This window comes from Ochotona curzoniae, unplaced genomic scaffold, assembly GCF_017591425.1.
Source record: "Ochotona curzoniae isolate NIBS_2020 unplaced genomic scaffold, NIBS_Ocur_1.0 contig_3819, whole genome shotgun sequence".
NCBI classification, from domain to species: Eukaryota; Metazoa; Chordata; class Mammalia; order Lagomorpha; family Ochotonidae; genus Ochotona; species Ochotona curzoniae.
The window spans coordinates 35,510,481-35,582,569 of record NW_024466004.1 but is presented as its reverse complement, the minus strand read 5'-3'; the positions used below and the strand labels follow the sequence as shown (position 1 = coordinate 35,582,569).

General features: G+C 38.4%; 2 pseudogenes; one reads left to right on the top strand and one right to left on the bottom strand.

Annotated features, from left to right (window-relative positions):
- Positions 1-1,353: 1,353 nt before the first annotated feature.
- Positions 1,354-1,468, top strand: LOC121158835 (annotated as a pseudogene).
- Positions 1,469-51,126: 49,658 nt separating this feature from the next.
- On the bottom strand, positions 51,127-51,840 carry LOC121158468 (annotated as a pseudogene).
- Between the last annotated feature and the right edge of the window lie 20,249 nt (positions 51,841-72,089).

Sequence of the window (72,089 nt, the reverse complement as noted above, 5' to 3'; positions counted from 1 at the left end):
CAGGAGCTTCCTCCAGATCTCCCGTGTGGTTGCAGGGACCACAGGGCTTGTGTGATCTTCTGCTTGCCCAGGCCATAGTCATGGAGCTCAACTGGAAGTAAAGCAGCTGGGACTCCAGTTGGCACCTGGATGGGACCCTGGCACTGCAAATGAAACATTAACAGGCTTTGCCACTGTGCTGATTGCTGCGCCTTCCCATTTTAAAGATGCCTGTTCTAGAAAAATTTCTTTCATCTATCCCTTGAATATTTTTTCCTTTTTGAGGTAAAAATATTAAAATAAATATTGGGAGCACTGGCGCAATCCTAAGGCCTCCTATGTTTGTTGTCTATTAAATCTCCTTGTCCTATTAGGTTGTGTTATTAAAGGATTCCTTATCTAATCCTTCATTTCATTAATTTACTTTTCACTGTCTTTTTAAAAATTTAGCTTAGCCATTGTTCTTTTTCATTTTTAACTTAAATGACAAACACATTGGTTTCCAAGTCTATATGGGATTCACTTTATGAGTCTCATATTCAATGTCATTTCGTTGAGGATATTAATTATGCCTATTGGAAACTTTGCCTGAAGTATACTCTCCAGTGACTGAGGAAGAGGGAGAGAGGACTTATGTCTAGAGCATGCACGCAGTTGCTTAAGTGTGGTTACATACTCATTTCCTCTCGTTTTGCCAACGGCCCTATTCTGTGTCCATGGCCCAAGAAAATGCACTCACAGTTCTCACCAAAGATATGTGTTTCTTTTGCTTCCCTAACTCCCCTGGCCAGAAGGTGCTTGTCTCCTCAGCTGCCCTTCTTCCCAAGGTATTACCACTTCTAGGTTTCAAACAGGCTTGTGCTTCCCTCTGCTTCTTGTCAGTTGTCTCTCTCTACCCATGTTAGGTTTGTGCCTTTGATCCCATCTAACTTCTGACTTTTCCAGGTTTCTAGCCCTTTGTGGGGTAGAAATCAGTACTAATTTTTGTTGTGGTTGTTGCCACTATTTCTAGGATGGTGTGTTGTTTGTCTTTCCCGGCAGAGATGCTTGCTGTCATCTCTCGGGATGGTGCAGGGATGTGACGGTGGAGGCTGTGTTCAGTTATTCAAGCCGAGTCAGCGTGAACACGTCTTTCCTCCCAGTTTATAAATGTTGTTTTCAGAAAGGCTTTTATGGAAGTGTAGTGTAGTAAGATTATTTAAGAGAATATTTTCTGCAGTCCAACTGCCCTTCCGTTTGTGTGTTCTACAGTTAGGAGTCATGCGACTCTCAGTTGCTTGTTGTCTAGGGACCTCAGTTTCCTTATTTAACAAATATACATGTATACACAATAACAGAATCTACCTTAGATGGTTGCTGTGAAGAGTCCAGTGTGTGCTCATTTCAGTAGCACACATACTAAAGTTGGAATGATACAGAGAGGGTTATCATGGTCTCTGAGTAAGGAGGACACGCACATTTGTGAAGATTCCAGTGAGACCCTCCTTGTGATTCTTCAGTACATTGTAGCCATTATAACTCCAGAAATTTCAAGGAATCAAACTTGGCTCAGCTACTCAACATTCAATTCTCTGACTTGGACAGGTGCTCCAAGTATCATTTTTTTTTAAATATATTTATTAGTTGACCTAGAGCTTGGAGTTTCACTGGCTATGTATTTCTGCCTTTCTGCTGTTCTGTCCATGTTTGTTTATCTGATTGCATTTGCTTTCTTTCTTCCTGGTTCCTCTGACCCTTCTGTTCTGTTAGCATTGTTTATAGATTCATTAAAGAAAAAAGAAAGCCTGGTAATTTTAAATCATTTCAGCAGGACAGGAGAATGAGTATATACAGTCATTCATCTTAAGTCTGAGTCCTGTTGTGTGAATTCCTGAACTTTTCTAGTTAGCATGAAGCCATTGGCAGTAACATAGCGCTTTATCCCTGTGGTCTGCATTACATTGCGCTGTTGTTTTTTCTGGGTTTTCATTTGTTTGTTTTAATTTGCTTGCATTTTCAATGCCTCACAGTTTCTCTTTTTTGTGACTAACCACACGACAGCATGGGTATTTAAGAAACGCAGCCACCCATTCAGACCAGAGTATTGGCACTTTCACATTCTCAGCCAGAAGGCTGAGCAGCAGGCTCTGTGTCTAAGCGAGCCTTCTCAGTGTCTCACAACCCCACACATTCTGTTTCTCTATAGTTCACAACCAGAAAAACATAATTCTTTCAAGAAAATGTTCTCACATCTATCCAAGAGCAAAAATGAAGCCTGGACAAATAAATCCTGTTAGTTTAAGCTTTCAGATGGAAAAGCGCAGAAAACAAGCAGAGTATAACAGATCCAGGCTGATCTGAATTTATTAGGGACCATTCATTGATTTGCAAAGGTCTATTTTCTAAAAGATTGAAGCAAGCTGTATTAATGGGTAATACCCTATGCAGGAAATAGTGCAACTTGTACATCATTAAAACTTGCTTTTTAAAATAAGGTTTTTAAATGCATATTAATTGATGATTTAAAATAACATGCATTATTTAAAGGAGGAGCTTCAATTATAAATTGCTGTGTAGTTACTTCACCTAATAAGCAGTTTAACAGTAAGCATGGTGCTTTGTGGAATGTCTGGAGCTGCAGGGGCTTAGGACAGATATCTTTCTGTTTGTTTTTAGCCAAATAAAGAGGGTCTTTCGCTCCTCTGAAAAGTAATCGTCTTAGACTTAACTGTATGGAGCACATTTTCTGTAAATAAAGATACTTCAGATAATCAAGCCAAAAAGAAATACAAATAGAAACTGGAAAGCTATTATTCAGATCCTTAGAACTATGGTGTTAGCCAGAACTTTCTTACAAAAGGCATTGCTTTCACATCTGTAATTACTAAGGTATATAAATAACTCCCAAATTAAAGCATAGTGCTTTCTTTATTTCTTCCGCTTGGGAGATTGAAATAAAGTTGACATGAGGGCAAGACCTTGTCTATAATACTCTCATGTCACTCTGACTACTTTGCTGCCTTTAGAATCAGATGAATTTTATCTGTATTTATGGTCTTTTGGAGGATGGATGTAAGTAAGTATTAACCATTATTTGCATTTAAACTTACAGAATGTAGGACCTTGCAGTTTTATTTCTTGCTCCCCAAACCAGAAATTCCTTATGTGACTTCCACTGAAATCTCTCACCATCAAACTCAGGCTTAAGATACAAATGAGGTTAAAATAAATGCTACTTTGAGCCAAGATCATTTTAAAAATTGTAAAATTTTCTAATGAAATAAGCCTGAGGACTTCCATTTGGCCATGGCTTCTCCCCATAGACAGTGATCCTATTGGTATGTAACATACTGATTTTTCCAGAATTTTATATATTTTCTCTTGACTGATGACAAGGCAGCACCACAGTGCTGCAGCAGATTATTTCTCACAGATTTCCTGTCCCAGGCTTCTTTGTCTCTTTGGAACATAGATTTTCAAACCATCCTGGGGAATTTGGCTTTTACAAGATGTGGAGGAGTTTTGTGTTGGATAGAGGGCATTTTGGCTGGAGGCCAGACCCTTTCCCAATCCTCACTCGAATTCCTCTCTTTCACATACATGGAATTTTTACTGATTTCGTTAAGATTGTGATTTAACATAAGATTTGAGTTTAGCAAAGACTGGCCTTTTAAAAAGATAAGCCAACGAAAGCTTTATGTATTTCAGAATTAATGTTTTTGAAGAGAATCTGCTTCTTTCTGAGAATTGATGCTACAAGTGAAAATTAATTTCTTGATCTTCTGAAGAAAAGACCAGTTTGATGGACTGAAAACTCACTGTTCTCTACAATGTCACTGTGGTGACTGAGGGTGGGGTAAATGCAGTTAGGGAATTGATAGACTTTAAGAACAGGACACGTCTAGCTCCTGGTCCAATGAATATTCAGACTTAACCTGTATATGCAGAGCTCTGATTCTGTGTCTGACTCCATGCTCTGAGCTTTTTTGCATGTTCTCCTGAGTGTTCTTAATAACACCTTTAAAGTGTGTAATATCATCCCCACTTCATAAGCAAGGAGTGAAAGCTCAGGCAGGATTAAACGCTTGGTGAAAAAACACACAGTTCATAGACAGAAGAGAAGAATTTCAACACATCTCCCCAGAGCTTTCTATTATATATGTCATACTATGATTTAGGTTCTAGTACCTGAAACTCTGGCTGTTTATGCAATACTTCCTACCTCCATATTAATCGTACTGTTCTGAACTAGAAGTATATTATTTTAAGGGGAAAAATCTACTTTGGGTGAAATAAGTAATTTATACAGTAACGCCATGGAGATACCACTGCATTTCAAAGCTATCTTATCCCTTCAATAACAAGCTGCTAACACCTGGAGACATTTTGGAAGTCAGAAAATATGTTTATCCAGCTTTTAGCTCAGAGGCTCAAAGAGGTTATCTATACCCTCTCTCCCCAATGAATTCTCCACTTTTAAGGATTTTAGATAGTTCAAATATTAATAAAATGCATTTGAAATGGCTACTCAGATATTTGTTTTGACTTGAAATTATCCACCTAGTTCTCAAGGTGAGTTGTAATAAAGGTTTTATTTATGAGAAAACCAGTAAAGTTTTTTTGACTTTGTGGCATGACTGCATTTGATGTCTTAGTTTTTTCTCAAATCCAGAGATAATTATCCAAAATACACTCAGAAAAAATATGTTCTTATGCATAAAATATATTGATCCAAATTATGATGCTTCCTCAGCACTATTCACTGTTGTATGTTCTCATTTTTAAAAAGTTTTGTACTTTTGTTCTGTATTTATAAAACATTAAGCACAAGCTGGCTTGTTAAATTATGAGAACAATTGCAAATAATCCTTTGAAGAAATGAAAACCCTGAATCAGCAGAACTACAGCAAACCTGGAATCACATGGAGACTAAGTTTGTTTTCTCTCTCCTCTCCCTTCACTGAGTTTCCCCTTGAATCTAACTTTGAGGTTCTATAGCTGTGGACCTGGCATAATAGCCTAGTGGTTAAATATTCATCTTGTATCCACCAAGATCACATATGGGTGCTGGATCATGTCCTGGCTGCTCTACTTCCCATGCGTCTCCCTGCTCGTGGCCTGGGAATGCAGTAAAGGGTGTCCCAAAACCTTGGGACCCTGTACCCACATGGAAGATCTGCAAGAAGTCCCTGACTCATGACTTCAGATCTGCTCAGCTCCCATTGTTGTGGTCATTGTTAGTGAACCAGCGATGATGGGAAATCTTGCTGTATTTCCTGCTCTCTGCAAATAAATAAAATCTTTTAAAAAAATTACATACTTTACCTATCTGTAGTAGCTTAGGAATAAAATTAGATGTAATTTAGAATAAATGCCCATTTGTTCATATCAGATAATATATAATATACATTATATGAAATATATATTTATTATATATAGTAAGCATTATATAATATGAATAATTTGTATTATATATAAACAATATATAGTTTTATATATAATTTACATGATATATAAAAATGTATTTGTGTGTGTGTATGTATAGCCTTACCTCATAGTTCATTGATAATTGGTTCAAGAACCTCTTTTTGTTAAGATTTATTTTTTTATTTGAAAGGCAGATTTACAGAGAGAAAGAGAAACAAAGAGAAGGTTATTCATTCCTGAATGGCTGTAAAGGCAGAGCTGAGACTTTAAGCTGAGAGCCAGAGGTATCTTCTGGGTTATCCATGTGAGTGCAAGGTTAAAAGGACTTGGGCCACTCTCTGTTGCATTCCTATAGGTCCTAAGTAGGGAGCTGAATTGAAAGTGGAGCAGCTAGGACAAGAATTGGTGCTCAAGTGGGACAGCAGCATCACAGGCTGGAGGATCAGCCTGTGCACCACTGTACCAACCTGGCAAGACCTTCTGGACCACTGAAAATGTCTATCTGCAGATACCCAAGATGCAGAAGTGAAATGGCACAGTATTTGCATGTAACTTATGTACATCTTCTCATGTTATTATCTTCTCATCTCCGGATTATTTGTAATACCAAATGTAATGTAAATGCTATGAAAATAGTTGTTATATTGTATTTTTTTAGTGAAGAATGAGTATATTTTTAATGAATAATAATGACAAGTATAAGTTCAACACAGACGCAGGATGTTTTCCTGAATAGTTCTCATCTGGTTGGCTGAATCTGTGGATGTTGAATTTGTGAGTACAGAGTGCTGACTGTATTTGTGAGGTTAGAAATCTGGTCACTGCAGAATGGTGGAAATCAAGTCAGTCTTTAGCTACCACAGCCAGAAAACAAAGCAAAGTTTATAACATTGAATCATTCGCTACAATGCTGAGAAACACATTTTTGGGGGTAGTGTTTAGGATAGCATAAAAACAAACAAACAAATAACAACAACAACAAAAGGCCAGAGGTTATCATCCTGAAAGGTGGCTGGGTCCTAATTCAGGACTGTTTGATTAACGAAATAGTCTCATGGAACCCCTCCCTACATGCTATTAACCTAGATATAAATACACTGGTCTATCTGACCTTCCATGCCTGTGTGTTAGGGGCAACTAGGCAATGACCTTATTCACTGGCAATTTTTTTTTAAGATTTATTTATTTATATTGCAAAGGCAGATATACAGAGAGGAGGAAAGACAGAGAGGAAGATCTTCTGTCTGATGGTTCAGTCCCCAAGTGGCCGTAGCAGCTGCAGCTTAGCCAATCCGAAGCCAGGAGCCTCTTCCAGGTCTCCCACGTGGGTACAGGATGCCAAGGCTTTGGGCTGTCCTTGACTGCTTTCCCAGGCCACAAGCAGGGAGCTGGATGGGAAGTGGAGCTGACGGGGTTAGAACCAGCACCCATATGGGAACCCAGTATGAACAAGGTGAGGACTTTAGCTGCTAGGCTATTGTGCCAGGTTCTACACTGGCAAATCTTAGCACAGATAAAACATTTTCTTTCGGAGAAAGAGTGATAGAGATAGGGATTGAAGGGAAGGAGAACAGAAGGGAGGAGAAGTATACAGACCAAAAGAGTAGAGTGGAGACTGTTATTTCTGTTCTCTTACCCTATGCACATGTCCAAGAGAATATTGGTGGATAAATGATGACAGATACTTATGTGTTGAGTACCACAGCTGGGTGCGCAATCGGGACTGTACACATGCTCACAATGGGTGTTGATAATTGTTTCTAATAAATTTTGGGCACCTTGGTAAGCCATTGGCCTTTTAGGGAAGAAAATGAAATTCTTCCAGGTGCCACAATTCCATTTTGCTGGGCCCTAACATTTCATGTGAATGAGAGGTCTAGGATCATCTCCTGTTTCCACACATTCTTCCAGATTCTCCTGCTTATTCTGTATCCACAAATTCAACCAACCAGATGGGAGATAACCAGTACAAAAATGTTGTGTCTGCACTGAGCACACACTGGCTTTTACTTCTTGTCATTATTCACTAAGCTATACGATATAACCAGCCGGAGAAAGCCTGTTCATCAAAGACAGTTGCAGGGAACAAGTGCATCTCACAGTAGCAGGCTGGAGCTCCATGCTGGCACACTGTGGAAGAGCCACAAAATGCATTATTTTCCTGTACAGTTCCAGTATGCGGTCAGTTAGCTAGAAACTGACCACCTGAACAAAAAATTCTGAAGATCCTTGTGGATTACTATTTTTAAGTTCTCTTGTAAACTACTTACATGATCTTTAAAAAAAATTTAAAAAGATTTATTTATTTGAAAGTCAGAATTAGAAAAAGAGAATTTCCATCTGCTGGTTCACCTCTCAGATGGCTGCAAGGGCAAGGGGCAAGCCAGGCTGAAGCCAGAAGTCAGGAGCTTTATCCATGTGTTCCATGTGGGCAGCAAGGGCTTTTTCCAGGTCATTATCAGGGAACCAAATTGGAAATGGAAGAGCAAGGGCATGAACCTGCTCCACCAACTGCAACACAGTGTTGCCAACCTATCTTTTCTTATATCCTAGGTCTTTGCCCACGTGTGCTCTCTGCTTTATTTCTTATTGCAAAAGGAAGTGATTTCTTGAAGAGTAATGTCTTATTTTAGAGTGGGAAAAGAGATTTTTTTGTTTCTTTTAATTGCAGGTTGGAACTACAATGAGTAATGAAGGCTTAAACTGAGTAGTCAGTCTTCAACAAATGGGTATTTATTGTGGACACAGATGATGTAACTGGACTGTAGCATTTTGCAGAAACAAGAAAGTTTCTGATAATAAACAACAATGACATTCATATAGTATGACATAATTTATAAAATATTTCCAAGCCTCATATAGTTTCAGCTCCAATATTTAATATACTTTGAAAAGTAATAGCCAACACTTAAGGAATCATACTATGAGTATGCAAGTGTACCTCAAAAATTGGTTAATAATGGAATTAAAAACAGAATTTGTATTTTTATTGTTTTTAAGGGTTTTATTTTTATTTCAAAGGCAGATTTTACAGAGACGAAAGCAGAGACAGAGATCCTCCCTCTGCTAGTTCACTCCCCTAATGGACAGAGTGGCCAGAGATGAGCTGATCCTAACCTGGATCCGAGTACTTCTTTCTAGTCTCCCAAATGGATGCAAGGACTGAAGTAGACAAGCCATCTTCTACTTCTTTACTAGGCCACAAGCAGAGAGTTGGATCAAAAGTAGAGTAACTGGGTCTAGAACTGGTGCCCATATGGGATTCTGGTGCTGGTAGGCAGAGAAGTAGCCAGCTGTGCCATCATGTCAGCCCACACAGTGTTTTTTTTTTTTTTTTTGTATAGTTTTGAAATCTGTGGATGCTTTTTTTCATAATGCTTTTTCCATGAAATTTTGAAGATGCCTCACATGTCAGCCAGTTACACTTAATATATTCAATCCCCAAGTTAAGCTGTTAACTTTTCCATTCATGTGTGGGAAAACTGAGGCTGAAATGAGTTACAAGCGTCATTCAGTCAATCGCTGCTACATGACAGCCATTCTATTGCTTCACACTCTCGCTGGCTGCAAATGACTCGTTGATTTGTTGCCTGAGAGGCCAACATCTGCAGCTCCATATTTGCATGCTCTTAGGAGAGAGAAGAGGAGGGTGGTGTTTCTAACTTGCGATATCCAGTGTCCTGGAACTACATTTCTGGCTGCTTGGTGTTCTTAAAGGGAAAGGAAGGCTCTGGGACAAAGTGAGCTTTGAAACGATTAAGTTATAGAAAACATGCAGTTTTTCCTTTTCCTAAAAGTATCTTCTCTGGAGTTTTGTGCTTCTCCAGGCACTCTTTGGGGGATGTTGACTTGAGTTGTCATAGAAACAGAAGCGGTTCTTGGGCAGAGCTAAAAGCTGAGGCGCTCTACACTCCCAGGGTCTTAGAACTCTCCTAAACGGTAGCTAGAAAGACAACGAAAGAAAGCAACAGCATTTAAAAACAGCACTAAAACACAGTGCTGATTAGAGCCACATTCTGTACCTGTTTTCTGTTTTAGCTGTTTCCTCTCGGTCAGGGCAAGCCCTGCTTCACCATTCATCTCAGGGAAAATGTGGGACCTGGTAGGTAGAAAGCTTTGGATCCAGTCCCTCTCATTTGTCCTTTTACATTGGGATCCTGGGACAAGTTATTTTCCCTCTGTGCTTACATTTCAATTCTTGTAAAGTGGGGATACTATCTACTTGATAGAACACTTGTGAGGATTAAGATTCCACAGCAAAGCAGCTAGTATGAAGTTGGGCCCTGATTGGTAATGATGGTTTTTCAGATAAGCTAAAACTGGGACCATCAAAATAAAAGCTGATTTTTGCTATGGTTTTGTGCGTTGCATAAGAATGGGGTTTGGTAATATTTTTCTTCTTGGCTTTCCCTATCATTTTATATAATCTACATGTTGTTTCTGAACCACAAAGTTTAAAGATTTAATGGAGTTCTTACACACAGCAACAGGATACCATGGGGGCAGCTTATGGGATTCCCTTTGTATGCCTTTAGCATGGTGCAAATTTGCAAGCATTTTCTTATCTGTGATCACACTTGAATATTTTCATGAGTCCTATAGACGTGGCATTTCCTCAACTACTATGAGAAGACTGTAAGGCACATTGGGCTCCACTAGGACAACAGGAATCTCCTTGCAGTATAGGAGACTCAGTGATGTTTAAAGGCAGCCTATTCCATCCTCAGTGTCAAACTACATCCATCCCTTTCACTGAGATGAAGTCTTCCCTCCTCTGTAGTGCCTTGTTATACTTTCAGGGACCCCAGGGAGTGATCCCTCTCCCCTACAGCAACTGCTGTGTTCTCCCACAACTTCCTCTCTGTAGACAGCAGGATGAGGAAGAGCCATTCAAATGGCTAGAGTAAGCTCCTTTCTGATGATTGTACATGGAATACTTATGTCCTTCATGCCTCTTTCCATGTAGAATAAATTTTCCTACAACCAAAAAAACTCCCAGCTCTCCACAATCCCTGTGGCCTAATGAATGAAATGAGAATCCTCTACAAGTCCTTCCCAGTCTAGTCACAACCTGCTTCCAGGTGCTTCTCTTTGGTCCTCTGCTAACCTTCTCCTCAGCCTTTTTCCACCTGATCTCTTATCTCTGCATAATGAATGCATTTTTATGACACAGATCATTTTATATATCAGTGCCTTATTCATGTTCCTTTTTTGATAGGGATATTATATTTCCCTTCCCTTGAGGGCATACTTCTAATTCATTTTCAGTGTTCAACTTAAATTCCCGGCCTTGCAACCACTTCTCCAGGCAGTATTTGCTTCTTGTTGCATATTATGATAGCATATGAACATGTTCTATCAAGATAGGACTTACACCACAATACAGTCATTTAGATTATCCTTCATTTGTCCTACTAGGTTATGATCACCTGAAGGTAATGTGAAATGATGTTTTAAAAAAAGATTTATTAATTTTTATTGGAAAGGCAAATTTACAGAGAGAAGGATGGAGATACAGAGAGAAAGATCTTCTGTCTACTCATTCAATCCCCAAGTGGCCATAGCAGTCATAACTAAGCTGATCCAAAGCCAGGAGCCAGGAGCTTTTTGTGGGTCTTCCATGTGCATTCAGGGTCCCAAAGCTTTCAGCTGCACTCCACCACTTTCCCAGGCCACAAGTAGGGAGCTGGATGGGAATAGAGCAGCCAGAACATGAACCGGTACCCATATCGGATCCTGGCACACGCACGGTGATAATTTAGCCAGTGGGCCATCGCTCTGGGCCTGGTGGGAACATCTTTTTTGTTAACATTTAGTGCAAACCAGTGACAAAAGCTAGACACTGAATAAATGTTCACTGAATGAATGAATGAAGGCCAATGGAGGGAAACTATTTATGTGCTTCACCAAGTAACAGCTAGGGGATATTCAGATGAGGAGGGTATGGAGGTTTAATATTCTAGTGCTGTAGAGTTGCTCTTGTTGGGATAATTACCTTATCTGTCTAGTAACATCAGGAGAATCTGTGGGTCCAAATAAGAAGTGGACGGGAAGGTGACTGTGTTCTCTGCTGCTTCCCCTCCTGTCTGGGAAGAAAGCAAGAGGAACTGACGGCTATCCAGGGCATTTTGGCACACTCTCATTCATTATCTCAGGACTTGAAGGGTAAGTGCCATCGCCTGCCCTCACAGTGTGGATCAGCCAATCATAAGAGAAATCTCAGTTGATATGAAGAGGAAGGTATAAGATGGATCTTTGCTTTCATCCCGGTCTTTAGCCAAAGATGAGAACAGCTCCCTCTGGAGGGATAAGCGGACGGACTCCTCTTGGCTTCTCCGCTTATTCTTACAAAATCTCCTTGTCGGGAGAGGAGTCAGATACAGAAAACAAGTCAGGACCTAATTAAGCGATCCTTGAGATCCTTGAATTTGAAACAGAGCCAGCTGCTGTGGAACAAAGCAGGTTTTCAGAGACCCAGGGGCCCCAAAGGAAATCAAGACAAAGCTGGTTCATTGGAAGAATGTCAATAAACTTTGGGGCTTGATGAATGGGCATCACTTCAAGTGGCTAGGCGGGAGGATTTGTTACCTTGGGGGTGGCTGTGGAATGTTCTTTCTCAGGGATTTTAGCAGCAGGTTACATTTTTATCTGTCTAGAGTTGTTCAGCTGTGAGCCATCCTGGAAGCACAGAGGGGGTGGCAGTGAGGAGAGATTAGTCTACTCTTAATTATGGAAAGTGCCTTAGAGGAGGTATGAGGGGAATTGTGCATGATCTATAGATGTATTTTTACCACAGGAAAGTTTTCCTTTGGTTAGCCACAGAGGCATGACTTGTTTTCTATGATGATTCAGAGATCTTGGGATTGAACACACTAAATGAGCCCCTCATCAGTATCTGCAATGGTCTGAATTCTGGAAGAAAGACATAAGATATAAACCAAAAAAGTTGCATTAGCTCATCCTGTGGGCTAAACACAACTTCTAAAGAGTGAATTTATGAGGCTATAAACAGGTTTGTAGGATAAGTAACCACATATTTAATGTCAGAGTTAATACGGTCTAGCGAATGAGCTCTGGGGTTAGACTGCCTAGGCTGTAATCTTAACTTATTGCCTATTGGCAGTGTGATTTGGGGGTAAGCATCTTCACCTCTCTGTGTCTCTGTTGTCTTTTTTTATCAGGAGGAGAAAACAACACTCTTTACTTCATATGGACACATTAGTATGAAATGAGCTCCACTCACACGAAGCACTCGGTGCACATGACTATACTAAATGAGGAAAAGTGTTTTAGCTTTTATTATTAGGCTTGCTAAAATACAGGATTTGCTGAGGCTAAATTCTCCTTGCATATCACTGAGAGAATGGCAATAACTGTGTTAGAGATTTTCATACTGAGTAGAAACACCATGACAAAATGAGGCGATTTATCAAATTTTATGTGATTAGCATAATTGGCAAGCCTTGTGTTTGCAAATATCCAACTCCTTCAAATGCATTTTGGAATCTGAAATTCCATTCCTTTCCTACTTACCTTCAGTCTGACTGACTGTTATTTTCCTGTAAATGTCGGGAGCTTTTCCCCCTTGTACTTTCCTTCATGTGTCTGTTATATTTAGGAATCCTCACTGCTCCCACCCCGCAATTCTCTGCTTATAAAAATCTTCCCTGTGCTGCAAGGGCCCGTCAAATCTTCCACTTCTTCCACACAACCTCCTCAGACATCTCCAGGGAGGTTACCTCCTTTTATCCCACTTCTAGTATCATCTGTATCTTGTTAAGGATATCTTTGTTTTTTCTTATGTTATTTACTTGCTATCTTTTCTTAAAGATTTACTTTAAAATGTTTATTTAAAAGGAGAGAGAAGGAGATAAAGAAAGATCTCTGTCTGCTGGTTCACCCCTCAAGTGGCTGCAGAGGCCAAAGCTGAACTGATCTGAAAGCAAGAGCCAGGAGCCAGGAGCTTCTTCTTGGGCTCCTCCACAGGTGAAGGGTCGCAAGGCTTTGGGCCATTCTCTACTACTTTTCCAGGCTACAACCAGGGAACTGACTGGGAAGGGATCAGCTGGAACATGAACCAGCATGTATATGGGATCTCAGCGTGTACAAGGCAAAGACTTTAGCCACTAGGCTATTGTGCCAGGCCCATTTACTTGTTATATTTAAAAAAAATTTTTTGAAAGTGAAAATTAAAGGGAGAGGGAGAGGTAGAGAGATCTTCCATCTGCTGATTCACTCCTCAGATGGCCACACTGGCCAATGCTATGCCAGGCCAAGCTAGGAAGTGGGAGCTTTATTCAGGTTTCTTAGATGGGCCATCCTTTGCTGATTTTTCCAAAGCCATCTTAGGAAACTGGTTTGGAATTAGAACAGCGAGGGCATGAACCTCAGTATATGGGATATTGGTGTTGCAGGCAGATGCTTTATACACAAATTGCTAGCCCCTCTCCTATCTTTTATAGTTTATCTGTGCTTATATAATTTTTCCTGTTAGATTTAAACATTTTCTGTCTCCTGTATCTCTAGCATAAGGCCTTATATACAATGAGTCCTGAAATCACTTATTTTGAGATGGAAACTGATCTTGTAACTTACTGTTTCTGGTGGTAGCCATCAGTAAGGATTTGAACAAAATTCCTATGTTCAGATAGGAAACTATGTGTTTCCACAGAAAGAGCAGAAGTCTTTGTGCTGGCTCCTAGATGCAATATTCTATCATATTCTGCTAAATATATTTTAATATTAACATTGGCAAGGTAGGATGCAGTCATGGAATAGTTTCCTGAGGGAGTGACAGGTCTACTCTAAATGAAGAGGGGTGGAAACTGGGGACGTGCAGCCTGGGTGAAGAAGGCTTTCATTGCCTCAAATATTTGAAGAGTTGTCATGGTAATGATGAGGGGTTAGAGTCTGAAATGGTTCAGAGGACAAAACTAGGATCAGTGGGTGGAAATTACCAGGAGGCAGATCAGCCCAATATTAGAACATTCTATTAACTGTCGCTATTCATCAGTGGAAGGAGCTGCCTGACATACTGGTAAGCTCCCCAAGTGGGAACCCAGGCTGGGTAAGCTCCTGTCTGTAGGAGTACCAGGTGGGAGGCTGGGCTTCATGACCTCCAATGACCCTTCTACTCCAAAGATTAATTGGTTTTATGGAAATCTGTATTTGGGCCAAGGGTAGTGGGATAGATATCCTGCTGTGTACTGCATTTTGAATGCTAGCTGTTTGGGATAAAAAAAAAAAAAAGTCAATGGCTTATTCTGTGGCATTTCTAAAAGAAAGGGATATAAGCTTTCATTTAAGGATTTTATAAAATCCATTGAGTTTGATTTTCTTGTTTCATGGCTTAGGTGCAAGGAGATAGTAGCTGGGATTTTTGCTTGGTGACAGGCTAAACTGTGTTTGCAAAGATAGTTCCTGTGAATCTTGCTTGTGAGTCTGTATTTATAGGTTATACTTGATGCCAGGGCTGTATTTTTAAGCCTTGATAATTACTGCAAAGCTGTTCATGCTCTGTGTGTTGGGGGAGGGAAGAGCTGTTTGAGATTTGGTATTAACCTGAATTTCCAGAGTGATGTGAACAGTTTTCACACACTTTCTACACTCCTGTGCATAATGACATGTCTGGCTTGCTCCCATGCTGTTGATGTATTCATGTGTATTCTTGGGTTGAAGAAAGTACTCACTGTGCTGCCTGAGAGTCCCTTCACTTCCCCCTCCTTCGTGTCTTTGAGAAAGAATAAGGTCTTTGCTTTTTGGACAAACCATGTTTGCATTCTCAAAGTCATTAATAATAGTCTTTTGTATATTTTCTATACTGCTGGATGCTATTGTTACACCATCAATATGTGGATTGTGTTTGTGCTTAGACCTGACTGAATCATTTATATCAAAGACTCATCTGTACCATCATAATCTTACCACTGGACAATCTGTGCGGGAGATACCCTCTTTCACAAGGTTATTGGAAAACAGGGAGAATTTCCTAATTCTGAGCAAAAGGAAAACTGTCTCACCCACCTTCACCCCAACTCTGCATTATGTCTAGGCTCTCTCTTGAGTCAAGTTCAAAGAAGTAACTTTATGCTGATAATTCTGGTTGTCTCAAAACAGCAGCAAACAGGAATTGGCCTTAATTAAATTTAAACATAAAATAAACAGTCCTTTGGTCAAGCATATCCCCCTTGTAATGGAATAGAATAATTGCCCTCACTGTACTTATTTTGGGAAAACCTTTTGTACTAGCAGTGTTTTTTTTTTTTTTTTTGAAGTAAACCAGACAACTCAAAATGGAATTCAGTTCATTTAAACTGCATGGGAGATATTATAAATAGTATATACTAATTAAGACATATCAATTTCTATTAGATTTAGAGAAAATTTTCTTTAAGATGATTATGATTTTCCCTCAGAGCATCTGAGCAAACAAAAGCATCTAAAGCTCTAATCTAGAAGGGTAGGCTATACTGCAGAACCACATTTATTCTTTGCCCAAATTCACCAATAACACACTTGGTAAGACAGAGTATCTTCTTTGCCCTCACCATCTGTGGTCAAATCCATAGACAAGCTTTGCTGTAAAAAATAAACAAGTTCTGTTTTCTAGTTCTTAGGTTCATGGGTAGCCAGCTAGCACATCTCACTGAACATTTTGTGTTGCTCTCACAGCTTTATTTGGATGTGATTGGCTTCACATATCACCAGATAGAGCAGAGAGAAATCATTTCCCCGGGAGGTCTCCAAGCTATTAGGATATTACTATAGAAACAATATTTCAGCACTGACATGCTCATACAGTAAAATTTGTTTATGTAGAAAACGAACTATAAAAAACTAACCTGATTGTACTCCTGCTCCCCTATCCTACAAGTGAGACATTGTCTCATTTGGATTTCGATATCATACCCACAACAATTTATTTCACTAACCAGAAATTGTCATTTTCAAGAAAGATCTGCAGCATGTGCTATTGCAACCTGAATGAAGAGTACCGTGAGTATCTTGTTCCATCTCCGCATTGTGTTAAGAAATGCCAGATTGTTTTATCAGGGTTACCTGAACTTTGCTTCTATTTCTGTGAGAAAAGTTGAAAACTTATCATCACTAACTTTAATCCTTAGAGGTCAGGCTCTCTTCCACATGGTGGCAGGGGAGCCATTTGGGAGGACATGCTGTCATCTTTAAACTGACTTCCCTAAAGTTCTAGAAACTCTTGGTTTATATATGAAGCTCAGATCTATGTGCCTCATAAATCACCCTGGCTTTTCAGGTGTCAACGTTGTTTTAATAATCTGAACTAAGGAAGCAATTTAGAACGACACTTTATAGACAAAGGACAACACACAAAATGGAAATGAAGATTTCTGCAATCTTGTTGATAAAATCAAAGCTATTTCTTACTTCAAAAGCACAATGGCATGACTTCTGTCATTTACTTAAATTTTTTTTTAGTGACTTTTCTTAGCTTTCTTCATCTGGTACCACATCTTTGGCAAAGGAGTTTTCTGCTCATTTCAAGGAAAGAACATTTCTCTCTGAAATTATTGACTAATGTTGACAAAACAGCGCAAATAGCTAAATATGTAACACCTAGTGTTTGGATTTCCATTCTAATATGCATTTACTGTGGTCAGTTGTATATGTCTGGAAGTTTTCCCAATCCCCAGTTTTTAAATCCAAAGCATCTCCTAGGAGCTGATCACCACCTAGGATCAGCCTGTTACTGTTTACTAAGAGAAATTATGATGAATTGCCATAAGTCTCTTCTACAAAGTCTGAATTATTTACTGCTAGGGGAGGGCTGAAGATTTTAAGTGAAACTAAGATGCCAAGGTCATCTTATTTCACTAAATTCCTGAAATTCTCTTACAAACTATATTATTCACAAATTAATTACAGGTAATTCACATTATTAATAGTTGGTTTTGTTAGTTAAAATAAGAAAAAGGGGAAGAGGGAGGTGCCTTCAGTACAGTTATAAATTTCCTCACTTTTCATTTTTCTATTCTGTATCTGTGGAATAGGAACACTTGACTCCCTGCTGGCTGATACATGCTGACTGGGAGGTGGAGGGGGTTTCTGGATGGAACATTTTTGACATAGTGAAAAACATCTTCCCTGGCTTCTCCCTTAAAGAGAATGCAAGACAAAGACATTTGTTTAGTTGTTAGTTTAAATGTTTGTAAATTTTCCGTTTATCTAACATAAAGACTGTAAGTCCTAAGTTTTCAATACTGTTACTGAAAGTTCTGGTTCTAACCCAAATGCTTCATGTTTGATTTTTCTTACTTAATGGTATATCTCATCTATGGTTAATGCCTTCAAAGAATAATATCAAAATGCTAGAATTTAATTTTACAAAGATAAGAGTGTTTACTAAGATGAGACAAAATAATCTAAAAGTAGGCAATAGAAACACATGGCTTGTATGTAATAGATGGCAATATATTGACAGTGAATACGTCAGTGGGAACTCTGTCTTCAGCAATACCACGTCTGGACCTTTTCTCACTTTCTCCACCCTTCCTAGGAGACATCTCACAAATTATACAGTAGCAACAACTTCTCCCATGTGATCCAAATGAGGGTGTGTCAGTCCCTATATTAAATGTTAGCAAATAATATTTTTATGGCAGAGAAATAATACAATTATCCATCCATATCTCTAGAGGATTGATTCTAGGATTTCATGCAGATACCAAAAGTCTGCATATGCTCACACATAAAAAATACAGACTCCTTCCATATACTTTAAATCACCCTCAATTTACTTATAATACTTGTAAAACTATATAAATGATTTTTTAGTTATATGCTTTAGGAAATAGTGACAACAAGAAAAGGAGAGTACATTTTTAGTACAGACACACATATGACATATGCCTTGTTAGAGTTATAAGCCAGTTTAGACTATCCTAAAATCTTCCAAGTTCAGCAAAATTAAGCTTCAACACTATAAACTGCTGAATGCTAAAATGAAAAAAAGTCATGAGACAGCTGAATAGTACTCTATAGCCATCTTAAGGTGTATAGCAGCCGGTTCTGTGTATAAATCAAAACTGAAATGTCAATGAAGTGGTCAGAGGATGCAGTTAAGAACTTGCATTTTTTTAAACATATTTGTTACTCAATACCATGTCAATTAATTCCATAATGTTGTAAATTGATGTTAATGTTATGTTGTGGCTTTTAATTGATCGGGATGATATTCTGCCAGCTATGCTTTCAGACCAGAGATGGTCTCCCCAAGAAACTATTGAATTTATCTGGACAATAATATGCTGGACTCTATGCTTGCAATGAAAGAATCTTAACTGAATTTGAACTGTATTACTGCAACAATGTGGAGGAATCCACCATAGGGGGAGGATATGGAGAGGGGATGGGGGAATCCCAGAGCTTATGAGACTGTGTCACATAATGCAATATAATCAATAAAAAAATATAACAAACAAACAAATTTAAATAAAACAAACAAAAATCTGATAGATGCAAGGGAGCAGATTTCACAAACATATTGAACCAATTGCAAGTGCATTGGAAGTTCTAACTCACTAATGACCCAGCAACTCATCAGATCTACCAACTTGGAAGAAATGTCTACAAACATGGGACAAAATTAAAAGCAGTCCCATGAAATCTTTGCAGAATTAACAAATGCAAGAAGGTAGGGTGAAAAGAATTTGATGAAAGGGAATGGAAATGAAAAAAATGATTTCTTATAGCTGCTGCCCTAAGGGCAGGTTCCATATGATCATAATACAGACAGTTAAAATATGGATCAAAAATACAGTTTAATGTTTTGAGGAAACAGTCTACTGTAATTGCAGCAGCTAAAAAGTGAACTGGGATTGCCAGAAAGGAAAGAATAAAAGGGTAGATGTTCCCCAAATCTTCGATAGTACCATGTGTGTGCAGAGAAGTCTCTAAGCACCACAGATAAGGCTAAAAAAAACTTGTATTATAAAATTTGAAATTTAAATTTTGCCAGTTGAACTCCTTGCTAAAACAAAAGCAAAAAACAAAAAACCAATGCCCGTTTGAGGAATATAACAGAATGTAGGATCTCTGAAAATATATGCTTTATAATGTCCAAGGTATAAGCCCAAATTTCCATACATACAAAGAAACTGAAAGATGAATTCCATAGTTCAGAAAAAAAGCAAATAATTGTGACTGACTTTGATATATAATTTGTCTATTATAACTCTGCTTAAGGTTGGAAAAGAAATGTACCTATGGCTAATGAGAAACTGAAAAATTTCACAGAGGAATAGAAGTTCATGAAATTACAGAAATGAGAGATACAATACCTAAAATTTTAAGAACTTGCACACAGCTTGAGTAGAAGTTTTGAAATGACAGATGACTTAATGAACTTGAAAATAGGTAAATGAAACTATCATGATGGTTAGAAAAAAAAAATTGAAGAAAATTAACGGAATACCAGGATTCTAAGGGAAAAATCAATATGCACCAAAAAGTTACTGGAATCCCAGAAAGAGAAGATAGAAATATTAAAGCAAAACATATTACATAAATAATGGTTAATATTTTCTCAGATTTGTTGAAAGGCATGAGTTCACAGATTCAAGAATCGCTATGAATTCTAAGAAGGCTATGATTAAATACTTGGTAATCAAACTGTAAAAAAACAAAGATAAATAAAAATCTTTGGAAATTATAAGAGAAAAATGTCACATTACATTCAGGAATGACTGCTAATTAAACAATCAGAATGACTGGAGATCAAAGATAGTGTGACAATTTTAAAGAGCTAAAAGTAAAGCTAGGAGTTTTATATCTATAAAAATTACTCTGATCATAGCAACCATAACATAAACATGCAGAACAAAATTTTAAAAATCTGAGTTGATGCATAGAGATACATGTTTGATAAAGGAAAATGAGTATATAATGAGGTATCTATTTATATATAATATTTTATATGTATTCAGGTATTATGTATATGTGTCTATGTTGATACAAAATTAGGTAGTATATGTGCATATATACATATAAAAACATAGGTATTCTTCATGACATTAATTCAAATTTTTATAATATAGTCTTATGAAAAGCAAAAGTTCTAGTATTTTCTTTTATACTATTTTAAAAGACTCACTTTTTTAATTTAAAAAAATAAAAAGAGAGAAAAAGGGATCTCCCACCTGCTTTATTAACCCTTATATGCCCATAACAGCTGGGCTGAGTCAAGCTGAAGCCAGATAGTAGCCAGAAATTCCATCTGCCCTTGAGCCATCATCTTCTTTCCAGGTGTATCAGCAGACAGCAGGATTAGAAGCAAGTAGTGAAGACATGCACCAGCACTCCACTTGGGATGCAAGCATCCAGAGCAGCAGCATAACCAGCTGTACTATAAATACTTTCCCCTCTTTAAAAATATTTATTGATTATCTTAACTTTTTTTGCAGTAGGCCATTTGGAGCCCAATGATCTAATGAATGGCATTGAAGATGTAATAGTTATCCTTTCTACTCAGCCTTTAAATTTATTTTCCAGACTGCTGTTCATTTCCATACAATTCCACTATAATTTGCCAGTTCCTGTCACCCTTATATTTTAAGTGTACTGTAAGATCATGACCTAGCATAGCTCCCATAAAGTTAAAAATGTTGGTACCACCCATACATATTAACCTTGAATGTAAATGGTTTAAGCTCAATCAAACATCATAGATTAGTAGACTGTATTAAAACACAAAACCTCTCTATTTGTTGTCAAGAAGAGACACATTTCACCAACAAAAATCAGCGGAAACTATATCACATGGATTTTGATGGTTTCTGTTATTTTCATCTCTTCAAAATACTTTATTCTGATTAAATTCTTCAGTGACGTATAGATCATGTAGTGGCATCATTTTCTTCAAGAAGGCTCTTGATTTTATTTCTTCAGCTACACGTTAGTCATTTAGTAGCATTGCTATTTAACTTCATGGCGTTGTTAATTTCTTTTTTCTTCCTGATGTTGATTTTGTTTTGTGGCTTTTCAGTGAAGGGGATGTATAGGAGCTGTGTAAAGGAGACTGTCATATCTAGTAACATGTCATTTAACTTCATGGCATTGCAAATTTCTATTTTTCTTTCTATTGTTGATTTTGTATTATGACTTTTCATTTGAGGGGATGTACAGTAGCTGTGGAATGGAGACTAACATATCCAAATGTGAGGATACAATGCAATATGCATTTCTAGTTCCAGACAAAGATGGACTTACAATGAAGCTGTTTACTCTATCTTGACAATAGGATGCTGGATTCTCTGCCATTGTCCATGCCCACAATGATGGACATATGACTGTGTATACAGAACTATACTTTAGTAATGAAATAGAGGAACTAGGTGAGGGGAGGGAATTGGGGCTGTGATAAGGGAAATGCCAGGAGCCTATGGAACTGTATCATAAAATGATAATAAGCAATAATAATAATAAAGAAAAAAGGAAAAAAGTCTCAATTTAAATAATGTATCTTTTCTAAAAATAAATGAGTGATATAATGTTTGTATTCTAGTGACATCTTAGATTTAAGAAAAGGAGCTATTTTAAAATGTTTTTCAGAGAAGTATATTTTCAAATATATATGCCAAACTAATTCACAATGGAAAAGAAGCTAGTATAAAAACTTACACTTTTTTTATTGCTTTATAGAAACCTGATAATTGTGTACTAAATGACTGCAGGTCAGGAGCTAAACTCTCCCTTAACATTGGAATAAAAAATTTTTCTTTGTGAAAGGAACATAAATGAGTATCTGCATAAAATATGCAAGTAAAGAAATACAATCTGATTTTTGTGAACTATGTCAGGCGATCATTTTATATGCAAGAGTGCTGATGGCAAGGAGTGGGCACTTCTTGAAATTCAGCTGGTCTAATCTTAAAAGCTTTATGGGCCATCCCTTCTTAGGAAGTTGGCCAAACCAAATTCTCATTGCCAGCTTGCACCTAGGAATACATTGATCAGAGTTCAGATTTTCCTTGTAGTTATTTTTGTAATGCATTCTACAAGAGTTGTAGGATAGTTAGATGTGTCTCTCCTCAGATTTTTAACATTCCTGAACAGGTACAGTTATATATAGTGACACTATTACTGATGACACAGAGCTTGAACTTAGGTTTCACAAAAGAGATGCAAAGCAATTTGGGGTTTAAACAATATAAGCATTAGAATAAAAACATATGAGTTAGGCAAAAAAAAAAAAGACAGATATAAAAAAGTGTTAATGCCAGTAGTTTTGTAGATTTGCAGAACTTTTCAGAGATTCCTCAGAGATCTAAGATAGATCTACTCTATGACCCAGCCATCTTCACTCCTGGGAATTTACTCAAATGGAATGAAAGCAGCAAGAGAGTTGTTTATGCAGCCATGTCTATGGTGGCTCAGTTCACAATAGCTAACATATGGAATTAACGTATCAACAGATGACTGCTAGGTAAAGAAACTGTGCTATATATACACTATGGAATTCTACTCAGCCATAAAAAGAACAAAATCCTGTTTTTGTAATAAAATGAGTGCAACTGAAAGCCATTATGTTTAGTGAGAGAAACCAGTCCTAAAAGACAAGTATCATCATGTTTTTCTTGGTCTGCAGTTACTAATACACAGGGTACAAGAAATGGAACCTCTACAAGTGAGACTGACATTTTGAGATTTGATTATTATTTAGAGCATTTGTCTATACTTGTCAACTTGTTAGTTGTTGAATTCCTCACCTAATAGAGTGTTAAGCCTGTGATTGAGAAGTAAACTTAAAGTACACCACTGTAAAAATAATTAAAAAAAAAACCCACTAATATGAATCAGTGAGAATGGATGGGGAACACAGACAAAAGAGAGGGTAGAGTGGGGATTAACACCATTCACCTAAATCTGTGCTGCAGTATGCATGAAACTTGTTCCCTTTGTATAAACAAAAGTAAGTTAAATATGAAAAATTTCACTTAACAAATGTATTTGAGGAGAAAGAGAAACACTCCTATTTGCTGTCATCTGCTTTAACACTGTTCAAATGCCAGCAATGCTGGGGCTGAGCCAAGTTCATACCTGCAGCCAGAAACTCAATCCAAATCTTCCATATGGGTGCCAAGGGCTTAGCCATTTGAGCCATCACCTGCTGCCTCCCAGGTTGTGCACTAGAAGGAAGCTAGAATTGGGAGTGGAGCCAAGCTTAGTACTCACAAATCTGACCTGGGACGTGGATATCTCAACAGTTTGGCCAAAATGCCTGCTCCATTCATAGTTACTTTATATTCTGATTTCGCCCTCTGAACTTATTATTCTGTCCCACTTCCCCTGACAATGATTTCCATCTTATTAATATCTTCTATCTGGTTGTAAGGATGCAGAACTAAGTCATCATTTTAAAATCATGATTGAATACTTTATATCCCATACTCAATCAGCATTTGATTGACCTTATGTTTAAAGTATTTTGTAAATGTGAGTATTGCTTGCTACATCCAGCTCTACTATCATAGTCTGAATCCCTCTACTCTTCTACCCAACAGTTGTGGGAACCTCCCCAAGACCACTCTCTAGCTGTCTTACTCCATCCAGAAACTAGAGTGATTTCTTGAAACTGTAGATCACAGCACTTGACTGTCTTACTCAAACATACCTTGGCTTTTCATCCCATTTAGTACGAAGCCCTCCAGATGTAGGTTTCAAACATGTCTCCTTTTGAGTATAAGCTAGGAGACTTTGGAAAATTGCTGCCTCTTGGGTAGAACCCCAGACTGAGTGAAATCAAATTTCTGCATTTGGAAGCTGCGTGTCTCTGATTTTCATAGCTTCCCAGGTATTTCAAAGGTACAGTGAAAACTAACAGGCATCTCTGCTGCTTTTTCAAACCCCTTTCCTTTTACCCTCCTCACTCCCTGTTTACTCTGATTCACCACAGTGACTTCTTTTCCTCAAGCAAGAGGCTCTTGGTTCAGAACCTTCCCACTTAGTATTTCCTTCACTGCAGCTTGCCACCTGGCTCCTTCTCTCACTTCATTCGGAACTCTAAGTGTTCTTCTTTCAAAGAGGTCTTTCCTGTCTATCCTATCTAGTTGAGCAGCTTTCTGGCTCTATCTCTGCCCTGTTTCAATTTGCTTATGGCAAATTATTCACTAGATTTTTTTCTTCTGCTTGCCATCAGAAAACAAAATGCACAAGGCTAGTGAATTTGGATCTTTTTTCCTCAATGCTTTTCTTTAGGTTTGCAGAATATTCATTGGCAAATTGATGTAGAAAGACATAATAAGGCCCGGTGTGGTAACCTAGCAGCTAAAGTCCTCGCCTTGCATGCACCAGGATCCCATAGGGGCACTGGTTCTAATCCTGGCAGCCTGCTTCCCATCCTGCTCCCTGCTTGTGGCTTGGGCAAGCAGTCAAGGATGGCCCAAAGCCTTGGGACCCTGCACCTGCGTGAGACACTTGGGAGAATCTCCTGGTTCCTGGTTCTAGCTGTTTTGGCCACTTAGAGAGTGAATCAGCATCTGAATGATATTCCTCTCTGTGTCTCCTCCTGTCTGTATATCTGACTTTCCAATAAAAATAATATAAAAAAAAGACATAATAAATATATATTGAGTGAATGAATGGAAAAATGAAGTCAATTCTATGAACATATACGTACATATGACACCTATTAAGTCATAAATACTAAATATTAGGTCATACAATGAACAAGATACAGTTGTTTCCCTGGGAAGAGGAGGCTGACATACCAATGGATATGAACAGAATGCAATATGTCCCAGACACAGTGTGTTTTGGGGGACATAGGGACACTTACAACTAATCTAGGAAAGTATATACCAAGAAGTTCCTAGTATATATTTTTGGTAGATATGAAACATTGTAGATTAATTGTGTCCATTTGAAAGTTCTCTGTGTTTTCCTTTGCAAAGGCAGGAATGTTTATTAAATTTCTAAACTTTCAGAGTTAAGCTTCTTGGATACAATTCAAATAGTGCAAATCATGTGTTTTTAAAAATCTATAATTTGGAACTGAGTTAAGAGGAAAAAGAAGCAATGGGACAGGAACGATTCATATTTCTGGGATGGGTAGAGCAGGTATAAACAGCCTCTGAAGTCAGAAGTTGTTTGTGCAGCAATTTCCCTTTTTTTTGATCACTGTTCTTGTCACACTCTGAACCTTGGGATGTTATGAAATACTTTACTGCTTCCTCTTGGAGTCATTGCCCACGTTTTGAAAATATTTTTTTGCTAGTCTTACTATTCCAAGTTGACTGTGCGTGTGCATTTTGAGCATGTTGCTGCACTGTTTGCATTTACATAGTTTCCAACAAGAAAATTGCTCTCATTTTTGTCCCCATGAATATTGCATTTATCTCTCTGCATTTGAGATTTTCTTTTTGCTGTTGGTTTTGGGAGATTTCATTATGATGTGCCTTGGTATAGATTTCTTTGTGTTTCCTGTGTTTAGCATTTATTGATATTCTTGCTACTGTGGATTTATAATTTTCATATTTGCAAATTATCAGGCATTATTCCTTCAAATCTTCCTTTCTTCCCTTGAAATTGTTCTGGGGTTCACTGTCTTGTAGTTTTGCTTTCTTACTGTCTATTTTTTTGGTATGTGTTTCAATATTTTCTATTGCTACTTAAGTTCACTAAGATTTCATTTTGTAATGTATATTACTTCAGCATCATCTAGTATATTTTTATCTCACATGTGGTAGACAGAAGTCTAAGATGACTCCCTAGGAATTTTCACCGTAATTGCTAAAATTATGACTATAATGAGCTATCAGTCCCCAATTTTTAATATATATGTATTTTATATATATGTATATACATATATATATTATGAACAGAAAGAGAATGAGGACTTCAAATTCATATTTACACAGACCTGAACTTGACTAAGCTACTGGAATGAGCTTGGAAATTAATTATTTTTAAGGATTAATTATTAATAAATTAATTATTTTTCAGGTTTTACCAAGAAACTAGATCAGCAAGTAACATGATTTAAATATTGTAATACTCTAATATTAGACTTTAGCTAAGTTCTCTCAGACTCAAATCTGGTTACATTATTTAATGGATATTGTCTTAATTTTCTGAGTTTGTCATAATTTGTGATGCGGCAATAGAAAAATCAATATATCACACACTAATTTTACCCCTAAGGGTTTTATTTGGTTATTATTAATATATTTCATGTTTTCAACTTTTTGAATATAACTAATACTGTCATGAAAACCATTTTGTCTTCCTTGGCTATTATTTGTAACATTTGTGACAATTTTAGAGTAAGTTCAGTTGTTTGGTTTCTCTAGAACCTCTTTGCCCATTGTGGGTTCTGGTTGTTTTACATCTTGTAACTTTTGGTTACTTACCAGGCATGGGGAATTTTACCTTGTTGAGTACCAGATAAGGCTATTTCTCTATTAATGTTCTTCATCGTTAATGTGGGGGTGCAGGTGCATTTGTTTTCTCACATGAATAACATGTGAGATTAACATCTGAGAATTTAGACTTCCCTGTCTGTGACGCTGTCTCCTATCTGGCATCCTTTTCTGCAAACCCTTGCCTCTTTTGACTCCCTGATTTCTAAGACTCAGGGAGTCTACTAGACTCCATGAGGGGCCCTCTTTCGCTGTGCCACAGCCATCCAATTTCAGGCTGTAAGATGGGACAATTTTAGGGCTTACTTTGCTTGTTTCTTTTCTATCAGGATTCACTGGCTTTCACTGTCCCTGATGTTCTTCAGTGCTTTTGCAAAACTATTGTTTATGTATTTTATGCACATTTTTTGTTTTGTTTCAAGTTAAACCATAAATCCATTCCCTTTTACTCTTGGCCAGAAGCAAAGCCCATTATTGATCTTTTGATAGTTAATGGTACCAAGTTGAGACATATTGTTTAAACATAAACAACGTATCTTATATCATGGTACATATTATAAAGCATAAATCAACCTGTGGTATGCATTGTATACCACATTTATTTATAAAATAGTTGCTATTTTGATATGTAAATAGAAATACATGATTATTTAAATGGATAAAAATGCACATTAGAAGACAACAAAGAAAAAGGCAAGCTCTTGGTATGGTCAGAGGTAGGCAGCACAGGAAGAAAAATGAGTGATGAGGATTGAGTACTTGGTCTAATGGTTGAGATGCTGATTGCAACACTTACTTTCCCCTTCAAAATGCCTGCGTTCAAGTCCCATTCCCCTCCTGATATAGATTCTGAGCTGAGTTTCTAAGGATGAAAACCTGATAAATTTAAGGAGGGGATGGTATCCAACCAAAGCTTAACATACCTGGAGTATGAACTATGATGAGGAAGCAGATCTTATTCCTGGGGCACTTGGGAGAGCTGGGACAGATTTAGTGCTTGCTTTCTGAATGTTGTTTTAAGTGGTGGCTAAAGACTGAGGAATACCTGTGCTTGGGGATTCTTGGCCACTTTTTTCCAAGATATATAAACCTGTCTGCAGAAAAACTGCAGAATGAGAATTGAGATTTCTTTGTTGATTGGTTTTTCTAGGTAAGTTCACTAGCATTATCTGGCTAGTACATGCAACAATGGGAACTCTGAAGGACTTTGAATGTTCTGGCAGATTGCAAAGACACACAAAAGGGCCTTTAGTTATTCCAAATATCTGAGTATGTTGTCTGTAATTTTTTCACATGAAGAAGTGAAGACTAGCTAATATGAAACAATGGAGGCATTTTTATGACTGGGCAGTTTTATTTTCAGCTGAATATGCAGTTCTCTTCATTAAGTCACCTTCTAGGTGGGGCAGCTGGTGTTCTGAGCACTCATCCCTTGACTTTGGGCATGTGGTATGCCAGGCATAAAGAAATGAAGATAAGATAGCGGTCAACATATAACAAATGAGTGTACATTATAGTGACTCACATTTTGGCATTTTATGATGTAAACTGTGTGATCTTAAAATTCTCTAAGTATGCAAAGTTCAAGAAACCGGAAAAAAATTACCTTCTTACATCTCTTGAAGTTATAAATGACTTATTAAATAATCAAAGTACTTTTTTGATTACTCACAGGGCATTGATAACTTTTAATTTGTGTAATATCTCATAATAGCTCATTAAAAATAAGGCACACTGTGGGAAGCTATACATCATCTAAATTACTTACAAGAAAAGCCTCCCCAGCCTTGCATTTTATTGTAACAAATTTAATTGTAAAATAGCATTTTCCTTAGGAGAATTTCTATGTATGTTTGTGCATTACTTTTCCAAAGACAGTAAGAAGGGAAGGAAGAAACAAGTTTTAACTTTCTCCTAGAGTGGTCAGGTCAGTGACAACATGGAGGCAGCCTTAAGGGAATAGTCATGAGCCCTTACCTGAGCAGGTGTTCTGAATGCTTTGATCTTCTGAATATCAGTGTGCTCTCCCGAGACCCCAGTCATGTTTTATCATACAGCTATGTTGAAGACTGATTTAGCTCTCTTATGCTAAAAGCATGGTAAAGACTTGATAAATGATGGCTGTTATTATTATGATCTCTTAGAATGTGGGCTGTAATTTTGGGGGTTCCCTTTGAGATGTTTGAAAATTCATGGACATTTCCTTGGAAACAGATATGAATATGCAGGGCCTTTTCACACCCATTTGGTTTCTCGAGGCATTTGTCTTTCAGGTGGCCTGGCTTTTCTGAGCAGGGTTACGCAGCATCTTTAATCATAAAGCCTCTCCTCCATTTTGTCCTTCTGAGTTTCTGGGCTGCAATTCAAGCTTCCTACACCTTGCTAGTGAGGGACCTCCCCAGAAACTTCTTTCTCATTTCTTCCTGTTATTGATACTGGTATCAACACTGAAAAATCGAAAATTTAACAACATTTGATGAATTCTCATCCATTACACCGTCCCCTTTCAATTCCTGTTTTATTTTCATTACCATCATCCAGGGATATGAACTGAGTGGTAGAATAATGTGATGGTAGAAGCAACTGTTTGAGCATATGCAGCACAGGATGCTGCCAAGAGCGGCAATAGCTGTGACTGCTTTAATGCCCTAGAAATGACTCCTTGGACAGAAGCTTCTCTGGATGCTTGGTTCAGGAAGAGGCTACACAGCCCCACATCTTCATCATGGAGAAGGGAGCTATTTGCTCTCTTTGGGGGAGTTGCTGCCTCTGAGGAAAGGGAATGCATTCTGTCCCTGTAATCACATCCTCACTAGTGAATAATTGCAGAATTTTAAAGCATGGTTCCAATTTTTCAAAAACACAAATTAAAAACTGATTTACAGCAAGGTTGTTTTTCATTTCTGACAGCAACTATATGTCATGATGTGTCAAAATCTTTCCCTCCAGACTAGAAACATGTGTTACTCTGAATGAAGAGAGTAAAATAGGCTTCTTTTCTATTTTCTCTTTCCCGTTCTACCCTTCATTTGTTCTTGGAGGAGAACAATAGCATTAATTTAGTGCATATAGCTGCCAATGTTAAGACATTTTGCATGTATTCAAAGGTTCTGTTTCAGACCTCCAAGTGACATCATTTTGATGTTAGCCTAGTGTATTCTATGTGCCAGGCAGTTAAATATGTCAATCAGCTTAGTCATCACAGGCATTTAAGAGACTAAGTGATATTATTCATTTTTTGAAGCTGAGACCCAGAGAGGTTAAATAATTTTCCTAGGTGAATCCAATTGGTAAGTACCAAAGGTGAACTCAAATCTGGTACTTTGTTTCTGAAGTTCCTGCTCTCAACAACTTGCTCTAATCTTGGAGCCTTGTTTGCTGCACTCACTCCTTTAGCAAAAATGCCGTTCTATTCCATGTTGATAATTTGTATGGCTTCTTAGGACCATTCCTTTGCTGTCTCTTTCCTTGGTTCTCATCTCCTATTCCTTGTCTTGATTTTCAGTCCTTTCCAAATGATTTGTGCAGAGTTAAAAGAGGGGGTACTGCAATATGTTAGATGACCCTATATTTTTCTTTTGTTGTGTTTGTGGTAGAAGCAGTGGGGGAGTAGGGCACCTAGGGTGCAGTGTAGTTATCTGGATCCTTGGCAGGTAGTTTTTCAGCTGCTTTCCATGTAAAGGACTGGAGCTGGCACCAGCATGTATAAGATGCACAGAGCAGCCTGTGGAGGCTGTGTAACACTTGAAGTCTTGACATTGCTTTGGTTTTTTTCAATTAGGAGATTTAGTGTACGCAATTACCACTAGAATCAATAGTCTAGATAACTAGCTTTGTGTCTGTTCAGTTGTATCCATACTTGATCTTTGCTCCCATCAGCAGTCACAGCAGGAAATCTCATCTCACGATCCTATGATGGCAGTGTGCTCATTGACTGCTGGTTATTTGATGTCTCCCAAAGTCTTTGTGAGAAGGAACCAGGAAATAGACACTGGGAAAAAGTCAAGAAAAACTGGAGCCTCCTGTGATTGTGCCTGTGGAGTGAATGATTTGGGGGTGAGTTCCATATGAAGACTCCTAGAATTAACATTAAATTTGAACTTCATCACTGCATGTGATGTAATGCTACATTTATCTAATAAGACCTTTCACTTCCTATCATCTTCCCACTGTCTGCTGCTGTAGATCTCAGGCAGGAGCCTGAGAAAGAGATTTCAGAGACCAAAGGTACATGGCACAGCTGAAAATGATTAATAACGCTGCCTTTCACATCTTCACAGCATTATGGGTGTGGGAAAAGGAAAAGATAAGGGTGGGAAAGGCTGTGGGAACAGCCTGGTTGTTTGCTACTGGATGATTTTACTGTGGTGAAAATGTACAATTACACAGTGCACTGATTTACATTTGTTTTATTAACAGAGATAAAATTCTCAGAAGAGAGATTATCAACTTGCCTACTTATAAAAAATCAAGCAAACTGGCAGAAAATGTTTCACTAAACCGTGTATTCTTTAGGGGAAACTATGCTCAATTATTGTTGCTCAAGGAACTGTGTACAATTTGCCATTGCTGTCAGGACACTCCATCAGCATGAATGACACCTTCTTTCCTCTGGTCTTCCGCACCACTGGATCATGGTCATGATCCAGTCTCAAGGTTAAGCAATGAGCAGAGAATTTGTCATTTGGAACGGAGAATTCTGAACTAATTCTGAATAATGTTCGCTAGTAATCCAAGTCTGCATTTTATTGCATAACGTCAGTTTGATTCTCCTCCTTTTCACTTGCTTAGCCTGGTTTCCTCATAGATTAAATGGAAGAACTAGAACTAAAGTCATTCATGGGGTGCATCATTTTTAGAGGGAAATGGGCTTTTAAAGAAGGATATATACAAGAAACCATATTTGAAAAAACATTCCAAACATGGGGTTTAAAGTAAAATTTGAGTGACTTGTTTTGGAAAATTCTTTTTTCATATTTACTTAATTTGATGTATTTTGATACTTTGATTTGAAATAATCACTTATCTCTGTGGTTTTCTGTCTATATATTTTCTTTCTATATATTTCCTTTGCCATGTGCTTGTTTGATAAAGGCAATGGCAAAACTCTTTATCTCCCTACTTTTGTGTGTAAGTCATCAGAAGACAGTTATATATACAGTACTTGCCTCTGGCAGAGTGCTATATGTACATGTTGTATGTGTAGAGTAGAGAGGATAAAACATGACTTCTTCAGTTATGGCATTTAAATTCATTGCAAAGAAAAGCAAATTTATTAATTGTGATCCTGAGCTAAATTTTAATTTAGTGGAAGAGAAAAATGCACCAGCTCTATAACAATCAAAGAGCATGGCATTTATGAACCACAAGGGTAAAGGGAGAAGCTTGATAATTTTAGGAAGAAGATTTGAACATCACAAGAGATGTGGATTTAATGTATTATGAAGAAGATTCAGGAGTTTGTTTTTAAGATTTATTTATATTTATTTGAAAGGAAGAGAGAGGGAGATTTTCCATCCATGATTAACTAAAACTAAGTGCCTAAAAGGGCCAGACCTGGATCAAGCCAGAGCCAGGAGCATGGGACTCCATTCAAGTCTCCCACGTGGGTGTCACACACTGTAGTACTGCTTGAGCCATCGTCTGCTGCCTCCCGTGAAACTCATTATCAGAAACCTGGATGGGAAACAGAACAGCCAGGACTCAATTCAGGCACTCTGTTATGGGATATGGGTGTCCCAAGGGATTGTTCAATCAACTGCCACAACATGCATCCCAGATCTACTTTTCTTCGTTATTTTAGTTGGAATAATGCCCCTGCTTATGATTTTAATTTCCCAATCTCCTGAACCTATGAATACAACAAAGAACAAATGGATATAGATGATAGATAGATAGATATTAAGATTAAATGCAGGGAGATGGGAGTTATTTTGCATAATCTGAATTAGATGAAATTTAGACTTCATCCTCAGACCCTTTATGCTCCGTTCAAATTAGAAAGTGGCAATATTTTCAATGCTCACATCAGCTCAAACTAAAAATTGGCTGCCTTTTAGATTTCTCTGGCTCCCTCTGGTCCTTCTTTGACTCATGTTGGCTAGTCCTGTGTTCTTTTTTTTTTTTTTAAGATTTATTTTTATTATTTTTTGATTGGAAAGGCGGATATACAGAGAGGAGAGACAGAGAGGAAGATCTTCCGTCCGATGATTCACTCCCCAAGTGAGCCGCAACGGCCGATGCTATGCCAATCCGAAGCCAGGAGCCTCTTCCGGGTCTCCCACGTGGGTGCAGGGTCCCAAAGCTTTGGGCCGTCCTCGACTGCTTTCCCAGGCCACAGGCAGGGAGCTGGAAGGGAAGCGGAGCTGCCGGGATTAGAACCTGCGTCCATATGGGATCCCGGGCATGCAAGGTGAGGACCTTAACCACTTGCGCCACGGCGCCGGGCCCTAGTACTGTGTTCTTTTTGCTCAGCATTTGCTAATTTGACTTAAAGACCATTAAATCTGTATCTTGCCATTTGAATAATTTTATTACACATTTCAAGATTTTTATGTAGGGCAAGATGATTAAATCTTAGGAATTCTTGCTTTAACTTACAATGCTTACTATTTCTTAATTTTTTGTTCTTTTATTTTTTTTGAATCAATGAAGAATTTAATCAGAAGAAAGTGTCTTGAAGAGATGAAACTAACAAAAATATTCAAAATTTACGAGATACAGTTTCTGCTGATCTTTGTTGGTGAGATGTGCCTCCTGTAGGCAACAAACATCAGTTTTGTTTTTTTAATCCAGTCTACTAATTTATGGTATTTGACTGATTAGTTTAAAGCATTTACATTCAGGGTTAATAGGAATGGGTGGTACTAGTGGAAATATGGTCCTGTCATTTTATTTTTTATTTTTTTATTTTTTTTATTTATTTTTTAATGCATTGGACCTTCACACCCTCCTAAAACCGTTTACCTAAACTGTTGACATATGTCTTGTTACAGTTATAGAGCTAGACTACCCAAAAAACAGCCAGGTTCTGCAAAATCATGCTTCAACACTGTGAACTGCTAAATACTAAAATTAAAATAGACATGAGACAGCTGAATAATAATCTATAGCCATTTTAAGGTATAGAACCCAGCTGTATATAAACTAATAATTGTAATGTCAATGTAGAAGTCATAGGATGTGGTTCAGAACTTGCACTCTTTTTGTTGTTGTTGTTGTTGTTGTTTTCTCTCTCTCTTTGAACATGCTGGTTACACGATACCATGTCAACTAATTCCATTACGTTATAAATTGTTACTGATGTAATGTTGGGGCTTTCAATTGATTGGGATGATACTCTTTTGGCTGTACCTTCAGACCAGAGACTGTCTCCCCATGAAAATGTTGAACTTATCTGCACAATAAGATGCTGGACTCTATGCTTTGTAGATGCATGCAAGGAAAAAAAAATCTCAACTGAATTTGATCTGTGGTAATGCAACAAGATGGAAGAATCCACCATGGGTGGGTGGGGGAAGTGGGTTTTGGGGAGGGGAGGGGGGAATCCCAGTGCCTGTAAAACTGTGTCTCATGAAGCAATGTAATAAAAAAAAATAAATAAATGTTCTTTTATTTTTAATTGCTATTACTATTTTCCATGATACAGTTTTATAGGTATAACGATTCTGCTCTTCCTCTCACCTAGCTCCCTTCCCCTCTTCCCTTCCCACATATTTCCCCTGTATTATCATAGTAGTATAGTCTTTTAGATCAGATACAAGTTTCCCATTTTTCTATTTATTTGTTTATTTATTTTCACATTTTGCTATTTAAATGTATCATGACATTGTAGTATTTTCACACACTTGTGGTTGTCATGACACTATATAGCATATTTTCTAGGGTATTTTAACTTGTTGGCTTCCAGTTTTCCTCCATAATTTTTAGGGAAGATGCATAGTACAGTTTCATTTTTTTAAAAATTTTGCCGAGACTTGTTTTGCTTTTTATGTCAAAGTCTATATTATCTGATATTAGAATGGCTTCATCAGCTCATTTTTCCTTTCCATTACTCTGCACTATCCTTTTCCATCCTTTCACTTTCAGTTTCTATGTATTTTTGTTGATAAGACATGTACAATGTAGGCTGTTTTATAACCCATTTTGTGTTCAGGTTTGATATTGACAGGTAGTGATATGATCCTGCTGTTTTGACATCGGGGTTCTCATTGTTTAATTAAGGTTTCTTTTGTGTTTTTATTGAGCTTTCTCTTTCGTTTTTATTGGCCATGATAGTGTCATCTTCAAGCACATCTTCAAGCAAATCTCTAGAGCTGGTCTGGTAGAGGTGAAGTTTTTTATTTTTTGTTTGCCTTGCTGGGTTGGTAATCCTAGGATGACAGGTTTTATCATTTATTTGTTGGTTGGTTTGTTTATTCTTTTAGGATCTGGAATATGTCACTCCATTCTCTTCTGGCCTGTACAGCATCCTTTGAGAAGTAAACTAGGGGTCTGATTGTTCTTTTGTAAGTTACCTAACATTTTTTTGTGCATATTTAAATATGTTTTGTTTGTGTTCAACCTAATTGAGCTTCATCATGATGTGGCATGGCGACAGTTGCTTCTAGTGCAGTCTATTTCGGGTTCCCTGCCTTTCCTGTATTTGGATTCCCATGTCTTTCTGCCTGTTGGGGAAGTTATTATTTCGTTGGGTAAATCTTGCAGTCCTGCTTCTGTTTCATGCCTCCAGGAACTCCTATTGCCCTTATATTTGGACTTTTGATAGTGTCACCTTACTCTTGGTTGGTTTTCTCAGTTTTACTCATTTTTTCTTCCAGATTTCTGATTGCCACCACATTTTTGCCTGTGGTGTCTTCTAGCTCTGAAATTCTTGGTACTGCCTCGCTCATTCTATTATTGAGACTTTTCATTGTGTTTTTAATTTGCATTATTCAATTCTTCATTTCAGTTTAATTTTGTTTCAGATCTGTTATTTCCTGTGTAACACATTCCTTAAGTTCTTCAAACTCCTGTATCTGCTTCTCACTGTTTTCAAAGATCTAGAACAATTTCTAAAGCTTCTTTATCTGGCAGTTCCTTGATGTTTTCATCTGAGATTGAAATATTCTTTTGATCCTTTGTAGGGAGACGTTGGTATCTGGTATCCTTTTTCATGTTACCTATGCCTTTTTTTTTTTTTTTTTAACTTGGCCATTGCAATTCAGATGAGCAGATTCTTCTCCTTGGCTAATTTTGTCTTTAAGCTGTGTCATCCTCAGGTTGGCAGACTGACTTCACTGATCCTGTTTAGTGTCCAGTTTCCCACTTGTGGTTTTTGTGCTGCTCCCTCCAGTATGTTTTAGTCTTATGCTCTTATGCTGTGTTCCTGCTGCAGTCCCCACAGCTCATGCTACCTGTGTCTCCTCTAACACCTGTGTTCCTGTGTCATAACCACATCATGGTCTTCTCAGCCTCTTTTCTGCTCACAGTTTCAGCAGCACCTGGGTAAGGGAGACACCAACTTTGTTCTTAAACTGGATCACAAGGCTGTCAGCAGTGCTTCTTTCCCTGTTGGCACTTTTGTCTGGACTTGCTCTATGCAGTACACAGATGTTTTTTTCTCTTCTTGCTAGAACCTGCTAGCAGATAGATCAAGGAGCAACTCAGGCCTATTCTGGACAGAACCTGCAAGATGTCAACTGGTATTATTTTCCTGGTGTGACAAGCGAAATACATTGGTGGTGTCAGATTGTGCAAAATAACATTAGAGAGCTGGATGTGGGTTTGCCCTGAGCTTAGTGCATGCACATTTCATTTTCTTCTTCAGGTACTTTGCTGTAGTACCAAACTGATGCTGATGTGCCACTTGTAGCAATGCTGATGTGCTGGATTACAAATTCTACCCCTGCTCCTGTGCCCTATCTACAAGGGCTCTTAGTTTTGTTTCAGCTTATGATCAGATAAAGAAATCAGCAAGACCCAGGATTTTCTGACTTGATTCACCTCCTGCATCTCCACCAATCTCCCCTTCTCACCTGTTTGCTGGGGAGCTTTGGTCACTGAAGGGGTTTTAGTTCACTGCTGCACCACTCTTTTGTCTCTGTTGCTTCCCCATATCCCTGGCCCCCATCTACCTCTCTGCCACTGACCTGTCACTCCTAACACCTGGAATAGTGCTCTCTGCTTCTCCTCCACTGATCTTTTGTCATTGGTTTTAACATGTCTTCACACTATCCCATTGTATTTTCTCTATTCAATGTATTTTGAAGGCCTGGCAAAGTGACTTACTGGCTAAAGTCCTCGACTTGAATGGGCTATCCAGCTTCCTGCTTGTGGCTTGGGAAAGCAGTAGAGGATGGCCCAATGCCTTGGGGTCAATCCTGCTCCTGTGTGGGAGAACTGGAGGAAGCTCTTGGCTCCTGGCTTTGTATAGGCTCATCTCTGGCTGTTGTGGTCACTTGGGGCATGAATCATTGGATGGAAGATCTTTCTGTCTCTCCTCCTCTCTGTGTATCTGACTTTGCAATACAAATAAATAAATCTTTTTAAAAATGTAGTTTGAGTAATCTTAATTTACTGGGTCCTACTTCTTGCTCCTTATATTCAGAATGTCCTTGGCTTTTAAGATTGGAACAAGGCATGGACTGTACTAGGCCCTGTACTTGCAAGTACACACAAGCATCTGGTCTGGGATCATGTCAGATAAAGTTTCTTTGGGAATCTCCCCAATCGAACTGCCAGACTCAGAACCCATGGTCTGCCATGGAGTGCAAGTGCCAGAGCCGACCCTCCTCAGAGGCTCAGATGGAGCAGTGGAGAACAAAACCAGGTGCACATGGAGGATATGGCAGTCTATTGGAACCTGCAGAGGATACCTGGCATCACAACACAGGTCAGAACAAATCAATCAACTACCCCAGCCATATGTTGGCAATGAAAAACTGGGCAAATGGAGACTCTAAGGTGAACTATGTTAATCAGTGGATTCTGCAGCAACTTCATTGTGCTTGGAATGGTGAGATTGGCAGTGATTCATAACTGTTGAACTATCAAAACCACTTGAGTGGAACCCTCGGAGCATGCCCCACATCGGGGACCTGGGATGGGTGGGAGACTAGTGGGGCATCTCCCTTTGTCTCCCCCTTTACCCCAGACACAGGAAAAGAACAATGTGGAAATAATAGTCTTACCCCCTTCCCTGTAGCCTTTGAACTCCTTTGCCCTAATTAACTATGTAAAGATTGTAAAAAATAAAGAAAATTTTTTTTCAAAAAACCCAGATTGGAACAAGGCACTGCATCTTGTTTGACCATTTTTTGGATAAGATGATGTATGGAGAGCTTACCATGGTAGGGATTTCTGGCCCTTGGGAAACATTTCACTGATTTTTTTCTGCTTCAGAGACAAGGCTTTCATTTTAGTCGCTTTCATCAAAAACAGAAGAGGTAATAATGTAACCAGTCTCAGATAGAGTCAACTGAGGCCTCACAGTTTTACTGTTCAGTCTAGGGGTGAGAGCAAGTCCATAGCAATGGATTCCAGTAATTTCATGTCCTCTTGGTGTTAAAGAAGAAGGAGTAAAGCGCGAGAATCCAGCTTGTTATATCAGTTTTTGCTGGGAGCAGGGAAAACTGCCAACATCTTGCCAGAGTGCATTCAGGGCATCTACCTCAGACATTCTATTTCCAAGGAACAGAAGCCCTGTTTAAATTATCTCAGTTTTAAAGAGTGTGTTTGTGAAGACCATGGAAGTTTCAGGGAAGTGTTAAAAATCAGGAACAGCGGGCCCGGCGCGGTGGCGCAAGTGGTTAAAGGTCCTCGCCTTGCACGCCCGGGATCCCATATGGGCGCCGGTTCTAATCCCGGCAGCCCCGCTTCCCTTCCAGCTCCCTGCCTGTGGCCTGGGAAAGCAGTCGAGGACGGCCCAAAGCTTTGGGAACCTGCACCCACGTGGGAGACCCGGAAGAGGCTCCTGGGTTCGGATCGGCATAGTATCGGCCCGTTGCGCTCACTTGGGGAGTGAATCATCGGACGGAAGATCTTCCTCTCTGTCTCTCCTCTCTGTATATCCGCCTTTCCAATGAAAAAATAATAAAAATAAAATCTTTAAAAAAAAAACAAGGAACAGCTAGTTGTTAGAGTAGCCAGTCAGTAAAACTGTTCTAGGAAACCTAGCAATTATTTCATGCACTAGTGCATCCTTACTCGGCAGCTTTCCGTTGTATTTTTTTGTACCTACACTAGACTTTCTGCAACCCAAAGCAAATTTCTAGGAATATCAGATTTGCCTCTACTCCCTGTCCCACCATGATGATCCCTGGAGTACCGTCTTGCTTAGGAGAATCACATGGAGTAAACAAACATTGGATTGGTTCTTTATTGGGTGACTGATGAGTGGGATAGCCCTATAAACACTGCTTTTGATGGGGTGGGCCATGTCTACTCCACTGACGCACACACTACTGTGGCCCGCTGTGTGGACCCTGTGTATCCACTACTTATATCAGACTCTACACTTTAATCTTTTGTCCCCCAATTGATCTTTCTTTTTTTCACTTTGTTATCCCAGTTTTTACTAATCATGCCTCTCTTCAGAGTACAATTTCTAGTTTTCTCTTTAACAACTTATCACAATGAAAAGTAATCTTATACTGTACCTCACTCTGGAGCCTGTGTCTCAACAGACTTGCCAGTTTTTCACTTTGTCCATACAGGAAACTACACTTGCCAAAGAAATTTTATTTCTGTTTCTTCTTCTTTTTCTTTTTAAAGATTTATTTATTTTTATTGGAAAAACGGGTATACAGAGAGGAGGACAGACAGTGAGGAAGATCTTAACGTCCATGGCTGTCTCCCCATGTGGCCACAATGGCTGGAGTCAAGCCAATTTGAAGCCAGGAACCAGGAGTTCTGGGTCTCCCATGTGGGTGCAGGGTCCCAAGGCTTTGGGTTGTCCTTGACTGCCTTCCAAGGCCACAAGCAGGGAGCTGGATGGGAAGGGGCTGTAGAATGGGAAGTGGGGCCGTGGGATGAGAAGTGGGGTTGTGGGATTAGAACTGGAGCCCATATGAGATTCTGGCGCATGTAAGGCGAGGACCTTAACCACTATGCTATCATGCCTGCCCTAATTCTGTTTCTTCTAACAATAGTTTCTATATTCTACATGTTTAAGTCAATTTTGCCCCTTAAAAAGAGCATTCTACCTGTCTTGTAGATGAATATGTATACAAACCATCAAAGGAGCAGTTCTTAGAAGTTGTTGCAATAGTTGAAAGAAGAAATAGTTGTGACTTGAAATAGAATAGAAATTGAGCTTATAAGAAGTGATCAAACTTAGTATATATTGGGAAATTGAAGTCAATACTAGGTTTTGGTGTTCAGACATAAAGATTAAAAGGAAGACAGGAAGTAAGAGTAATTCCAAGCATTTGCTCTAAATCTGTGAGTAAATGTTGATATGATTTACTGAGCCAGGGGAAACTTAAGAATGAACAAATTTTGAGGCATTAACAAAGTCATCCAAATTGAACTGCTGGTAGAATTTAATATACATAATTACTCTTCTTTTTTTTAAAAAAAGATTTATTTTATTTTTATCAGAAAATCAGATATACAGAGAGGAGGGGAGACAGAGAGGAAAATCTCTTGTCTGTTGATTCACTCCTTAAGCTGCAGCATCGGCTGGTGCTGAGCCACTCTGAAGTCAAGAGCCAGGAGCTTCTGGGTTTCCCACACAGGTGCAGGGTCCCAAAGCTTTGGGCTGTCCTCGACTGCTTTCCTAGACCACAGGCAGGGAGCTGGATGGGAAGCAGGGCTGCCGGGATTAGAATCAGAGCCCATATGGGTTTCCTGCTTGTTCAAGGTGAGAACTTTAGCTGCTAAGCTAAAGCGCTGGTCCCAGTTGCTCTTTTTTTAAAGCATTTTTCTTTATTTGGATTTTGGAAACTTATTTGGTTGACATTTTCCTTGTCATATTCATCTTTTTATTTTCTTGGTCCTTTTCTTCTTCCTAAAGAAAGACATAACATAGGCTGCAATTTTCTTTCCTACTTATCCTTCTCTCTAGCAGTTTCAATATTGTATTTACTTTTTATTCCTAAATATGTCTCCAGCTTCTAAATCTTCTTCTAACTTCAGAATCATACACCATCACGTGTGTAACTTTCTTAACATCTTAACTCAGAGAGCTAAGATGCATCTCAAGTCTTGATCGCCTTATCTGAGCAAATATTTGCACATTTAAATTAATTTCTGAAATTATTAGGCCTGGCTAAGTTACTTGATTGGCTAATCCTCCCCTGGCAAGTGCTGGGATTCCATATGGATCCAGTTCGTGTCCCAGCTGTTCTACTTCTCATCTAGCTCTCTGCTTGTGGCCTAAGAAAGTGGAGGATGGCCCAAAGACTTGGGACCCTGTGCCCACATGAGAGACTAGTAGAAAGCTCCTGGCTTTAGATTGGCTTGGCTCCAGCTGCTGTGGCTGTATGTGGAGTGAACCAGTGGACGAAACATCTTTCTCTCTTTTTTCTCTGTGAATCTGCCTTTCTAGTAAAATAAATAAATATTTAATATATATATATATACATATATATAATGTTTATTTCTTGCAAATTAAGTCTTTTGATTACAATGAGTATCTCTAAATTTATGAAACTGGGGATTTTCTTTGGTCTTTGTATGATAGACTGGATACATGCAATTAATGCTGTTGGAAAGCATTACTAGGGCTTTCTTATCCAACTCTATTCTATATCTAGCTTTCTGAAAGTGCTGTCATGTTGAAGCAACATGATGGATGACTGCCTACTGTAATAATGTCCTTACCAGGCTGAATTTGTTGGTGAAATTTAATGTGTTGAATCGGACTGTTGTGATTGGAGCTAGATTTTGATAATTTTACTAAATATCCAACTCTAAACCCCCACTGGATTCTTGCTCATATTTGCTCTTATATTGAATAAAACATATACCACATATCTTAGGAGAGAGTATGGTGAGTTACAAGTACTTCTGTAATAATTTAATACTTTTTCATCCTAATGAGTAAACCATATTTTTCATCTTTGAATTACACAGGTCATTAAGCTTAGGACAGGTCTCAGGAATCATTCATTTTACCAATGTGATGAGAAAGAAGGGCTTGAACTTGGAGTCAAATAGTCTTGAATTTAATTCTAGTTCTATCACTTTCTAATTCTGGAAACTTCGGTAAATTTTTCACTAACTACAAGCATCAGTTTCCTATCCATGTAAAGGAAATATCTACTTGTGCACTCAAATATGATACAGGTGGCATCTTAATAGACTGGCAGAATATCTGGCACTTGGCCCTTCCTTTTCCTTTCTTTTTTTTTTTTAAGATTTATTTATTTTTATTACAAAGTAAGATATACAGACAGGAAAAGAGACAGAGAGAAAGATCTTCCATCCGATGATTCACTCCCCAAGTGACCACATGGCCGGCATTGCACCAATCTGATGCCAGGAGCCAATAGCTTTTCCTGGTCTCCCATGTGGTTGCAGGGTCCCAAGGCTTTGGGCCATCCTCGACTGCTCTCCCAGGCCACAAGCAGGGAGCTGGATGGGAAGTGGGGTTGCTGGGATTAGAACAGGTGCCCATATGGGATCCTGGCACATTCAAGGCGAGGAACTTAGCTGCTGGGCCATGGCACCAGGTCCCTTTCTTTTCCTTTCTTAGCTCTTCTATTTTCTGCAAAAACCTCTTGACATCAAAAACATTCAAATTTTAGAGTACAGTTTCTTATTGAATACTTGAAATTAAATTTAGACATATGCTGTCCTATTATTTTTAAATAGTACTTCAGTCTTAATTCCAGAATTATTACTATTATTAATAATTAATGATAAATATTTTAGTGTCTTTATCATCAGGGGCCTATGATTAAATCTAGATTATTTTTTCCTGGAATTCTAAGAATATTATGTAAAGTTTTACCCTATCAAACCATAGATTCTCATAAGAAAAAAAAATAATTCCTATGATTTCATGTAACTGATGAGGATTTCAATACAATAAGACTTATTCCTCATATTTTCTCAGAGGATCATTTTTTATTAGAAAGATAGTTTTGCACCTTACAAAAGTTTGAATATTTCTTCCCTTTGTCATATAATCTTGGGTCAGGGGACAACATAACTCAGAAGGCACAATGAATAATATTCATAACAGCATTATACCACTACTGTCTTCATTTACTTACAGTGTTTTGTAAAACTTAAGATTCATCATTAATGAACATTTAATGGACTCTATTTCTATTTAAGCCATTTAGGAATGGCTAACATTTAACAGCCCAGTAATTTATCCCTAAGTTGAGTGTATGGCCATGTTTATACACTTCCATGTTTCATTATTAACTAATAATTTCTTAATTTTTATTGAAGACTCTAATAAAATTCCTTAAATCTGAAAAATTTGTGTTTCTCCCATTTCCCAATGTTATTCTTTAGAAACTTTCTTTTGATATAACGCATCTATTTCTCTTGTCCCTGAAATCCTTTGCTTTTTAACAATTTCCTTGGTTTAGGCATCCTGCTTTAGATCTCTATTTGAAATATGGACAGTTTTCCGCTTTGTGTCACTTCAAAGCATTGGCAACATAATCAGAAGGAAAGGATCAATTGGCCCGCACAGAGTTCAATACACAGAGAAGGGGAAGAGTCCATCAATACCATTCCACAAAGCAGCTTAAATTTACTGGACACAGTCACAACTTAAGCAAGTACAGTTAAGCAACAAGCTCCCATGTTTCTTTATCTCAAAAGAAAAACTAATACTGACCTCCGGAAGTGAATCCATGTTGCTGAAATTGGCCAAAGTCACCATAACACTTCATTTACAGAAACAAGTAATACCAAGGTTCATGAGGACCGGGGAAATTCTGGCTACCCCTTAAAGCATATTTAATAACTTCAAGTGCTGTGGTACTCAAAGCTGCCTTTTCCTCATCAAGTCCCTTCCAAATTATCCTTGCGGGGAGGGGGGGGGGCTTGAAATGAATGATTCAGATGCTTGTGATCCACCCTTGACTCATCAGTTTCCCCATATGGTTCTGATATACTATCAAGGATGAGGATCACTCACCTAAGGTTGCATTAATCCATTTATTTGGGAGGACAGCAGGCAAATATGACTTGTAAGATGGATGATGGATTTTCTATATCTAGCCTGGTGGTTTGCCTGAGGAATTAAAGTTTTTTTTTTTTTACATAAAGATGACTTTAAACACTTTTTAGTTAGATTTCTGAGACACTAGTGATCTTAGGAGTCTTCTACTAGTATCAGGAATACAGTTTGTATTAACTAAATTCATGTTCATACCTTTGATTATTCATCCATACAGTGAAAAACAACCGATGAAGAAACATGAACTATCCATTCAGTTAGCAGCTGATGTGTATCCTGGCAGTGTCTTTCAGCTGCTCTGCAGGCTGCTGTGCTTCATCATGGGAGTTATAGAGCACGTGGACTTTAATCAAGGCTCATTAGGATGGTCAAAATGGGTTGTCTGCTTTGCTTTGATCTACACTCTTTGGCATTTCTGTTAGTTTACAGTCATAACCCTGGCTTCTGGTCCTTGACTTCTGGTTTGAGGCTAATATGCCTTCTGCATAGTTCTGCCAACTTCACTTCTTTTATTCCCTTCAGCATGCTCTCTGGGCACCCTCACTTCCCTGACTCTCCCGTGGATCCAACATTCTCGCTTCCCAAAGTGAGTCCCTACCCTGACATCCCTTCTCCTGCTACTTACTTCCTAACACCTTCTTTACACAGCCTGACAATCATCTGTCCTAATCCCTTATTTATTTTTTGACTCTAAAAAAGTCACCTCTGCTAGTTTCTATTTACTCAGAAACAAAATTGTGAATTTCCATTGAATTTTGTAGAAAGAGTTGATTTTTCTTTCCTAAAGGTGGTTTTAATCAAGCTTCTATTTTTGCTATTACTATGAAAGTCCTGATTATCTATGCCTGTCTGTGCCCCAGCAAAAGACTTTCTAATGTGCAATGTTATGCATACTTACAGACCACAGGGGTAGCTGGGAGTAAATAGAATGCAAAATGCAACTTCCAATTACAAATAACAATAATAGTAAATGTGTAATTTTTAAATTCATAAGATATAATAAGGAAAAATCTGAAACTATAGTCACAGGTGGGGGAGAAGTTATATGAATTTTAACATGTTAATTTGGGATAAATGAGGTTTTTTTCAGACTAAATGGCATTTTTCTGCCCTAAGTTCAGCATTTTTGTCAACTATAGGATCATATCAGGAATTCAGACTTATGGATGAATTTGAGAGCTATATAGTTCAGAACTGTGTCAGATATTTTATTGAAAATTTCATACATAGTTTAGCTCTTGCAAAGGGAGTGTTATATTTCTATGGCTCAAATATAACTTATCTGTCCTCCATATATAGTTGAAATTAGGTTTCATTTAGTTTGGAGGAATAGTGGCATTTGATTATTTAAATTTATGCATAGTAATAGTCCACAAGAAAAATAGAATGTTTAATACCTCAAACTTGTTAAATTTTTATGCTTATCATACAAAATCTTTGACTCTACAGATACCAGAGTCAGAAATTTCAGGTTAAAGAAGCTCAAAACTCATCTTTCTAAGGAAAGCTGTGACCTAACATGAGTATTAATCATTAGTGTTTAAAAGTTCAAATATCTCTAATTTTTGCCACAGATCATCTTAATCAATTCTGATCTTTTTACAGTACCTACAAAATAAGAAAAAACAAACCTGGTCCCTTTTGGATACTTGGTAGAATGTAAAAACAGTTCGTTTTATTTCTCCTAGAAGTGTGGACACAAACAGGAAAGTTCCAGATTTTTAAAATGGACTCTTTTCCCAATAATGTACAAAAACACTGCCCTCTTTATTCAATTATCAATGACCCAGAACGTACAGCCTTAATTTTATTTTATTTTGATATTAGGGTGGCACATTTAGTGTAAAATAATCAAAATCTTGTGTTTTAAAAACCTTATTGTGTCATTAAAGCATTAAACTCTGAAAAAGGAATGATTCTCATTTTATTCAGAAGTCCTTGATTCCTAGAATTTTAAATAAAAACTCCACATATTTTTACTATAATTTTTAATATCTATGATTTATAATATTAAGTTGTATATAATAAAACACAGGAAACATCTTTTTCTAAAAGGTTACAGGAAAATAGTTGATAAAACATTTAAAGTTGCCATTTAGTTCTGGGTTATATTGAAAGCATTTAAGGTGGGAAGGGGTGTTCTTGTTGATGGAGACCACTGGTTCTCAAATTTGTATGTCCTTTCACTAACAGCATTCAGGTTACTTGGTGGTTATAAGTATAGATTCTCAGACCCTACCTCAGATTTACTGAATCAGAAAATCTCCTGGTTATGCTCAGGAAGATGACTGTAAAATTTTTAAAGAGATTTTATTGCATATTAAAGGTTGAGAAATTGGTTGGAGTGCTCATGCACTCATTCAACAAGTGTGCACCGGATACTGTTCTAAAGTGGTATGAGGAATTTGTGGCAACGAAGGTGATGGGAAGGAGGTCAGGAAGATGAATTTAGATGCCCTTTGAGATCGATCAGAATAATTCCTACACACTATTGTACACCCACTAAGCCACCACTTAGGCTAAACAAGCTTTTATCTAAGGACTAGGGTAGACAAAATGGTGAAGCTCTCCTTGTATCAGATGAGAGAGCAAAATGTAGGAAGAAGATTCCTCCTCTGTGGGATAATGCTAAATAAAGAGCAAGACAGAGAGGCAGTCCTTCAAGAGCATCATTTTGTGGCAATCTTCTCTATGAATTCTCCTGCAAGGAACAGAAAGCAGACAGAGAAAACATTAAATAATGGCTTTGAGTTTTCAGACATTGTTCAGTTTAGAATATATTTTATACCATAGTGTTTACAAGATGTCTCCCATCATTTAGGCACGGAACCACAGGGTTCTGGCAGGGCACGCGTGGAGTTTTGTAAGTGGACTTTGTGTTCCAGCTCAACTGGACTTTGATTTGTTTCCTGAACATTTCCCACCTCTTCGCATTTACTAGACATCGATCAACCTCTTTCTGCCACTTGGAATGACTCTACTTAATTTCTACTTGTAAGAATCTCATACCTTCACTAAGGCAAAGTTAAAAAAAAATCCTAGCGTGGTACAATACTTTGGCACCATCCTCCCTCAACCCAATATGGTATTGCCTTCCTTTAACTGGTACCTTTGTGTGCACTGATTTATATGTAGAAATATGAGTATAAATGGTTTTCTGTAAATGAGTGTGTTAGGGCTGCACCTCGGATGCTAAAGTAAACCCTTCTGGCACTGAGCTGTACATGTTACTGATACTTCTGCTGCCCTGGGAACTGACCATAACTAGTTGGAACATGTGTATCTGACATGGTCAAACATCCCAGCTTCAAGGTTGGTTTGGAAAAATGGACAATCTAACAGACTCACCTGGTGTAGTGAGTGAAAATTCTATTTTTCAGCAGGACACAAAAGGTAGGGAATTCTTCAGAGGAAAAGGGAGAATAATTGAAAAGAATGAAAGCTAATGGAGAAGAGATATGTACTTCAGCCTAATTTGAAAAATGGTGAGAGAAGTCCTGCGTTAAAGCCATTCATATCAGAGGTTTGTGCATGCTCAGAAAGAGACTATATGCATATAGCTATTAGATACCACTAGCATGCAACATAGCTCTAGACACCACTAGGGAGAGCATTCCATATCCTGTATTGGAGAACCTGAATTTGAATTCAGGATTCACTCCCAATTTCACCACTTGGATAATACATACTCTGGGAGGTGGCAGAACATGGCCCAAGTACTTGGGTTCTGTCATCCTACATAGGACACCCAGATTAAATCCCAGCATCCTGGCTTTCCTGACCTACCCTCAGTTATTATGGATATTTGAGGAGTGAAAAGGCAGTGGAAAAATCTTTTTCTACTTTTCACATAAAGAATTAATAAATGAAATTTATTTTAAAAAGGATATGAAAGACAAATCTTTTGAAGGAATAAATCCTTCTGTAAAGCTCTGTGTGCGTCTCACTGAATCTTAAGTATTTTATTTCCTCATTATTTTCATCCTTGCCCTTCCTCTCCTGGAAAGAATACTTGTGTTAAAATCCCTCAGTATTTTATATAGATATTAGCTTCTCATGGCATAATCCCCTTTAACACTTAGACTTCATATTCTATCTGAGTCTGTCAATCGCTTGTCTAATGGAAAAAGTACAAGTAACCAAACGTGATGCAGGGATTTTCAGAGAGAAAAGTATTGCCATTTTTGGTTTCTTGTCTTAGTTTTTCTGACTTTTTATGCACAAAGCATCTAAAGAAGGAAATAATCATTTAGGTGATAATTCATGCTGAGAACATGACAAAATATAAACATGACATGCTTTTTCCAATTAGAAGAGAATAATTTTCTGTCATCACATAAGAAAATAAACAAGATTCCTTCCCATACTAATGAGATGCTGTATTTGGTATAAGTTGAGAAGTGGAAGATATCTCTGGCTAATTCTATCAGGAATCGTTACAGAAGAACAAGATTAATAACCATGGCAAAATTATAGGCTATTAATTACATTTTTAATTAAGCCAGAGAATATCAGAAACTTGAAACTATAGGTTATCAAGACAAAGTGGACAGGTGGGTGAGTGTTCACTCAGTAGGTAAAGGGAGGTCAAATGTAAAGGTTTGTATGTGGAATGGAAGGAAATTGTTGATGAGAAATCCATCATTTACTCTGCCAGATTCCAGTTATTCTTAGAAATTGGAATAATGGAAGCAGTAGTTAGCACACAGTACGGAGGGGAGTCAGGGAGCTGAAAATATGTAGGCTGTTTGTTTAAGCAACAAGTACAATCCAATGCCTACCTTCATCTTGAGAAGTTAGATATTTGCCTTTTCTGTATTCTGTGAAAGTTGAAATGCATTTCTCAAATGAATCAACAGAAATAGTGTTTGGGAATTGTCAATACCAAGTGCGGGAAATGGTAGTGGATTAGCTTCAAGGACTCCAAGGTAAAGTTTAATGGTAATAGTTGATCATAGAAGACATACTGTTTGATCTGACTTTCTTTTAGTCATTATAAACAGATTCCAAATGTTGCTTAAAAAGCCCAAATACCCAAACTGATGAAACTGGAGGTAATGTTTACAGGCAGTTACATTTTGAAAGTGATGATCAGCCACACACTGCTTCTAATTACCTATTTCCTTGTGTACGTTTTCTGTATGTGTATAAAGCTGTAAACAAATTCATTTAGTAAACTGGAATGGCAAGAGAAGAGAAGCTGAACATCTAATAAGGGGTACTTCCAGCTTTAAGTTGAGCCTGCCAGCAGTTAACTTTCTTAACTCAAAGAGAATTAGAAGATTTTTCTCCCTGGAAACTCAGAAACTGACAAGACTAGTAACAAAGATCTAAACATGAAAGAGCAGGATACCTTCAGTGCTTTAAGTGAGAAATTCATTGATTATCAATCCAGATGCTGTGATGGTTTTAAAGAGGGCATTAGGTGATGAAGTTTCCTCTCAGTTGCTCAAGATATGCAACTGAGGATAGTATTTTTCTATGGCATTACATACAAGGAGGAAGCTACTTACAATACAACATGGATTCCCATGTGCATTTAATGTTCTCAAATAGGAGAAAGAAACCAAAATTTAAGGAACTCCTTCAACACGAAAGTCCTACAGTAGCAATGCCTGGACCTTCCCCTCTGCTGCCTCCAATCAGTCAATCAAATAGTCACTCAGATGTAAGGTGACAGAAGGAACATAAGGAATTGGGAAACAAAAACTTTAAATTTCTCAGCTATTACTGAGTAAAATATGAATACCAAGTGATTAAATAAGCTTAAAGCAAAGATCATTTGGAAATTTAAAATGTAAAAAATTAAGTAGCTCCTCACATTTTAGAATAAAATGTCAAGGAAAGTAATTAGGAAGAAAAGTAAAGAAACAACAGGAGAAAAGCTAGAAAGGGTGGGTGAATGGCTAGTTCATGGAATGTATAATGCCCATGAATTTATTTGTTCTATACCTACAAAGATAATCACAGATGAAACTCGAAATTGCATTAGTATAGAGATTCCAAACTGATTGAAAAGGGAAAAGATGTGCTGATTTTGGCTAGGGGAAGCTAGTGAAAGAACAATAGGGGAAGTGCATTCTCAAGGGGAGAGTTATGGAGTTTGCAGTGAAAATCTTACAGATAGCAGAGAGACACTGACTAGAAGTGTAGACACTTATCACACAGCATTGGGCAGGGACGCAGTTCCAGGGACTGAAGGGGACAGCAGCTCCAGAAAGCAGGAGCAAGGTGAGAGCAGACAGTTGCAGCCAGACTCACAGGTGACATTACCTGACAGTTTTGCAGCCCACGCTGACTGGGTGTGGTCTGGAGAGAGAGCAGGTGAGAGAGAACACATGCATTGTTGAAAAGAAAGAGACCACGTTTTCCTTCCCATCCCCCAACAGGGGCATGTGGTTCAGCCAGGAGATAACGTGTCATCTTTTTTTTTTTTTTAAAGGAAATTAAATTTATTAGGTGACTACTGCAGTCCTTACATTGATTTGGTTAAAAAAATTTTGAAAATATATTATTGAAAATGAATATATACACACTAAATAGAAAATAAGAATGCATAGTGCTAGCAATGCAGCAACCAACTTTGCTTTTGTTGCCTACTGTTCTAAGTTAGCATTATCGAAAGAGCAACCAAAGTACCTGGCAGAAGGTTGCAGACCAGACTACTGGAAAAATAGCTTGAAGCTCTGGACCAGTCATTTCCTTCAATTTTTTTCACTGTTTGTTTGGAGCCAACTTCCTTATAGCATCAAATGATCTTCTATACCCATAATAATAATTTAAAAATACTAGAAGTTCCAGATGTAATTCATTAACAATATCTGTAAAACAAGGTTTTTACTTATTTGATGATAACCCCTAAGCTATATGGTAAGCTCCATATAATAAGTTACAATTACTCTGAATTTAATAGCTTAAACATGATATGGTTAATATATACACAATGTGTGAGTATATCAACTCATTAAATTTAGTTTCAATTTCTGCTTAGGAGATATGTCATTCTAGCAATAGTAACACAGTTAAATGCAAAATATGTTAATGTACTTAGTACTCTGAATTACGTATGATAGAAGAAATAATTCCATATAAGTATGTTTGTATTCTACATGCAGGTTTACAACCAAAGTTAGGTGTTCTAAATGCTTTCTGATGTCTGGAAATCAATCACAAAGGCACCTCCCCAGGCTAAAGGTCCAAGTAGGTGACAACAGATCTCCTTCACATGTGATGAAATTCATGAAAAGCATTAATTCCCGAGGTATATTTGCTTCTGGACCACACAGCCACATGTTGTTCTTTCAAAGACAACAACCATTTGCTTTACAACTTCATCGAAGCACAACATGGCAAGTTGAAAATTCAGGAGTGAATCAAATTCAAAAGAAATTGAAAAATCCAAGGTACAAGTTCTTGGGTACCCAGGAACACCTGGGCTGAAATGGCAACTAGTCTCCAAATGATTAAAAAGTCTCTCATCAGTGCAAGATGCTTCACCAAATGTGGTTTCACCAAGGTCACAATTGATGTATAACTTTCCAGCACAGGTGGAAACTGAATTTCTAATTGTGTTTTACAATATCCAGATCTTGATAGTACATCTGATTTTTTCCCCCTAGGAACAAAGCGATTGTAATTCTCCATTTCTGACACCACATCATACATTTCCTGCATTGAATAGCTTATAATTCTTCACCCTGAAAATTCTTTTCTTTTATTAATGGTGCAGTAATTTTGAAGAAAGTTCTTGCATGTATCTCCTTAAGCAGCCTTGCAATGTAAGAGATCTGCTCATCAGTATACCACAGGAAGCCAGGTGTCTGACATTCCATGCAGGTCCTTGCCCTGGAGACAAGGCTCCAGCTGCCTTACTGACTTCCAATGGCATCCTGAGAGTACTGTGGTCAAGGCCCTAGGCCTGCCCTGGCTTGCCATGGTCATTTCATGGAAGCTGGTTGCCAATCAGCCCCATGGTCCCAATAATGTATCATCTTAGTATCAACAAAGTTTGTGGTGGCTGAAGAGTGTGCTCCTATTTCTATGTGCACATGCAATTAGGTCATCTTATTAAAGAGATAAATCTGTGTATAGCACTGACTTTGGCATGTGATCTTCATCACAACACATTGTAATTAAACATTCAAATAGTAAAACATAAATGATTCTAAAATGTGGATGAGAAAAATGTCAGGTTACCTTTAGGCAAGTGGCCCTGGCTTTATTATTATCAACAGTATATCCATGCTTATTACCAACTATCTCTTTGGGGTCAAAATTAGAATTGCTGGTCAGAAAGTATGCGTAAGTTCTGATCTTAATATCATTTCCCAATTGTTAAAGTCTCCCATGAGCAAAGTGTGATTAGTCAGTTTCCTTACATCCTACACTGATGTCAAATATATTTTTAAAAACACACTTGATTAGATAATCAAAACATTAATATTTTGGCACACTTTTTATTAATGAGATTGAATTTATGCTACATAAATGACTTGTCATTTAAGTTTCTGCCTTTAGATACTTCTTATGTATATTCACACAGTTCATTTTGAAGTGGGGCTGCTGAAGAGCTTTCATCTATTTTACATTAAAGTTCATGTTAAAATGGAGTTTTGTTTTTTATCAAGTGGAGATTACTTCCTGAAATATACAGTAAAGACAGTCACACAAGGAATACCTCAGTGACAGTGAACAGGTTTATATTTTTCTCTTTGTGACAAGATAAATCTCTGTGAGATTGTTACGGAGAAAGAGAGGATTTTAGAATTCGTTTGTACGGAGGCTCCCAAAGCTTCCAATTTGAACAAGTGGCCTTAGGAGATTCGCCTGGGTAAACCACAGGGGTACAGGGTTGGCTAATTTAGTGGCTGACTTTAAAGCTACACTGCAGTGCTGTGGGCAGGGGGATGCCCTGAGCATGCCCTTCCAGGGAGCCACAGAAAAGCAAGGGGAGTGCTGGGGAATGTGTGGGCAAGTGTGGGCAACCCTGCATGCAGGAAGGGAGCAAAGAGGGTAAAGGTCATCGTGAGAAGCAGAGGAAAGAGAACTGGCCATTTATCTCACTTTCCTTCTGCCTGTCCTGCTAGTGTCTGGTAAATCAAGCATGTGGTCCTTGAGAACTGGAGGCCTGTGTTCACACAGGAAAGGGTCACAGTGCCTTCATTTCAGCATCACCTCTCAAAGGACACGTGACAGAGCTTCTGTGGCCTGGCTTAGTGAAAATATTTGGCGTAATTTCACTAATTACTTTCATTTACCATGCTGCCAAACAAGCACGAGTTACAGGAGAAAGAAAGAGGGAGATAATCTCCTTAAAGATGTTCCCATTGGTATATTATGAGTGGTATTTACTTTCACTTTTCTTTTTCTTTGTGTTGCCATCTTAAAGCTTGCCTTTATGTTGCCTTCAGAAAGCTCAGAAAAAGTGGAACTAGAAGATAAGTGTATTTCGGTGCAAAAGTTTTTGGAAACCCATGCACTGATTTTCATAACGTGCATTGCCATGAGCGTTTCAAAGGCCCCTCATAGTAATGAATATAGTAATAAAGTCTGTCTCCGACTTCTTCCCTGGAGTGAGAATTCAGCTTGATGCTAAGTTAGGCTCAAAATATAGGAAATCTTGTTGTTTGAGAATCTCCCTTTAGTCAGAATTCACACGCTGCGTGCAAGTTGTTCTGAATTGGTTTAATGGTAATTTAGCTCTTAACAGGAAAGGCAGCATTTTGGTAACAATTTAGAGTCATAACTGAGTGTCCCAGATCCCCCAGAACCTTGCATAGACAATGTGTGTGAACACTCCTGTGACGCTCAAAGTGTAAGGAGAATCCTGGTTGACATCGGTTTTGCTGCTGTACAGTGTGGTCCTTTGCTTAGAACTTAATGAGTGTGCATAATTCTCCCACCAAAAAAAGGCTCCAAGAGAAGTTCTGCAAAGGAAAACTGGCACAGTGTGATGTCATTGTTTCCCCTCATGAGTGGTTTCTGGAAAAGGGCAGTAGGAGCTGCACTTAGAGTGAAACTTACAGATGATCCCTTCAGTGATGGGTGATGACCCCGCATACAAGTACAAAGCAGCAAAGGTACCTGGGGCTGACATGTAAAAGTTTTTGAAAACTGAAAAAAAATAATACCACTGAATCTTTTGTAGGCATGAGATACTCAGCATGTTAATTAGTCCATGAAAAGGGCTTTGCCAATGTCATAGGCGAATTTTGAAAGCCTCAGGCTTTTAAACTTGAAGTACCACAGTGAAGGACGGACCTCACACTGAATGTTCACAATGTATTGCAGAAAAGTGACAAAAGTTGATTAATTACTTATATTAAAACTAATTTGCAGTGATGGTATTAGCATTCTGAACCAGCCATTTCCTTCAGTTGGCTTCCTGAGCTTGTGAACCTGTCTTTCTTCGTTTGTTTCTTAAAGGAACCATCTTTTATTTTCTCTCTTTCTTCATAACCTGGTTCTCTTAAGGACTATAAAGATGTTATGTAACCAAAACTTCCTCCTTGGTAGAGATTCTGAAAGACGATAGTGCAATGATAAGTTCAATCTTTTTTCCATTTTTATTATTAATGTTTTATGATACAGTTCCATATGCTTTGGGATTTCCCTTACTACCTCCTTCCCCCCGCCAATGATTTCCTCTATATTAACACAATAGTACAGTTCTTCATAAACAGGCGTAAGTCCATCATTGTGAGCATGGACAATGGCAGAGTCCAGCATCCTATTGTCAACAGTTAACAGTTTCATTTGGAGTCCTTCTTTGATCTGGAAATAGAGATGCATACTGCATTATATCCTCACACCTGGATATGATAAGTCTCAATTACACACTTATTATACAGCCCCTTAATTGAAAATCCCCCAAACAGGATCAACAACAGGAAGAAAAATGGAAATTTACAATGCCATGAATTTAAACAACATGCTATTGAATGACTCATGTGTCATTGAAAAAATGAAAAACAAGAAACACTTGAAGAAAATGATGCTGCCATATGACCTATGAGTCAGTGAAAACTTTAATATGAGAAAAATGTTTTGAAGAAATGAAAATAATAAGAAAAACATCAAAAGACATGAGATACAGCTTCCACTGATCTTTATTGGTGAGATGTGTCTCTTGTAGGCAACAGAGAGATGGGCTTTGTTTTTTAACCCAATCTACTTGGGCCCTGCGGTGTGGCCTAGCGGCTAGCCTTGAACATGCCGGATTCCTATATGGGTGCTGGTTCTAATCTTGGCAGCTCCATTTCCCATCCAGCTCCCTGCTTGTGGCCTGGGAAAGCAGTCAAGGATGGCCCAATGCTTTGGAACCCTGCACCCATGTGGGAGACCTGGAGGAGGTTCCTGGCTTCTGGCTTGGGATCAGTGCAGCACTGGCCGTTGTGGTCACTTGGGGAATGAATTGTTGGATGGAAGATCTTCCTCTCTATCTCTTCTCCTCTCTGTATATCTGACTTTGTAATAAAAATGAAATAAATCTTAAAAAAATCCAATCTACTCATCTATGACATTTGATGGGTTTAAGCCTTTTACTCTCAGAGTTACTATGAATAGGTGGTAACTTGATCCTATCATTTTAGCAATGGGTTGTCCTTTGATTTAGTCTTTTGCTGTTATTTTGCTGGGATGTTCTTTACATTTGCCTCTGGTTTTGCTGGGTGCTATTCCTTTTCTTCTCTTGAGAGAACATTGTTAAGTATGATTTGTAGATCACAAGCAGAAGAGACATAGTCGTTGAGATTTTCTTTGCTGTGGAAAAATTTTATTTCATTTTCAAAGACAAAGGAAATCTTTGCTGGATATGATACTCTGGGCTGACAAATTTTTGCTTTTAGAATATGGATTATAATCGCCCCATTCTTTTCTGGCCTGGAGAGCTTCCTCTGAGAGGTCATCTGTGAGTCTGACTGCCATTCCTTGATAGGTTACTTGATTTTTTTCAGGTGCACATTTAAGGATCTTTTCATTATGGTCAACTGAAGAGAGCTAGATTGTCATGTATTGTAAAGATTGCTTTTGGTCAATCATACTGGGAGTTCTGTGCTCCTCCTGGATGATGGTTCCCAATTCTTTGTACAGGGTGAGGAAGTTTTTCTTTATTATTTCATTGCATATGTTTTTAAACCCAGCTTATTTTTCTATGTCTTCTGGAACTCCCATAACTCACTTATATTTGCCCTTTAATAGTGTCTCTCAATTTTTGAATACTTTTGTTATCTTGACCCAGCTCTGCTTTCAGCTTTTTGATTGTTTCCCCATGGTGACAATTCTAATTCTGAGATTCTTCTGCCTCAATCATTCTACTGTGGAGACTTTCCATGGAATATTTAAGTTGCTCTACCATGTCCTTCATTTAAAATAATTTGGCTTGCTATTGTTTCAGTATTGCTATTTTCTGTGTGACATATTCCTTAAATTTCTTGAATTTGTGTATGTGCTTCTCATTGTTGATAAGGAGCTTTATAACGTGTTTTCTGAATTCTGTATTCTTCATTTTCTGAATGTCTTCCTCATTTAACTCTAAGGTTGGCAAAGGCCTTTCTCCTTTGCAGGGAAGTCTTCAGTTACATGTATTGTGCCTCTGTCTCTTCTTTTGCTTTTGGTCATTGTACATCTGGCTAGCAGATTTTTCTCTTTTAAGCTGTGTCACTCCCATGCCTACAATTCGATTTTACTTATTGTTGTTGGTATTCAGTCCTTTGTTTTCAGTCACTTGTGCCGCTCCCTCCAGCAAGTTTCAGGTCTGGGTTCTTGTGTTAGATTTCCACATGGTCTCCATCGCCCCAACGCCTAACTCACCACTCTTAACCTCCTGAAATCTCATGCTGTGGTTGCACTGTTGTCTGTACAACCTTTGTCCCACTTCTTGTTGGAGCAGGTCCCGGGATTAGGGAAACACAAGCTGTCTTATATAACTAGGTAGTTGGTGGTGCTGATCTTGCTGTAACCTGCTGGCCATTAAATCTGTGGGCCACATGAACCTATTTTGACCCATATGATTCCAAAGTCAGTATTATTTTCCCCGTGGGACCAGTGCAATGCACTGAACTGGAAGTGAGTTTGCTCTCAGCTCAGTGCATGTGCAGTTCATTATTGTCCCACTAGTTTCACAGCCTTTGCCACACTGTACAAAATGGTGCCTAATGTGCCACTGGTGGAGTTCTGCTGGATATTAGGTCTTGGGGCTATCCACACCTATTTTGGGTGGAACCTGTAAGAAGCCACATTGGTGTAATGCTCTGAGCTAGAAATGAGTTTGCTCCCAATTTGGTGTATGCACAATCCTGTCCCAAAGTCTTTTCTTCCTATACAAAATGGCATCTGATATGACTCTGGTTGAGGTCTGGGCTGTGAAACACACCCTGTTCCCACACAGCTTATTTGTGATTTGCTGCTCTCTCTCTGCTCCTGGTCAAATCAAAGACATCAGCAGGATGGGTAATTCTTTGGGTTCATCACCTGAGCTCCTGGTGAACTCTTCCTCCAACCTGGCTGCTGGTGGAGTTTCGGCCGCTGTTGGAGTTCAGATCTCCTCTTGCTGAATGCCACTGGAGTGTCTGGTCACTGTAACAACACATTGTTGTCTCCACTGCTTTCCTGTGTCTGTCAGTCTCCAGGTGCTCCTCTGACATCGGCCTGTCCTCTCCTATTTATTGAAACGCACCCTCTCTGCTTTACTCTGACTAATGCTTCTCCATCTGTTTAATTAAATTCTTACTCTATTCTGCCATCTTGGTTTTCCTCTTTTTTAAGATTTATTTTTATTGGAAAGTCAGATTTACAGAGATGAGAGCCAGAAAGATCTTCCATCTAGTTGTTCACTCCCCAAGTGCCACAATGGCCTGAGCTGAGCTGATCTGAAGCCAAGATCCAGGAGTTTCTTCTCGGTCTCCCATGCAGGTGCAGTTTCCCAAGGTTTTGGAACATCTCTGCTGCTTTCCCAGGCCACTGGCAGAGAACTGGATGGCAAGTAGTGCAGCTGGGATTTGATCAACACTCCTGTGGGATCCTGGCACATGCAAGGCAAGACCAATAGGCTATCTTTGAACTATCTTTGAACTATCTTTGAAACCTGAAATAATTTTAAAAAATGGAAGATAGCAAGGTCCATGTGTTACATAAGATGTTTGCACTATTTATAGCAAGTACAATGAGTGAAAAATGTATCACTTCATATCTATCCCTCATTTCCTCCCATATTTTTCTTATAGCTAACCGAAAATGTCCCATTTCCAAAAAATAATTTTCTCTATTCTATTGTATAGAATATAGATAATTAAATTTGAAAAAGGGATGTAAAGAAAGTACTTTTGATAGTATCTAACAAAATAGGTATCTTAATAAAAGTAAAAGTTTTGACATCGTTTTATTTAAACTCACTACTTTTTTTTTTATCAAAAGGTAGATATACAGAGAGAAGGAGAGAAGGGGGAAAGATCTTCCATCTGTTGATTCACTCCCCAAATGACAATGATGGCCAGAAATGAGCTAATCCGAAGCCAGGAGTCAGGAGCCTCTTCTGGGTCTTCCGTTTGAGTGCAGGGTCCCAAGGTTTGGGCCATCCTGTGTTGCTTTCCTGGCCACAAGCAGGGAGCTGGATGGGAAGTCGAGCAGCCAGGACATAAATCAGGACCCATATGGGATCCTGGTGCATGTGAGGTGATGATTTAGCCACTAGGTTACCATGCTGGGCCCAGGTTTTGAAATCTTGCAGGAGGTATGTCTGTCTTGTTCATAGCATGAATGCAGGACAGTGAGAATTGCATGTGTTTTAGGTCTCTGAAACAGCAGTCTCCTGGTTAAACAATAAAGTGAATTGGAATTCACAATTGCAGAAGTTCACTTTTAGGGCTCCATTATTCAAACAATGTATTCCAATGAGGAGGATTTTCCAAAATGTGTCTCATAGCAGATTGATTTCCAAGAAGACTTCCTGAAAAAAAAAATGTGTCCGTCTATTCTACTGAGTAGAGTAAGGACATAAAATTATTAAGTACGTTTAATATTTTCTGCCTAAACTTGAAAGCCAGTCCTTGTGTGCATCAGACTGGTGCTGACAAAGAATAATGCATGCTTCTCCTTGATGGTAAATCAACCTTTACAACCTTGCATGCACTGAACCTTGCATGCTATGTGTGTGTTTGCATGCAGCTTGCCTCCTGGGGCCACCAGACTCCTTCTAGCTAGGTCAGTTTTTCTCAGACCTCACAACTGTTTACTCTGCAGACTGCAGCAAGGTTGACAAAACCAACCAAGCCTTAGCGGATGCCATCATAACTGTGGCATGAACCTGCTGGTACAATAAAACACTCAGAATTTTAAATCAAGTCATGTCTCAGCGTTAGTGATGGAATTTTTTATGTGTACTTTTCATATGTGTGTTTCTCAATTGTAGCAGCCTGGTCAGGAGGGAGCCAGTGTTTCCTGATAATCTAGGATTTGAGTACAGAGTCTGGCTGGCTTGGCTTATACATTTTTCATTATCTATGTATGTGATCTTGGGCAATTCTTAAAGCTCTCTTCAGTTTTTTTCCTCTGTAAAATGGGTATAATAAATAGATCTACTTTGTAGGATTTTTGTGAAGGTTAAATGAGATAGTGCTTGTAGTAGTGACTGAGACATAACAAATAGGGGTTCCTATCATCCTCAGGACTGTTACCCTTATTCTCTGAAATCGGAGTTGGAATTAGCATTTACCTGATAGTGCTTCTAAGAGTATGCCTATAGGGCCCGGCGCGGTGGCGCAAGTGGTTAAGGTCCTCACCTTGCACGCCCGGGATCCCATATGGGCGCTGGTTCTAATCCCGGCAGCCCTGCTTCCCTTCCAGCTCCCTGCCTGTGGCCCGGGAAAGCAGTCGAGGATGGCCCAAGGCTTTGGGACCCTGCACCCACGTGGGAGACCTGGAAGAGGCTCCTGGCTTCGGATGGGCATAGCATTGGCCGTTGCGCTCACTTAGGGAGTGAATCATCAGACGGAAGATCTTCCTCTCTGTCTCTCCTCTCTGTATATCCGCCTTTCCAATAAAAAAAATAATAAAAATAAATCTTAAAAAAAAAGAGTATGCCTATAATCGGATCTTTCAGATCTCTTTTGGGGAGCATATTGAATTGAAAAGGCATATGTAAATTAGATTATTCTACACTTTATATTTGAATCCTAGAAAATTTCTGTTGAAATAAATGATGTCACTTTGGAGTTGAACAGGGCTGTAAAAGGGACCAATTTCCATGCTTATATTAAAGGCAAAAGATGTTCAGTTCCACAGTAGCAAAGCAACTTCTAAAACTCCACTGTTTACTATGGGTGGGGTTGCCAAGAGAATCTGGAGCTCCTGTTTCCAAGTTAATTGATATTCATTAAATGAACTTCTAGTACGATAAAGTCTGGAGTCAGAGAGCAGCCTACCATCTTGAATCAGGCTTCTCAGATTTTTTAAAATCTATTCTACCGGTAACAATGTGTGGGGCTTTGGAAAAGTCATCTTACTGTTTTGGATCTGATCATAGCATGATATGTTGTTACTATTTCATTTTATACTTGATTTTTTCAGTTATTTCATAGTTATAGTCAATATTTATCAAGCACAAAGTGGCCATTTGAAAGGAGCAGGGCAATGTGGTAGAGACACAGACTTTAAAGCCAGAGTGTCCTTTATTTCAATCTTAGTATGGAATTGGAAAACTTTAAACAAATTAGTAAACTTCTTTGGCTTTATTTTCCTGTGTACTTGGAGAAATTAATATTCAGAATTATTGGGAGGATTCAATGAGAATATGCATTAAACTGCTTTAAGGGCACGGTGCAGCAGCCTAGCGGCCAACGTCCTTGCCTAGTTCGTGTTGGGATTCTACATAGCTGCTGGATCTTGTCCTGGACACCCCACTTCCAATCCAGCTCCCTGGTTGTGGCCTGGGAAACAGTGGGTGATGGCCCAAAGCCAGGAGACCCTGTACCCATGTGGGAGACCTGGAAGAAACTCTGGGCTCCTGGCTTCAGATCGGCTCATCTCTGACTGTTGTAGCCATTTGAGGGAGTGAATCAGTGGATGGAAGATCTCTCTATCTCCTGTCTCTATATCTGACTGTCAAGTAAAAAAAAATTATAAAAAGAGTTTGGTACTTAAAATACTGCTTTGAATATATTAGGTACTTAAAGATGGCAGTTATTATTGACATCATTAATGAGAGTCATCATCAAAACATGTTTATTTCTCTGAGAGTCAGGGAGACAGAGAAAGATAGAGCTCCTGCCTGCTGGTTCCCTGCCATCAACAGTTGGTTCTGGACTTGGTTCAAAGCCAGGAACGCAGACTGGCTGTGTCATTTATATGGCAGGAACCTAATTAGTTGAGCCACAACTCCTGCCTGAACTAACAGAAAGCTGGAGTTAGGAGCTAGAGAAAGGAATAAAATTTCTTTCTAGGCTACAAATCTGCTCTAATGAGAGTTTTAAAGATAAGGTTTCTCTCAGAAATAGTGATGTGAGAAGAATTGTGGACACTATGCAGAGCTCATCTATGTGTCTTGAACCACAGTATGTGTAATCTGGATATAAACGGCTGTGGACAAAAGTGCATCAAATGGTATGATATTTAAGAGTGAGAAAATCTGGAGGAAATTTGAAGTGTTTAATAATTGAGAATATTTTGGGGCTGACATGCTGACTCAACTGGCTAATCTTCCACCTCCAAGTACCATACTCTATATGGGCACTAGATTGTGTCCTGGATGCTCCACTTCTGATCAGATCCCTGCTTATGGCCTGGGAAAGTAGCAGAGGAAGACCCAAAGTCTTGAGACCCTGTAACCAAGTGGGAGAGCCAGAGGAAGCTCCTGGCTTCAAACTGGCTCAGCTTTGGCCTTTGCAGCTATTTGGGGAGTAAACCAGCGAATGGGAAATTGGTCTTTCCAATAAAAACAAACAAACAAAAATTTGAGAACATTTTAAATATTAGTTCTCATCAATGGAATAAAATTCATATTTCACACAGTTTTTCAAGGAAAAGTACAAGATTTCAGATGGGTTTTATTTTATTTTATTTTGGCAATCTTTACATTGCTGATAAGGGTAAAAAGTTACAAGGGTTAAAGGGAACATTGAGGAGAAGCCCCACCCAGGTCCCGGTTACAGGGCACGCCCCGAGATCCCTGCTCAAGTGGTTCTGGTAGTTCATCAGTTATGCATTGCTGCCAATCTCACCACTCCAGACATGATGAAGCTGTTGCATAATCCACTGATTGACATAGTCCATCATGGAGTCTCCTCTGTTCAGTATTTCGTGGCCAACATATAGCTGTGGTGGTTGATTGACTCATTCCCAGATAGATTTTATTAATTGAAAGCATTTTTCAAGTGCCTCCAATGGTTGGAGGTAGACCTGGATGAAACCAGGAGCTAAGATCTCAATCTAGGCTCCCTTAGTGGATAGCAGGAACCCAATTACCTGAGCCATCACTTCTGTTTCCTAGGGCCTGCACTAACAAGATGCTGGAATAAGAAACAGGCACCAGAGATTGAACCTGAACAGTCTGTTGTAGGTTTTAGACACCTTAGCTAGTGAACCTGCTAGGATTAATACATGCCTCATTCAAGTAAATTTTAATTCTGTGGCAGATGGTTCCAAAATATATCACCAACCTCCTCTTTCATATACCTGCCACTCAGCACTTTGTGGTTGCTGGAAATATTCTGATGGAAAAGTTTAAGAAGCACTGACTTAATCTTTACTTTTAGTTCGAGGCAGCACAGCTAAGTAAAGACTACCTGATTGATGTATGCCAGCTGCTGCCAACCTCCTTTTCTGTGATGTGGTGGTAATGCCTGGTGGCGAATGCCTTTCAAATATGTTGCTCCTAATGTGCTTGTCCTTGAAACAGGATGTAAGTTTGGCATTGCCTGATGCCTCTTTGAATATTGGAAACTATATAGAGGCATACATTAAGCCCCCCCCTTTTTTTGCTTTTGTACTAGTTATAGGAATCAAAAATTTGTTATCTATATCACTCTTCACTTGTATTTTCTCTTGCCATTTTCTCAACTTATTCAATTACAGGAAACCTATCCATCCTTATTTCAGAGATTAATGTTTTTTCTTTCCTTCATTTGCTTATTGCTACTTGTAAAGCTTATAGGTTATATACTGTGGTTGGTGTTGATACTTGTGCTATATGTCCAATGCCCATTTCCATTTTTTTCTTTGCCTAGAGAACTTTGATCTTTTTTTTGATAAACATGTGTCAACTGAGGCAAAGGGTCATTACTGGGCTGAAGTTATGAGTTAATCATATTGGTTCTGCTTATGGCTAAACACTGATCCTGTTTAAAATTAATCATGCCAATCCTGTCATCATCATTCTCTTGTAGCTAGTGCTGGTCATTTGGCCACCAGCTCTGGCAAATGAAACTTCAATGAAAATTTGCTGGGAGATTTATGCAAAATCGGTACTTTCCTGAGGAAAGGGCATGTGAGTGACTGATTTGTCCTCTCCCTGTGACAAGTAGTGCTACAGTCACTTCCTGGCAACCTTGTGGCACCAGATATGAAAGAAAAGCCAATAAAGACACAGATAAGCCAACTTTGAAATTATTGGGCTGACGAGCTTGCATCAGTAGCCACATTCCTTTCAGATTTGTTATGTGATTTAAAAACCACCATTTATTCTTTTTACTGGCTTTGTGTTACTAATGGATACACCTGTGAAAGAACTGGTGAAGGGGTTAAATTCTGCAGTCATGCAGTTGAAAAAGACATGGTCCAATTTTAAGCAGGTTTGACATAGACCTGTTATGACTTAAAATGTGATGTAGTTTTTATTGAGTTTAGAAAGGAATAAAGGGTGTCCAACAAACCAGGAAACTTGAACTGACTCTGAGACAGCAAGGGGTTGAATTAAGAGCAATCTAGGGCTGCCAGAATATGCACAAAGGCATAAAGCTAGTTCAGTAACAATAAGTAGTTTTAAGTTGAAAATGTTGGGAAGAAATCAGTAGTACATGGATCTGTAGAGGTAGTCAGGGATCAGATGTTAAGGGCCCTATGATTCCATGCTAAGGAGTTCAGAATTAATCCTTCAGATAAATGGATCAGCCTCGTCTGAGTCATCTAAATAATTTAATAATAGTTTCTCAGGTATTAGCCTATATCTACTACATTGGAATTTATGTGTTGAATCCTGCAAGTCTGTGGGGGTTTTTTTGTTATTTATTATTTTACTTTGATAATCTTTATATGATTGGTTAGGACACAAAGGGTCAAGGGCTAAGGAAAGTGGGTAAGACCATTGTTTCCACATTATTTTTTTTTCAAGAGCTGGGATAAGGGGAGAGATAAACAGAGAAGCCCATCCAGCCTCCCACCCACCCCAGGGTCCCTGATGTGGGGCATGCCCCAAGGGCACTGCTCAAGTGGTTTTGATAGATCCACAGTTCTGAATTGCTGCCAATCTTGCCATTCCAAGCACAGTGAAATCTCCAGAATCCACTGGCTGGCATAGTCTATATTAGAGTCTCTGTTAGCCGAGATTTTCACTGTCAACACATGGCTAGGGTAGTCGATCGATTTGTTCTGACCTCTGCCCTCTGTTGTGGTACCCCACGTCCTCTGCAGATTCCAATGGACTGCCATATCCTCTATATGCACTTGGATTTGCTGTCTAATGTTCCGTCTGAGCCTTTGAGGAGGCTCAGCTTTGACACATGCACTCCATGGTCAGACCATGGAATCTGCACTTCTCTTCATGGTTGTCATTCTGAGATCATCAGTTCAGTTGGAGGGATCTTTAAAGAAACTTTGTCTGAGGTGGTCCCAGGCCTGATTCTTGTGTGTGCATACGAGTATAGGGTCTGGTACAGCCTGTCGCCCCAATCAATATGTTGGTACTTGCAATTGCTGGGTCAGTTCTGTTTCCAGCCCTATCTTACACACAAACCAAAGGGTTTTGTAGTCCAGCCTGATTCTGTCCACCTCACACAAACCAGTGGGAGCTGCAGCCTAGTGGGGGCAACTCCCAAAAGCCCCCACCAGGCCTGTTGTCTGTCCTGGTTCCTGTGCTTGCCGGTTTGTAGAGCAGACTAGTCCAGTCTGTCCCACATCCCATTCAGTTCTCCTGCATGTCAATGGGCATTGAAGCCTAGTTCAACCCAACTAGCCCCACTATTCAGTCCATGTGTCTGTCCAGTATGCCATTCTGTCCAGGTATGTCTGCCCCAGCCCTGGTTTTCACGCTCTCTAGTGAGAATGATAAACCAAGAGGGAGGTGCCCACTATTTCCCTCTTAGGCCACACCCATTCATGAATCTTGCACTTTCTAGGTGGTTCTGCAGTTTAACTTGACAGCATTAGCCCCCATTGCCAGCCTCTGCCAGCTGATGCTGTAGCAAAGCCCAACCAACCCTCACACACTCTAATTTATGCTTGTACCAGGAGGAACAATCAGCCCAGCCTGGCTTTTTCCTGTCTAGCTCACATGAGGCCCATAGGTGTTGTAGCTCTGCCTGGTCTGGTCTGCCTCCATCCTAATTCATGCTCTCCAGTGGGAGTGGTTGTCCAGCAGGGATGCCCTTCACATTCCCTCTGCCAGCTTTGTCTTCCCGCACCTCTCCCCCTGTACCCCATCTTGTGTGTGCTGGTTGGGTGCCATGGCCCAGTCTGTCATGGTCTGCCTCACCTCAGCTTTTGTCAGTGGGTGCTGTGGCCTGTCCCAGCCTAGTCCACCCCCAATTGCAGCTCAGGTTGGTCTGTGTTTTTAAAAAGTTATAGAGATTGTGGGTCCGGCAGCATGGCCTAGTGGCTAAAGTCCTAGCCCTGAATGTTCCGGGATCCTATATAGGCACCGGTTCTAATCCTGGCAGCTCCACTTCCCATCTAGCTCCCTGCTTGTGGCCTGGGAAAGCAGTTGAGGATGGCCCAAAGCCTTGGGACCCTGCACCCATGTGGTAGGCCTGGAGGAAGTTCCTGGCTCTTGGCTTTGGATTGACGCAGCACCCGGCATTGTGGTCACTTGGGCAGTGAATCATCGGACAGAAGATCTTCCTCTCTGTCTCTCCTCCTCTTTGTATATCTGACTTTCCAATAAAAATAATAAATAAATATTTTAAAAAGTTATGTAGATTGTACTAGTTAAGATTTATTGAAATATAATAAAAGGACAGTGAAAACTTTTATCAATTGAATACCAAGGTTAGATCTGCCTTTTGGAAACATCTGGGTACATGGCTATCATAGTTGATGCCTAAAGGACACCAAAATTTTAGGATCTACTTTCTGTATATATTTCTGTCATTGTTTTTTTGTTCATCTACTACTGTCAATCTTTGCCTGTACAATCCAGTGGACATGGATTTCAGTTATCACAGTTTAGTGAAATCCAATACTTCAACAGATTCACACTTCAGCTACCGATCTAGTTTATTATTGTAACTATGAGTAAAAACTTTGCAGCCAACTTTTCAAGTCAGAAATTGCCCTATAAATGACAGGTTCATATCATGACTGGTAGTCAATCATGACATTGGTTTATAACTCTATTAGTGGTTGAGCCTCTGCATCTGTTTTTAGTTCACGCATGGATAGTAACGTATGTATTTATGTTCTTGTTACCCAACGATAATCCATATTACATCTTATAAAAAATAGAAAATCACAACAGGAAATTGGAAAACATAGATTAAAGTGCAGGAAAGAAATAAAAGTAATAATTCTGAGAATGAAATTTATCATGACAAAGTAACAGAAGATATAGTTGGCTAGGGCAATGTTGACATCCTTGTCAGTTGGAATCTAAGATATGGAACAGGAGGAATTTGATAAAAGTGAACTTGTTGGCACATGAAAGGCAAGTAACTAGAAAAATTTACCAAAGAAAAGAAAAAATGTTTATCATCTGAGCCTCAAACTGTTCTTGATAACTTTTAGGAATAAATAAAATGCCCTTTATTCAAAGTTTCTAATGATTTAACTATAGTGAATTAATCAGATATCAATTATATATTTTCATTTTCTTATTTAGAAATTATAGCAAAAATGTTTTAAATTTTCAACCAAAATATTTACAATTAATGAAATAATCTTATTTCTTCCTATTGATTGTGAAGATATTATTTGCACAGTTTCTGCTTTCTTGGTCATTTTTACATTTTCACTTGTTATGTAATCAAAGACTGATCACCTGTATGTAAATAAAGAAGTGCATAATACGATGGAAGTAGTAAACATGAGTATAAACTGCTTTTGAAGTGAGCTTCACAGTACTGACATTAAACTTATGGTGAGAGAAATCTATTTAGGCTTTATATCATGTGATTGATGATTTTGTGATTTAGCCTCCCTGTAAAAATGTTTATTAAGAGCACTGTGTCTTGAGACATTCTTTTTCCTGAGATGACTATGTTTATTTCTCTTTTATGTCGTCAGTCTAAAACAGCCTTTTCTAAATTTGATTCTACAATTGCACCAAAGACTCTTAGATTTTAATCATGTATCTATATTTCCTGGAAAAACCAGAGAATTCAACTTGTTCTTTTGGCTATTTATTCATTTCACTTCTTAAATTATTTTATTTATATAAAGTGCATTTCTTAAACAGTTACTCTTCTTAGTTGTGGTCACTGCCTGTACTAACTCAGGCTTTTATGGCTTAGTATCTGGCAGGTGATGTGCAAATGTTTGCTTGTGTGTTCTTTCTGGGGCCTCTCCAGCACACCTCATCTATGCCAGAACACCCAGGCCTAGAACTTCCTTGTATGCTCTTCCCAAAATGAAAACAGAGGCTGCAAACTCAAGAGTCAGCTCAAGTTACTGGACAGCCAGCTTTCCTAACCACAGCGCTGGACTTTTTCCTCTGAAATGTCTGTTTCTGGGTGGGTCCACAACAGTTAGATCTTCCCCAAAAATAGAAGATTTGTACTGATTTTAGATTTGCACATCCAAAAGATCTGCTAAATTAGCTGTCTTAGGGAAAAACAACTTTAATTCATAGTACTTTATTTTAGAAAATACAATGAAACATGATCCCATATGTTCAAAACATTCAAGAAAGCCTTTATTGTAAAATAATTCCAGGTTCACAGAAAACCTCGCAAAGGAATAGAAATTTCCTTGTGTTATCAGAGGTGCATTTTGCACAAGTCGGGAACCAGTATGATGATATTACAGCAAATAAAACTTCACAGTTTGCTTGGATTTAACTAGGTTGTCTTCCTAGTGTTCTACTTCCATTCCTGGATCCCATGACTTTGAAAAACACATCAAAGTTAGTTATCAAGGTTCTTTGGGCTTTTCTTGCCTATGATAGTTTCCGAGATTTTCCTTGTTACTGATAACTTGGATGATTTTGAGGAACACTTGTAGGAGAGTTTGCATAAGTTTCTCATTTGGGCTTATCTTTTATTTTATTCTTATTATCAGTCTGGGGTATTGAAAATTATGAAACACTATTAAAGAAGTACAGTGTTCTTATCACACATAATGTGCACTGTTTGTCAAGTTTCTGCACTGTAACTTTATTATCCCTCCCCAACCCCTTCCCACTTGGAAGCAAGTCCACCAGTGTGCTCATTGTGTAGGAAGTTAAATCATTTCCTTAGAGAAGTAGGATCTTCACTCTCTTGTTTATTCCAGCTCTCATTTTAAGAAATAAATATAGGCTCATGGGTATGTTTTATACTTCAGGTTATAATCCACTACTACGTTATTTCTTTTATGTCTCAAATTATTTCAGCTGATCTTTACATTGATTTATGTATCATGTTAACATGTTTTATTCCTTTTGTTTTTGAGTATTACCTTGCTAACTGGCATTTCATGGTGCCCTGGCTTATTTTGTATATTCCTGGTTAAAATTCGTAGAATTAGCGGCTATTTTCAGGAGCCATGGTTCCTTTCTTTGGAGGATGATGTTAGAAACCGACTCCGGGCACCGAGTGTGCTTATTGTTTCTTGAATGTTTTGACTTCTAGGTCTTCTCAGTGAGCAAAGATGGGAAATACATGTAGTTCATTCCTGTATTTATACTATGGTGTTCACATACAAAAAAAAAGTCATTTCCATTTCTATTCATCTGTATAATTTTCATCTAAACATAAATTCTTACTGATATCTCCAACTCTAATTCAATATCGAATGATACATTCTGGTTGTCAATGGCTTATAACTCTTTAACAGCAATAAATCTAGATAGCTATATCCAACATCAATTAATTGATTTGCCCCCAGTACTAAAATAAAGTTTTCTTGTTTCTCTAGTTTCTATCATGGCTTCAAAAAATATTGAATGTGGGCCCAGAGTGATAGCATAGTGGTTAAAGTCCTTGCCTTGAACACACCAGGATCCTATGTGGGCACCGGTTCTAATCCTGGCAGCTCCATTTCTCATCCTGCTCCCTGCTTGTGGCCTGGGAAAGCAGTCAAGGACGGTCCAGAGCACTGGGACCCTGCACCCTGGAAAGAAATTTTAGCTCCTGGCTTGGTATTGGTGCACACCGGTCGTTGTGGTCACTTGGGGAGTGAATCATCGAATGGAAGATCTTCCTCTCTGTCTCTCCTCCTCTCTGTATATCTGACTTTCCAATGAAAAAAAAAATCTTAAAAAAATATTGAGTTTTAATCATAAGTGGAAAGATATTTTATCTGTTGCTAAATAAAATTGTAAGCAGAAAAGTACAATTTGGCCATATTGCAAAATAACTCTCTCAACAGGTTATCTTAATTTTCAGAAATAGGTAAGTATGCCTTAGCAGATAATACATCTGTGTACACCTGGGATACTAGGCGTGCTAATTAGGGTTATCAAGTTTATAGGACTTATGAAGGCAAACGATTAAGTGGGTGAATGTAGATTGTAGTCATTCAACGTTTCAAGATGACAAAGTTTGTTTTTGCATAAGACAGAAATCCCTTGAGAAGCTTTAGCTCTACTCATTACTTGGTTGAAAAAAAAATATTTATATGAAAGAATATTTTGTAGAGTTGCACAAATGAAACTTTACCCTTGGGGGTAACAAAAACCAAGGTGAGTGATATTTAGGCGATTAAATTATAAAACGAGATAGCACAAGTTAGGGGTATACTGAGCTATGGCATTAAGAGTTTTTGAATGCAGAAACAACTTAATATCTTTCTGGAGAAAAATAAATTTCTGATTTTTAAAAAAAATGCTAATGAAAACATACTATAAAAAAATTTCCTATGTCATTAGAAGGAGGGAACTGAAATAATGATTGTGCTTCTGGGAAGGCTTACAGTGCTTTTGAAAGACTTGATCATTTTCTCCAATGCAAGCTTTGCTCCGGGGGCTGTAACTATGCCAGAGGTGGGTCTGTGAAGCTACTTTTAATGCATAGATATGGAAGGGTAATGCTAACAAACACAAGAAGACCATTGGAAAAAGCCAAAGAAGATCTTGGGAGTGCAGAAGTAATTTGACATATTAATGCAACATGAAGAGTAATGTGTAGCTGTAAAGCTATAAGATGATTTCACAAAAATGGAGAAAGGGACTCCTTGTCTATTACTATAATTATTGACCATTTCATCTAAATTAATAGTCAGCTGTTTCCAGATTGGTGAACCTGCTGAGAAGTTATAAATTGCAACATTAACTTTGAGAACAATCTTGAAGGTATCTTTTCCCCTGACCTCCATCTGACTTCATTACATCGCCAACATTCATATCAAGTAGGGAACTTTACCACCATGATTTTGCCATGTCACAATATTTGGAGCTGAGCAGTACTTAGAAAGTCACTATTGCCGAGAGTTTGAGAAGGAAATTCTATCTCTGCAGGGCTATGTTAGAAAGCAGAAGAATACCAGAAATGGATTAGAGAGTGAAATTAGGACATTGTGTAAGGAAATTTATAAAAGTTGTTTTGTCTGTAATATATTCCTAAAATGTGATATTCTATCGAAATTATTTGGTATTTTCTATGTAATATTTATGAGATGAACCACTGCAGGTTACATTACTGAGAACAACCTAAACCTGTCTGAATAAGTGAAGCTAGTTTTTTTGTTGTTCTAGCACAGTTATTGAGCTGATGATGCTGTGCTTACAACTTCTCTTTCAGTTACAACTTTAGGACACACAAAACATTACAAAAATAAAAATAATGATATTAAGACTGTCAAGTTGTGAGCATCCAAGAATGTTTCTTTTTTTTTTTTTTAGGTTTCCAGAAATGGCCCTTTGAATTTCATTGTTTTTGGTGGTACTCTCTCAGTTTTCATCCGTAATATTTTTAAATTTTCTTTTTCTTTTTTTATATTTAAAAATGTTTTATTTTGTTTTATGATATAGTTCCATAGGCTCTGGGGTTGCCCATACCCTTCCCCAAGGTCTCCCTGCTGGCCATTGATTTCCCCTTTAGTATTACAGTGGGTTCCTTCATGAACAGTTACAAGTCCATCATGCTGTTACTGAGGTGTTCTTAGTCTAACTTCTAAATATAGGTTTATTCGTTTACCTTCTCAAAAACCCAACTTTTTGTTTCATTGATCTTTATGTTTTAATGATTACCTCCTGCCAGTTGGGGGTTTGGTTTGGTCTTATTTTCCAGAGTCTTCAAGATGCATCATTAAATCTTGAATTTGAGATATTTCTCTCTGTTTAATGTAAGCACTTAATGCTTTCAAGTTCCCTCTTCATACTACTTTTGCTGTATCCTAACTATTTTGATATGCCATGTTTCATTTTCATTTACTTCAAGCATTTAAAAATGTCTTTTAAATTTTTTCAGTGCTGCATAAATCATTCAGTAGATGCAGGTGAGAGGCTGCATTTCCTAAGATGAGAGTTTTCTTGAAGCTGGGTGTGAAAATATTTGAAAAAGAGATGTCCATGGAAAGTAAAACTTCCAATTACACCCTAAAATGAAGATAAGCAACTGTGAGATTTCCAGAAGAAGGCCTCCAATATACAGACAGATGTCCAGTTGAAAGCAGGCAATGCTCTCAGCATATTGCTCTTGTTTTATTTTTAATTACAGTGAGCTTCAAGGCTATCCTCACTCTTTGGTTGCATTTTGATCATTCTATAATGTTGTCTTTCTGTGTTATGATCTTTTTAACAGGTAGGAGGAAATAGACATTTAATTAACCAGATGCCACTCAATAAATCTTAACTGTTCTGCTTTGATCAGAGAAAACAATTGCAGCCCAGTAAAAAAAGAGTTTGA